This window comes from Salvelinus namaycush, chromosome 8 (genome assembly GCF_016432855.1).
Source record: "Salvelinus namaycush isolate Seneca chromosome 8, SaNama_1.0, whole genome shotgun sequence".
Taxonomy (NCBI): Eukaryota; Metazoa; Chordata; class Actinopteri; order Salmoniformes; family Salmonidae; genus Salvelinus; species Salvelinus namaycush.
The window spans coordinates 676,616-748,704 of NC_052314.1; the positions used below are offsets into that span (position 1 = coordinate 676,616).

At 47.1% G+C, this 72,089-nt stretch overlaps 2 protein-coding genes across 2 annotated transcripts; both read left to right on the top strand.

The window, feature by feature from the left end:
* The first annotated feature begins 34,272 nt into the window (after positions 1-34,272).
* Positions 34,273-47,354, top strand: LOC120051636 (NACHT, LRR and PYD domains-containing protein 3-like). Its single transcript, XM_038998531.1, has 12 exons — positions 34,273-34,298; positions 34,500-34,666; positions 34,769-36,569; positions 36,653-36,826; positions 39,600-39,773; positions 39,853-40,026; positions 40,478-40,651; positions 43,068-43,114; positions 43,243-43,807; positions 46,769-46,941; positions 47,172-47,242; positions 47,337-47,354. The coding sequence occupies exons 1-12, from the start codon at positions 34,273-34,275 to the stop codon at positions 47,352-47,354; spliced, it is 3,564 nt and encodes a 1,187-aa protein (XP_038854459.1).
* On the top strand, positions 47,258-51,004 carry LOC120051700. Its single transcript, XM_038998586.1, has 5 exons — positions 47,258-47,431; positions 47,589-47,717; positions 47,817-47,949; positions 48,033-48,062; positions 50,663-51,004. The coding sequence occupies exons 1-5, from the start codon at positions 47,354-47,356 to the stop codon at positions 50,995-50,997; spliced, it is 705 nt and encodes a 234-aa protein (XP_038854514.1). The 5' UTR covers positions 47,258-47,353; the 3' UTR covers positions 50,998-51,004.
* Positions 51,005-72,089: the final 21,085 nt, after the last annotated feature.

The window sequence follows — 72,089 nt, forward strand, 5'->3', positions numbered from 1 at the left end:
TAAATAAGCCTAAAATAATCATTCTTGACAGTTTAAATCAATATTGTATTAACTTGGCGGATGTCTTACCCCCTAAATCATATCTTTCTCTATTTCTACATTAAATTGTGAAAGAACGCTACTCACCTATGAAACATCTTTATTCCCCGACGTCTGTTCTTCTCCTCTTCTTCTTCTTCTTCTTCTGTGGTTTTATGGCAGACTACACACACAAAAATATGTATTGCTGCCACCAACTGGACAATTTGAAACACAAAAATAATAAATAAATATATCAATGCGTAATAGAGAAACTAACTTCATCCACACTAATAAAAATAGTATATTACCAAAACAAACAAAACTCCCACTTCTTCCTTCTTGTAGTTCTCCATATCTCCCTTCTCAGGCTCTAGGATCTGAGAGGGTGGTACGGCTCTAGGATCTGAGAGGGTGGTACGGCTCTAGGATCTGAGAGGGTGGTACGGCTCTAGGACCTGAGAGGGTGGTACGGCTCTAGGACCTGAGAGGGTGGTACGGCTCTAGGATCTGAGAGGGTGGTACGGCTCTAGGACCTGAGAGGGTGGTACGGCTCTAGGACCTGAGAGGGTGGTACGGCTCTAGGACCTGAGAGGGTGGTACGGCTCTAAGACCTGAGAGGGTGGTATGGCTCTAGGACCTGAGAGGGTGGTACGGCTCTAGGACCTGAGAGGGTGGTACGGCTCTAGGACCTGAGAGGGTGGTACGGCTCTAGGATCTGAGAGGGTGGTACGGCTCTAGTACCGGAGAGGGTGGGTCGGCTCTAGGACCTGAGAGGGTGGTACGGCTCTAGGACCTGAGAGGGTGGTACGGCTCTAGGACCTGAGAGGGTGGTACGGCTCTAGGACCTGAGAGGGTGGTACGGCTCTAGGATCTGAGAGGGTGGTACGGCTCTAGGACCTGAGAGGGTGGTACGGCTCTAGGATCTGAGAGGGTGGGTCGGCTCTAGGACCTGAGAGGGTGGTACGGCTCTAGGACCTGAGAGGGTGGTACGGCTCTAGGACCTGAGAGGGTGGTACGGCTCTAGGACCTGAGAGGGTGGTACGGCTCGAGGGTGGTACGGCTCTAGGACCTGAGAGGGTGGTATGGCTCTAGGATCTGAGAGGGTGGTAGGGCTCTAGGACCTGAGAGGGTGGTACGGCTCTAGGATCTGAGAGGGTGGTAGGGCTCTAGGATCTGAGAGGGTGGTACGGCTCTAGGATCTGAGAGGGTGGTACGGCTCTAGGATCTGAGAGGGTGGTACGGCTCTAGGACCTGAGAGGGTGGTACGGCTCTAGGACCTGAGAGGGTGGTACGGCTCTAGGATCTGAGAGGGTGGTACGGCTCTAGGACCTGAGAGGGTGGTACGGCTCTAGGACCTGAGAGGGTGGTACGGCTCTAGGACCTGAGAGGGTGGTACGGCTCTAAGACCTGAGAGGGTGGTACGGCTCTAGGACCTGAGAGGGTGGTACGGCTCTAGGACCTGAGAGGGTGGTACGGCTCTAGGACCTGAGAGGGTGGTACGGCTCTAGGATCTGAGAGGGTGGTACGGCTCTAGGACCGGAGAGGGTGGTACGGCTCTAGGACCTGAGAGGGTGGGTCGGCTCTAGGACCTGAGAGGGTGGTACGGCTCTAGGACCTGAGAGGGTGGTACGGCTCTAGGACCTGAGAGGGTGGTACGGCTCTAGGACCTGAGAGGGTGGTACGGCTCTAGGACCTGAGAGGGTGGTACGGCTCTAGGACCTGAGAGGGTGGTACGGCTCTAGGATCTGAGAGGGTGGGTCGGCTCTAGGACCTGAGAGGGTGGTACGGCTCTAGGACCTGAGAGGGTGGTACGGCTCTAGGACCTGAGAGGGTGGTACGGCTCTAGGACCTGAGAGGGTGGTACGGCTCGAGGGTGGTACGGCTCTAGGACCTGAGAGGGTGGTATGGCTCTAGGATCTGAGAGGGTGGTAGGGCTCTAGGACCTGAGAGGGTGGTACGGCTCTAGGATCTGAGAGGGTGGTACGGCTCTAGGACCTGAGAGGGTGGTACGGCTCTAGGACCTGAGAGGGTGGTACGGCTCTAGGACCTGAGAGGGTGGTACGGCTCTAGGACCTGAGAGGGTGGTACGGCTCTAGGACCTGAGAGGGTGGTATGGCTCTAGGATCTGAGAGGGTGGTACGGCTCGAGGGTGGTACGGCCTAGGGTCTGAGAGGGTGGTACGGCTCTAGGACCTGAGAGGGTGGTACGGCTCTAGGATCTGAGAGGGTGGTACGGCTCTAGGATCTGAGAGGGTGGTACGGCTCTAAGACCTGAGAGGGTGGTACGGCTCTAGGACCTGAGAGGGTGGTACGGCTCTAGGACCTGAGAGGGTGGTACGGCTCTAGGACCTGAGAGGGTGGTACGGCTCTAGGATCTGAGAGGGTGGTACGGCTCTAGGACCGGAGAGGGTGGTACGGCTCTAGGACCTGAGAGGGTGGGTCGGCTCTAGGACCTGAGAGGGTGGTACGGCTCTAGGACCTGAGAGGGTGGTACGGCTCTAGGACCTGAGAGGGTGGTAGGGCTCTAGGACCTGAGAGGGTGGTACGGCTCTAGGATCTGAGAGGGTGGTAGGGCTCTAGGATCTGAGAGGGTGGTACGGCTCTAGGATCTGAGAGGGTGGTACGGCTCTAGGATCTGAGAGGGTGGTACGGCTCTAGGACCTGAGAGGGTGGTACGGCTCTAGGACCTGAGAGGGTGGTACGGCTCTAGGATCTGAGAGGGTGGTACGGCTCTAGGACCTGAGAGGGTGGTACGGCTCTAGGACCTGAGAGGGTGGTATGGCTCTAGGACCTGAGAGGGTGGTACGGCTCTAGGACCTGAGAGGGTGGTACGGCTCTAGGACCTGAGAGGGTGGTACGGCTCTAGGATCTGAGAGGGTGGTACGGCTCTAGTACCGGAGAGGGTGGGTCGGCTCTAGGACCTGAGAGGGTGGTACGGCTCTAGGACCTGAGAGGGTGGTACGGCTCTAGGACCTGAGAGGGTGGTACGGCTCTAGGACCTGAGAGGGTGGTACGGCTCTAGGATCTGAGAGGGTGGTACGGCTCTAGGACCTGAGAGGGTGGTACGGCTCTAGGATCTGAGAGGGTGGGTCGGCTCTAGGACCTGAGAGGGTGGTACGGCTCTAGGACCTGAGAGGGTGGTACGGCTCTAGGACCTGAGAGGGTGGTACGGCTCTAGGACCTGAGAGGGTGGTACGGCTCGAGGGTGGTACGGCTCTAGGACCTGAGAGGGTGGTATGGCTCTAGGATCTGAGAGGGTGGTAGGGCTCTAGGACCTGAGAGGGTGGTACGGCTCTAGGATCTGAGAGGGTGGTACGGCTCTAGGATCTGAGAGGGTGGTACGGCTCTAGGATCTGAGAGGGTGGTACGGCTCTAGGATCTGAGAGGGTGGTACGGCTCTAGGACCTGAGAGGGTGGTACGGCTCTAGGACCTGAGAGGGTGGTACGGCTCTAGGATCTGAGAGGGTGGTACGGCTCTAGGACCTGAGAGGGTGGTACGGCTCTAGGACCTGAGAGGGTGGTACGGCTCTAGGACCTGAGAGGGTGGTACGGCTCTAAGACCTGAGAGGGTGGTACGGCTCTAGGACCTGAGAGGGTGGTACGGCTCTAGGACCTGAGAGGGTGGTACGGCTCTAGGACCTGAGAGGGTGGTACGGCTCTAGGATCTGAGAGGGTGGTACGGCTCTAGGACCGGAGAGGGTGGTACGGCTCTAGGACCTGAGAGGGTGGGTCGGCTCTAGGACCTGAGAGGGTGGTACGGCTCTAGGACCTGAGAGGGTGGTACGGCTCTAGGACCTGAGAGGGTGGTACGGCTCTAGGACCTGAGAGGGTGGTACGGCTCTAGGACCTGAGAGGGTGGTACGGCTCTAGGACCTGAGAGGGTGGTACGGCTCTAGGATCTGAGAGGGTGGGTCGGCTCTAGGACCTGAGAGGGTGGTACGGCTCTAGGACCTGAGAGGGTGGTACGGCTCTAGGATCTGAGAGGGTGGTACGGCTCTAGGACCTGAGAGGGTGGTACGGCTCGAGGGTGGTACGGCTCTAGGACCTGAGAGGGTGGTATGGCTCTAGGATCTGAGAGGGTGGTAGGGCTCTAGGACCTGAGAGGGTGGTACGGCTCTAGGATCTGAGAGGGTGGTACGGCTCTAGGACCTGAGAGGGTGGTACGGCTCTAGGACCTGAGAGGGTGGTACGGCTCTAGGACCTGAGAGGGTGGTACGGCTCTAGGACCTGAGAGGGTGGTACGGCTCTAGGACCTGAGAGGGTGGTATGGCTCTAGGATCTGAGAGGGTGGTACGGCTCGAGGGTGGTACGGCCTAGGGTCTGAGAGGGTGGTACGGCTCTAGGACCTGAGAGGGTGGTACGGCTCTAGGATCTGAGAGGATGGTACGGCTCTAGGATCTGAGAGGGTGGTACGGCTCTAAGACCTGAGAGGGTGGTACGGCTCTAGGACCTGAGAGGGTGGTACGGCTCTAGGACCTGAGAGGGTGGTACGGCTCTAGGACCTGAGAGGGTGGTACGGCTCTAGGATCTGAGAGGGTGGTACGGCTCTAGGACCGGAGAGGGTGGTACGGCTCTAGGACCTGAGAGGGTGGGTCGGCTCTAGGACCTGAGAGGGTGGTACGGCTCTAGGACCTGAGAGGGTGGTACGGCTCTAGGACCTGAGAGGGTGGTACGGCTCTAGGACCTGAGAGGGTGGTACGGCTCTAGGATCTGAGAGGGTGGTACGGCTCTAGGACCTGAGAGGGTGGTACGGCTCTAGGATCTGAGAGGGTGGGTCGGCTCTAGGACCTGAGAGGGTGGTACGGCTCTAGGACCTGAGAGGGTGGTACGGCTCTAGGACCTGAGAGGGTGGTACGGTTCTAGGACCTGAGAGGGTGGTACGGCTCGAGGGTGGTACGGCTCTAGGACCTGAGAGGGTGGTATGGCTCTAGGATCTGAGAGGGTGGTAGGGCTCTAAAACCTGAGAGGGTGGTACGGAACTAGGATCTGAGAGGGTGGAAGGGCTCTAGGACCTGAGACGGTGGTACGGCTCTAGGACCTGAGAGGGTGGTATGGCTCTAGGGTCTGAGAGGGTGGTACGGCTCTAGGATCTGAGAGGGTGGTAGGGCTCTAGGATATGAGAGGGTGGTACGGCTCTAGGACCTGAGAGGGTGGTACGGCTCTAGGACCTGAGAGGGTGGTACGGCTCTAGGACCTGAGAGGGTGGTACGGCTCTAGGACCTGAGAGGGTGGTACGGCTCTAGGACCTGAGAGGGTGGTATGGCTCTAGGATCTGAGAGGGTGGTACGGCTCTAGGACCTGAGAGGGTGGTACGGCTCTAGGACCTGAGAGGGTGGTACGGCTCGAGGGTGGTACGGCTCTAGGACCTGAGAGGGTGGTATGGCTCTAGGATCTGAGAGGGTGGTAGGGCTCTAGGACCTGAGAGGGTGGTACGGCTCTAGGATCTGAGAGGGTGGTAGGGCTCTAGGATCTGAGAGGGTGGTACGGCTCTAGGATCTGAGAGGGTGGTACGGCTCTAGGACCTGAGAGGGTGGTACGGCTCTAGGACCTGAGAGGGTGGTACGGCTCTAGGACCTGAGAGGGTGGTACGGCTCTAAGACCTGAGAGGGTGGTACGGCTCTAGGACCTGAGAGGGTGGTACGGCTCTAGGACCTGAGAGGGTGGTACGGCTCTAGGACCTGAGAGGGTGGTACGGCTCTAGGATCTGAGAGGGTGGTACGGCTCTAGGACCGGAGAGGGTGGTACGGCTCTAGGACCTGAGAGGGTGGGTCGGCTCTAGGACCTGAGAGGGTGGTACGGCTCTAGGACCTGAGAGGGTGGTACGGCTCTAGGACCTGAGAGGGTGGTACGGCTCTAGGACCTGAGAGGGTGGTACGGCTCTAGGACCTGAGAGGGTGGTACGGCTCTAGGACCTGAGAGGGTGGTACGGCTCTAGGATCTGAGAGGGTGGGTCGGCTCTAGGACCTGAGAGGGTGGTACGGCTCTAGGACCTGAGAGGGTGGTACGGCTCTAGGACCTGAGAGGGTGGTACGGCTCTAGGACCTGAGAGGGTGGTACGGCTCGAGGGTGGTACGGCTCTAGGACCTGAGAGGGTGGTATGGCTCTAGGATCTGAGAGGGTGGTAGGGCTCTAGGACCTGAGAGGGTGGTACGGCTCTAGGATCTGAGAGGGTGGTACGGCTCTAGGACCTGAGAGGGTGGTACGGCTCTAGGACCTGAGAGGGTGGTACGGCTCTAGGACCTGAGAGGGTGGTACGGCTCTAGGACCTGAGAGGGTGGTACGGCTCTAGGACCTGAGAGGGTGGTATGGCTCTAGGATCTGAGAGGGTGGTACGGCTCGAGGGTGGTACGGCCTAGGGTCTGAGAGGGTGGTACGGCTCTAGGACCTGAGAGGGTGGTACGGCTCTAGGATCTGAGAGGGTGGTACGGCTCTAGGATCTGAGAGGGTGGTACGGCTCTAAGACCTGAGAGGGTGGTACGGCTCTAGGACCTGAGAGGGTGGTACGGCTCTAGGACCTGAGAGGGTGGTACGGCTCTAGGACCTGAGAGGGTGGTACGGCTCTAGGATCTGAGAGGGTGGTACGGCTCTAGGACCGGAGAGGGTGGTACGGCTCTAGGACCTGAGAGGGTGGGTCGGCTCTAGGACCTGAGAGGGTGGTACGGCTCTAGGACCTGAGAGGGTGGTACGGCTCTAGGACCTGAGAGGGTGGTACGGCTCTAGGACCTGAGAGGGTGGTACGGCTCTAGGATCTGAGAGGGTGGTACGGCTCTAGGACCTGAGAGGGTGGTACGGCTCTAGGATCTGAGAGGGTGGGTCGGCTCTAGGACCTGAGAGGGTGGTACGGCTCTAGGACCTGAGAGGGTGGTACGGCTCTAGGACCTGAGAGGGTGGTACGGTTCTAGGACCTGAGAGGGTGGTACGGCTCGAGGGTGGTACGGCTCTAGGACCTGAGAGGGTGGTATGGCTCTAGGATCTGAGAGGGTGGTAGGGCTCTAAAACCTGAGAGGGTGGTACGGAACTAGGATCTGAGAGGGTGGTAGGGCTCTAGGACCTGAGACGGTGGTACGGCTCTAGGACCTGAGAGGGTGGTATGGCTCTAGGGTCTGAGAGGGTGGTACGGCTCTAGGATCTGAGAGGGTGGTAGGGCTCTAGGATATGAGAGGGTGGTACGGCTCTAGGACCTGAGAGGGTGGTACGGCTCTAGGACCTGAGAGGGTGGTACGGCTCTAGGACCTGAGAGGGTGGTACGGCTCTAGGACCTGAGAGGGTGGTACGGCTCTAGGACCTGAGAGGGTGGTATGGCTCTAGGATCTGAGAGGGTGGTACGGCTCGAGGGTGGTACGGCCTAGGGTCTGAGAGGGTGGTACGGCTCTAGGACCTGAGAGGGTGGTACGGCTCTAGGATCTGAGAGGGTGATACGGCTCTAGGACCTGAGAGGTTGGTACGGCTCTAGGATCTGAGAGGGTGGTACGGCTCTGGGATCTGAGAGGGTGGTACGGCTCTAGGATCTGAGAGGGTGGTACGGCTCTAGGATCTGAGAGGGTGGTACGGCTCTAGGATCTGAGAGGGTGGTACGGCTCTAGGATCTGAGAGGGTGGTACGGCTCTAGGATCTGAGAGGGTGGTACGGCTCGAGGGTGGTACGGCTCTAAAACCTGAGAGGGTGGTACGGCTCTAGGACCTGAAAGGGTGGTACGGCTCTAGGATCTGAGAGGGTGGTACGGCTCTAGGACCGGAGAGGGTGGTACGGCTCTAGGACCTGAGAGGGTGGTACGGCTCTAGGACCTGAGAGGGTGGTACGGCTCTAGGACCGGAGAGGGTGGTACGGCTCTAGGACCTGAGAGGGTTGGTCGGCTCTAGGGCCTGAGAGGGTGATACGGCTCTAGGACCTGAGAGGGTGGTACGGCTCTAGGACCTGAGAGGGTGGTACGGCACTAGGACCTGAGAGGGTGGTACGGCTCTAGGACCTGAGAGGGTGGTACGGCTCTAGGACCTGAGAGGGTGGTACGGCTCTAGGACCTGAGAGGGTGGTACGGCTCGAGGGTGGTACGGCTCTAGGACCTGAGAGGGTGGTACGGCTCTAGGATCTGAGAGGGTGGTAGGGCTCTAGGACCTGAGAGGGTGGTACAGCTCTAGGATCTGAGAGGGTGGTAGGGCTCTAGGACCTGAGAGGGTGTTACGGCTCTAGGACCTGAGAGGGTGGTACAGCTCTAGGGTCTGAGAGGGTGGTACGGCTCTAGGATCTGAGAGGGTGGTAGGGCTCTAGGATCTGAGAGGGTGGTACGGCTCTAGGACCTGAGAGGGTGGTACGGCTCTAGGATCTGAGAGGGTGGTACGGCTCTAGCACCTGAGAGGGTGGTGCGGCTCTAGGATCTGAGAGGGTGATGCGGCTCTAGGACCTGAGAGGGTGGTACGGCTCTAGGACCTGAGAGGGTGGTACAGCTCTAGGACCTGAGAGGGTGGTACGGCTCTAGGATCTGAGAGGTTGGTACGGCTCTAGGATCTGAGAGGGTGGTACGGCTCTAGGACCTGAGAGGGTGGTACGGCTCTAGGATCTGAGAGGGTGGTACAGCTCTAGAACCTGAGAGGGTGGTACGGCTCTAGGATCTGAGAGGGTGGTACGGCTCTAGGGTCTGAGAGGGTGGTACGGCTCTAGGGTCTGAGAGGGTGGTACGGCTCTAGGGTCTGAGAGGGTGGTACGGCTCTAGGGTCTGAGAGGGTGGTACGGCTCTAGGATCTGAGCGGGTGGTACGGTTCGAGGGTGGTACGGCTCTAGGACCTGAGAGGGTTGTACGGCTCTAGGATCTGAGAGGGTGGTACGGCTCTAGGACCTGAGATGGTGGTACGGCTCTAGGACCTGAGAGGGTGGTACGGCTCTATGACCGGAGAGGGTGGTACGGCTCTAGGACCTGAGAGGGTGAAACGGCTCTAGGACCTGAGAGGGTGGTACGGCTCTAGGACCTGAGAGGGTGGTACGGCTCTAGGACCTGAGAGGGTGGTACGGCTCTAGGACCTGAGAGGGTGGTACGGCTCTAGGACCTGAGAGGGTGGTATGGCTCTAGGATCTGAGAGGGTGGTACGGCTCGAGGGTGGTACGGCCTAGGGTCTGAGAGGGTGGTACGGCTCTAGGACCTGAGAGGGTGGTACGGCTCTAGGATCTGAGAGGGTGGTACGGCTCTAGGATCTGAGAGGGTGGTACGGCTCTAGGGCTTGAGAGGGTGGTACGGCTCTAGGATCTGAGAGGGTGGTATGGCTCTAGGATCTGAGAGGGTGGTACGGCTCTAGGACCTGAGAGGGTGGTACGGCTCCAAGATCTGAGAGGGTGGTACGGCTCTAGAACCTGAGAGGGTGGTACGGCTCTAGGATCTGAGAGGGTGGTACGGCTCTAGGACCTGAGAGGGTGGTACGGCTCTAGGGTCTGAGAGGGTGGTACGGCTCTAGGGTCTGAGAGGGTGGTACGGCTCTAGGATCTGAGAGGGTGGTACGGCTCGAGGGTGGTACGGCTCTAGGGTCTGAGAGGGTGGTACGGCTCTAGGGTCTGAGATGGTGGTACGGCTCTAGGGTCTGAGAGGGTGATACGGCTCTAGGACCTGAGAGGTTGGTACGGCTCTAGGATCTGAGAGGGTGGTACGGCTCTGGGATCTGAGAGGGTGGTACGGCTCTAGGATCTGAGAGGGTGGTATGGCTCTAGGATCTGAGAGGGTGGTACGGCTCTAGGATCTGAGAGGGTGGTACGGCTCTAGGATCTGAGAGGGTGGTACGGCTCTAGGATCTGAGAGGGTGGTACGGCTCGAGGGTGGTACGGCTCTAAAACCTGAGAGGGTGGTACGGCTCTACGACCTGAGAGGGTGGTACGGCTCTAGGATCTGAGAGGGTGGTACGGCTCTAGGACCGGAGAGGGTGGTACGGCTCTAGGACCTGAGAGGGTGGTACGGCTCTAGGACCTGAGAGGGTGGTACGGCTCTAGGACCGTAGAGGGTGGTACGGCTCTAGGACCTGAGAGGGTGGGTCGGCTCTAGGACCTGAGAGGGTGATACGGCTCTAGGACCTGAGAGGGTGGTACGGCTCTAGGACCTGAGAGGGTGGTACGGCACTAGGACCTGAGAGGGTGGTACGGCTCTAGGACCTGAGAGGGTTGTACGGCTCTAGGACCTGAGAGGGTGGTACGGCTCTAGGACCTGAGAGGGTGGTACGGCTCGAGGGTGGTACGGCTCTAGGACCTGAGAGGGTGGTACGGCTCTAGGATCTGAGAGGGTGGTAGGGCTCTAGGACCTGAGAGGGTGGTACAGCTCTAGGATCTGAGAGGGTGGTAGGGCTCTAGGACCTGAGAGGGTGTTACGGCTCTAGGACCTGAGAGGGTGGTACGGCTCTAGGGTCTGAGAGGGTGGTACGGCTCTAGGATCTGAGAGGGTGGTAGGGCTCTAGGATCTGAGAGGGTGGTACGGCTCTAGGACCTGAGAGGGTGGTACGGCTCTAGGATCTGAGAGGGTGGTACGGCTCTAGCACCTGAGAGGGTGGTGCGGCTCTAGGATCTGAGAGGGTGATGCGGCTCTAGGACCTGAGAGGGTGGTACGGCTCTAGGACCTGAGAGGGTGGTACGGCTCTAGGACCTGAGAGGGTGGTACGGCTCTAGGATCTGAGAGGGTGGTACGGCTCTAGGATCTGAGAGGGTGGTACGGCTCTAGGACCTGAGAGGGTGGTACGGCTCTAGGATCTGAGAGGGTGGTACAGCTCTAGAACCTGAGAGGGTGGTACGGCTCTAGGATCTGAGAGGGTGGTACGGCTCTAGGGTCTGAGAGGGTGGTACGGCTCTAGGGTCTGAGAGGGTGGTACGGCTCTAGGGTCTGAGAGGGTGGTACGGCTCTAGGGTCTGAGAGGGTGGTACGGCTCTAGGATCTGAGAGGGTGGTACGGCTCGAGGGTGGTACGGCTCTAGGACCTGAGAGGGTTGTACGGCTCTAGGATCTGAGAGGGTGGTACGGCTCTAGGACCTGAGATGGTGGTACGGCTCTAGGACCTGAGAGGGTGGTACGGCTCTATGACCGGAGAGGGTGGTACGGCTCTAGGACCTGAGAGGGTGGGTCGGTTCTAGGACCTGAGAGGGTGGTACGGCTCTAGGACCTGAGAGGGTGGTACGGCTCTAGGACCTGAGAGGGTGGTACGGCTCTAGGACCTGAGAGGGTGGTACGGCTCTAGGACCTGAGAGGGTGGTACGGCTCTAGGACCTGAGAGGTTGGTACGGCTCGAGGGTGGTACGGCTCTAGGACCTGAGAGGGTGGTACGGCTCTAGGATCTGAGAGGGTGGTAGGGCTCTAGGACCTGAGAGGGTGGTACGGCTCTAGGATCTGAGAGGGTGGTAGGGCTCTAGGACCTAAGAGGGTGGTACGGCTCTAGGACCTGAGAGGGTGGTACGGCTCTAGGACCTGAGAGGGTGGTACGGCTCTAGGGTCTGAGAGGGTGGTACGGCTCTAGGATCTGAGATGGTGGTACTGCTCGAGGGTGGTACGGCCTAGGGTCTGAGAGGGTGGTACGGCTCTAGGATCTGAGATGGTGGTACGGCTCGAGGGTGGTACGGCCTAGGGTCTGAGAGGGTGGTACGGCTCTAGGACCTAAGAGGGTGGTACGGCTCTAGGACCTGAGAGGGTGGTACGGCTCTAGGACCTGAGAGGGTGGTGCGGCTCTAGGATCTGAGAGGGTGATGCGGCTCTAGGACCTGAGAGGGTGGTACGGCTCTAGGACCTGAGAGGGTGGTACGGCTCTAGGACCTGAGAGGGTGGTACGGCTCTAGGACCTGAGAGGGTGGTACGGCTCTAGGGTCTGAGAGGGTGGTACGGCTCTAGGATCTAAGATGGTGGTACGGCTCGAGGGTGGTACGGCCTAGGGTCTGAGAGGGTGGTACGGCTCTAGGATCTGAGAGGGTGGTACGGCTCTAGGACCTGAGAGGGTGGTACGGCTCTAGGGTCTGAGAGGGTGGTACGGCTCTAGGGTCTGAGAGGGTGGTACGGCTCTAGGGTCTGAGAGGGTGGTACGGCTCTAGGACCTGAGAGGTTGGTAGGGCTCTAGGATCTGAGAGGGTGGTACGGCTCTGGGATCTGAGAGGTTGGTACGGCTCTAGGATCTGAGAGGGTGGTACGGCTCTAGGATCTGAGAGGGTGGTACGGCTCTAGGATCTGAGAGGGTGGTACGGCTCTAGGATCTGAGAGGGTGGTACGGCTCTAGGATCTGAGAGGGTGGTATGGCTCGAGGGTGGTACGGCTCTAGAACCTGAGAGGGTGGTACGGCTCTAGGACCTGAGAGGGTGGTACGGCTCTAGGACCTGAGAGGGTGGTACGGCTCTATGACCGGAGAGGGTGGTACGGCTCTAGGACCTGAGAGGGTGGGTCGGCTCTAGGACCTGAGAGGGTGGTACGGCTCTAGGACCTGAGAGGGTGGTACGGCTCTAGGACCTGAGAGGGTGGTACGGCTCTAGGACCTGAGAGGGTGGTATGGCTCTAGGACCTGAGAGGGTGGTACGGCTCTAGGACCTGAGAGGTTGGTACGGCTCGAGGGTGGTACGGCTCTAGGACCTGAGAGGGTGGTACGGCTCTAGGATCTGAGAGGGTGGTAGGGCTCTAGGACCTGAGAGGGTGGTACGGCTCTAGGATCTGAGAGGGTGGTACGGCTCTAGGACCTGAGAGGGTGGTACGGCTCTAGGACCTGAGAGGGTGGTATGGCTCTAGGGTCTGAGAGGGTGGTACGGCTCTAGGATCTGAGAGGGTGGTAGGGCTCTAGGGTCTGAGAGGGTGGTACGGCTCTAGGACCTAAGAGGGTGGTACGGCTCTAGGATCTGAGAGGGTGGTACGGCTCTAGGACCTGAGAGGGTGGTGCGGCTCTAGGATCTGAGAGGGTGATGCGGCTCTAGGACCTGAGAGGGTGGTACGGCTCTAGGACCTGAGAGGGTGGAACGGCTCTAGGACCTGAGAGGGTGGTACGGCTCTAGGACCTGAGAGGGTGGTACGGCTCTAGGGTCTGAGAGGGTGGTACGGCTCTCGGGTCTGAGAGGGTGGTACGGCTCTAGGATCTGAGAGGGTGGTACGGCTCGAGGGTGGTACGGCTCTAGGGTCTGAGAGGGTGGTACGGCTCTAGGGTCTGAGAGGGTGGTACGGCTCTAGGGTCTGAGAGGGTGGTACGGCTCTAGGACCTGAGAGGTTGGTACGGCTCTAGGATCTGAGAGGGTGGTACGGCTCTGGGATCTGAGAGGGTGGTACGGCTCTAGGATCTGAGAGGGTGGTACGGCTCTAGGATCTGAGAGGGTGGTACGGCTCTAGGATCTGAGAGGGTGGTACGGCTCTAGGATCTGAGAGGGTGGTACGGCTCTAGGATCTGAGAGGGTGGTACGGCTCGAGGGTGGTACGGCTCTAGAACCTGAGAGGGTGGTACGGCTCTAGGACCTGAGAGGGTGGTACGGCTCTAGGACCTGAGAGGGTGGTACGGCTCTATGACCGGAGAGGGTGGTACGGCTCTAGGACCTGAGAGGGTGGGTCGGCTCTAGGACCTGAGAGGGTGGTACGGCTCTAGGACCTGAGAGGGTGGTACGGCTCTAGGACCTGAGAGGGTGGTACGGCTCTAGGACCTGAGAGGGTGGTACGGCTCTAGGACCTGAGAGGGTGGTACGGCTCTAGGACCTGAGAGGTTGGTACGGCTCGAGGGTGGTACGGCTCTAGGACCTGAGAGGGTGGTACGGCTCTAGGGTCTGAGAGGGTGGTACGGCTCTAGGATCTGAGAGGGTGGTAGGGCTCTAGGACCTGAGAGGGTGGTACGGCTCTAGGACCTGAGAGGGTGGTATGGCTCTAGGGTCTGAGAGGGTGGTACGGCTCTAGGATCTGAGAGGGTGGTAGGGCTCTAGGGTCTGAGAGGGTGGTACGGCTCTAGGACCTAAGAGGGTGGTACGGCTCTAGGATCTGAGAGGGTGGTACGGCTCTAGGACCTGAGAGGGTGGTGAGGCTCTAGGATCTGAGAGGGTGATGCGGCTCTAGGACCTGAGAGGGTGGTACGGCTCTAGGACCTGAGAGGGTGGTACGGCTCTAGGACCTGAGAGGGTGGTACGGCTCTAGGACCTGAGAGGGTGGTACGGCTCTAGGACCTGAGAGGGTGGTACGGCTCTAGGGTCTGAGAGGGTGGTACGGCTCTAGGATCTGAGATGGTGGTACGGCTCGAGGGTGGTACGGCCTAGGGTCTGAGAGGGTGGTACGGCTCTAGGATCTGAGAGGGTGGTACGGCTCTAGGACCTGAGAGGGTGGTACGGCTCTAGGGTCTGAGAGGGTGGTACGGCTCTAGGGTCTGAGAGGGTGGTACGGCTCTAGGGTCTGAGAGGGTGGTGCGGCTCTCGGGTCTGAGAGGGTGGTACGGCTCTAGGATCTGAGAGGGTGGTACGGCTCGAGGGTGGTACGGCTCTAGGGTCTGAGAGGGTGGTACGGCTCTAGGGTCTGAGAGGGTGGTACGGCTCTAGGGTCTGAGAGGGTGGTACGGCTCTAGGACCTGAGAGGTTCGTACGGCTCTAGGATCTGAGAGGGTGGTACGGCTCTGGGATCTGAGAGGGTGGTACGGCTCTAGGATCTGAGAGGGTGGTACGGCTCTAGGATCTGAGAGGGTGGTACGGCTCTAGGATCTGAGAGGGTGGTACGGCTCTAGGATCTGAGAGGGTGGTACGGCTCTAGGATCTGAGAGGGTGGTACGGCTCGAGGGTGGTACGGCTCTAGAACCTGAGAGGGTGGTACGGCTCTAGGACCTGAGAGGGTGGTACGGCTCTTGGACCTGAGAGGGTGGTACGGCTCTATGACCGGAGAGGGTGGTACGGCTCTAGGACCTGAGAGGGTGGGTCGGCTCTAGGACCTGAGAGGGTGGTACGGCTCTAGGATCTGAGAGGGTGGTACGGCTCTAGGACCTGAGAGGGTGGTACGGCTCTAGGACCTGAGAGGGTGGTACGGCTCTAGGACCTGAGAGGGTGGTACGGCTCTAGGACCTGAGAGGTTGGTACGGCTCGAGGGTGGTACGGCTCTAGGACCTAAGAGGGTGGTACGGCTCTAGGATCTGAGAGGGTGGTAGGGCTCTAGGACCTGAGAGGGTGGTACGGCTCTAGGATCTGAGAGGGTGGTAGGGCTCTAGGACCTGAGAGGGTGGTACGGCTCTAGGACCTGAGAGGGTGGTACGGCTCTAGGGTCTGAGAGGGTGGTACGGCTCTAGGATCTGAGATGGTGGTACGGCTCGAGGGTGGTACGGCCTAGGGTCTGAGAGGGTGGTACGGCTCTAGGATCTGAGAGGGTGGTACGGCTCTAGGACCTGAGAGGGTGGTACGGCTCTAGGGTCTGAGAGGGTGTTACGGCTCTAGGGTCTGAGAGGGTGGTACGGCTCTAGGGTCTGAGAGGGTGGTGCGGCTCTCGGGTCTGAGAGGGTGGTACGGCTCTAGGATCTGAGAGGGTGGTACGGCTCGAGGGTGGTACGGCTCTAGGGTCTGAGAGGGTGGTACGGCTCTAGGGTCTGAGAGGGTGGTACGGCTCTAGGGTCTGAGAGGGTGGTACGGCTCTAGGACCTGAGAGGTTCGTACGGCTCTAGGATCTGAGAGGGTGGTACGGCTCTGGGATCTGAGAGGGTGGTACGGCTCTAGGATCTGAGAGGGTGGTACGGCTCTAGGATCTGAGAGGGTGGTACGGCTCTAGGATCTGAGAGGGTGGTACGGCTCTAGGATCTGAGAGGGTGGTACGGGTCTAGGATCTGAGAGGGTGGTACGGCTCGAGGGTGGTACGGCTCTAGAACCTGAGAGGGTGGTACGGCTCTAGGACCTGAGAGGGTGGTACGGCTCTAGGACCTGAGAGGGTGGTACGGCTCTATGACCGGAGAGGGTGGTACGGCTCTAGGACCTGAGAGGGTGGTACGGCTCTAGGATCTGAGAGGGTGGTACGGCTCTAGGACCTGAGAGGGTGGTACGGCTCTAGGACCTGAGAGGGTGGTACGGCTCTAGGACCTGAGAGGGTGGTACGGCTCTAGGACCTGAGAGGTTGGTACGGCTCGAGGGTGGTACGGCTCTAGGACCTGAGAGGGTGGTACGGCTCTAGGATCTGAGAGGGTGGTAGGGCTCTAGGACCTGAGAGGGTGGTACGGCTCTAGGATCTGAGAGGGTGGTAGGGCTCTAGGACCTGAGAGGGTGGTACGGCTCTAGGACCTGAGAGGGTGGTATGGCTCTAGGGTCTGAGAGGGTGGTACGGCTCTAGGATCTGAGAGGGTGGTAGGGCTCTAGGGTCTGAGAGGGTGGTACGGCTCTAGGACCTAAGAGGGTGGTACGGCTCTAGGATCTGAGAGGGTGGTACGGCTCTAGGACCTGAGAGGGTGGTGCGGCTCTAGGATCTGAGAGGGTGATGCGGCTCTAGGACCTGAGAGGGTGGTACGGCTCTAGGACCTGAGAGGGTGGTACGGCTCTAGGACCTGAGAGGGTGGTACGGCTCTAGGACCTGAGAGGGTGGTACGGCTCTAGGACCTGAGAGGGTGGTACGGCTCTAGGGTCTGAGAGGGTGGTACGGCTCTAGGATCTGAGAGGGTGGTACGGCTCTAGGACCTGAGAGGGTGGTACGGCTCTAGGGCCTGAGAGGGTGGGTCGGCTCTAGGACCTGAGAGGGTGGTACGGCTCTAGGATCTGAGTGGGTGGTACGGCTCTAGGACCTGAGAGGGTGGTACGGCTCTAGGACCTGAGAGGGTGGTACGGCTCTAGGACCTGAGAGGGTGGTACGGCTCTAGGACCTGAGAGGTTGGTACGGCTCGAGGGTGGTACGGCTCTAGGACCTGAGAGGGTGGTACGGCTCTAGGATCTGAGAGGGTGGTAGGGCTCTAGGACCTGAGAGGGTGGTACGGCTCTAGGATCTGAGAGGGTGGTAGGGCTCTAGGACCTGAGAGGGTGGTACGGCTCTAGGACCTGAGAGGGTGGTATGGCTCTAGGGTCTGAGAGGGTGGTACGGCTCTAGGATCTGAGAGGGTGGTAGGGCTCTAGGGTCTGAGAGGGTGGTACGGCTCTAGGACCTAAGAGGGTGGTACGGCTCTAGGATCTGAGAGGGTGGTACGGCTCTAGGACCTGAGAGGGTGGTGCGGCTCTAGGATCTGAGAGGGTGATGCGGCTCTAGGACCTGAGAGGGTGGTACGGCTCTAGGACCTGAGAGGGTGGTACGGCTCTAGGACCTGAGAGGGTGGTACGGCTCTAGGACCTGAGAGGGTGGTACGGCTCTAGGACCTGAGAGGGTGGTACGGCTCTAGGGTCTGAGAGGGTGGTACGGCTCTAGGATCTGAGATGGTGGTACGGCTCGAGGGTGGTACGGCCTAGGGTCTGAGAGGGTGGTACGGCTCTAGGATCTGAGAGGGTGGTACGGCTCTAGGACCTGAGAGGGTGGTACGGCTCTAGGGTCTGAGAGGGTGGTACGGCTCTAGGGTCTGAGAGGGTGGTACGGCTCTAGGGTCTGAGAGGGTTGTGCGGCTCTCGGGTCTGAGAGGGTGGTACGGCTCTAGGATCTGAGAGGGTGGTACGGCTCGAGGGTGGTACGGCTCTAGGGTCTGAGAGGGTGGTACGGCTCTAGGGTCTGAGAGGGTGGTACGGCTCTAGGGTCTGAGAGGGTGGTACGGCTCTAGGACCTGAGAGGTTCGTACGGCTCTTGGATCTGAGAGGGTGGTACGGCTCTGGGATCTGAGAGGGTGGTACGGCTCTAGGATCTGAGAGGGTGGTACGGCTCTAGGATCTGAGAGGGTGGTACGGCTCTAGGATCTGAGAGGGTGGTACGGCTCTAGGATCTGAGAGGGTGGTACGGCTCTAGGATCTGAGAGGGTGGTACGGCTCGAGGGTGGTACGGCTCTAGAACCTGAGAGGGTGGTACGGCTCTAGGACCTGAGGTTTCTATCTTCCTGGACCTTCTCTCCACCTTGGCAGTGCCATTAATTACCACAGCTATAAAGGCCACAAAGTCCACCTTCTTAACCTTTAAAATGTCAGGATCCTGCTGGTCAAAGGAAACCCCTGCATCCTGCAGTGTAGGCCTATCCACCACCATGGACTCTCCTGATGCACCATTCAAACCCTCAACCCTTTTCACAGCTGCTAAACTAAATGCTTGTGTTCCTAGCTCCAACAGTGCAGTAGTATCTAACAATACACAACAATACCGACAAATCTAAAATAATTAAGAAATATAGATATATGTGAAGACAGACAGACAGACAGACAGACAGACAGACAGACAGACAGACAGACAGACAGACAGACAGACAGACAGACAGACAGACAGACAGACAGACAGACAGACAGACAGACAGACAGACAGACAGACAGACACAAGCACAGACAGACACAAGCACAGACAGACACAACAGAACAAACACACAGACAAACACACACTCACCTTCCTGCCAACTTTAGACCATTTTCACTACACCCACAATAACATCTGTTAAATATGTGTATGGACCAATAACATCTGTTAAATATGTGTATGGACCAATAACATCTGTTAAATATGTGTATGGGCCAATAACATCTGATAAATATGTGTATGGACCAATTACATCTGTTAAATATGTGTATGAACCAATAACATCTGATAAATATGTGTATGGACCAATAGCATCTGTTAAATATGTGTATGGACCAATAACATTTGATTTAAATGGGCCCTGGGTAAGAGAATTCATCAGTGAAAAATATATTGAGGAAGGTTGGTAAACCAATACATAGTCAGGGTTGGGGTCAATTCCATTTAAATTCCACTCAATTCAGGAAGTAGACTGAAATTCTAATTCCAATTCTCCTCAATGCTTTTCAATTAAGACAATTTGGATTATAATTATGTTTAATTTCTGAATTGACTGGAATTAAAAATGGAAGTGACCCCAACCATGTACATAGTCACGATGAAAATGTAGACCTTAATGATATCTCCCTCTCCCACCACTGGACCACTGGAAAGGAGGAACTATACAGGGACCTGTCGGTCTTCATGGAGATACAGCACCTTGACTTTTAACACATTGAAAAATGTTTTTTTTCCTCTCATCAATCTACAACAATCTACAATCTATAACAAAGCAAAAACAGGTTTTCAGAAATTTTTGCAAATTTATTTTCAAAACAACTACCCGGAAATATCACATTTACATAAGTATTCATACCCTTTAATGAGTACTTTGTTGAAGCAAGAATACTCGTGACTACAGCCTTGAGTATTCTTGGGTATGACACGACAAGCATGGCACACCTGTATTTGGGGAGTTTCTCGGTTTCTCCCATTCAAGTTCTCTCCCTCTCCACCTGTCTCCTCCCTCTCTCCCTCTCCACCTGTCTCCTCCCTCTCTCCCTCTCCACCTGTCTCCTCCCTCTCTCCCACTCCACCTCCCTCCACCTCTACCCCTCTCTCCACCTCTACCCACCTCATATCTCAACATAGGAAGGATACGTATAAAGACCTAGAGGAAGAAATGGACCTTACGGGTAGAAGACAAAAACAGCAGAGGTTTGTAGAGTCTTTTATGATTTAACGTAGAAAAATGTCGTGGAGAAGTTAGGCTTTCATAGAGAGACAGATGATTTAAGGGAAATACGTCTGAATAATTGTTAGATTAGTACAATACTGATTTCAACTTTACAAAATGATAAGTCACATCTTATTTACATTGGTGTTGATTCGTATTGATTAGCCTAATCAATATGATCCAATCAATATGATCCAATGTGATGTTATAGGCTACAGGGATATGAGGTATGGTATTATTGTTATAGACTACAGGGATATGAGGTATGGTATTATTGTTATAGGCTACAGGGCTATGAGGTATGGTATTATTGTTATAGACTACAGGGCTATGAGGTATGGCATTATTGTTATAGGCTACAGGGCTATGAGGTAGGGTATTATTGTTATAGGCTACAGGGCTATGAGGTATGGTATTATTGTTATAGGCTACAGGGCTATGAGGTATGGTATTATTGTTATAGGCTACAGGGCTATGAGGTATGGTATTATTGTTATAGGCTACAGGGCTATGAGGTATGGTATTATTGTTATAGGCTACAGGGCTATGAGGTAGGGTATTATTGTTATAGGCTACAGGGATATGAGGTATGGTATTATTGTTATAGGCTACAGGGATATGAGGTATGGTATTATTGTTATAGACTACAGGGATATGAGGTATGGTATTATTGTTATAGGCTACAGGGCTATGAGGTATGGTATTATTGTTATAGGCTACAGGGCTATGAGGTATGGTATTATTGTTATAGGCTACAGGGATATGAGGTATGGTATTATTGTTATAGACTACAGGGATATGAGGTATGGTATTATTGTTATAGGCTACAGGGCTATGAGGTATGGTATTATTGTTATAGACTACAGGGATATGAGGTATGGTATTATTGTTATAGACTACAGGGATATGAGGTATGGTATTATTGTTATAGGCTACAGGGCTATGAGGTAGGGTATTATTGTTATAGGCTACAGGGCTATGAGGTATGGTATTATTGTTATAGACTACAGGGATATGAGGTATGGTATTATTGTTATAGGCTACAGGGCTATGAGGTATGGTATTATTGTTATAGGCTACAGGGCTATGAGGTATGGTATTATTGTTATAGGCTACAGGGCTATGAGGTATGGTATTATTGTTATAGACTACAGGGCTATGAGGTATGGTATTATTGGTAAAGGTGACGGACAGCGCATTATCGTGATTATTAACCGCGTGACGAAACTACGTTAGAAGACGTGAATCGGAATTATGTAAAGCTGTCACTAAAGAAAACACTCTGCTTAGTCAAGTCAGCCAAGTAAAAGTGACGAGCAACAATGGGCATAGAAACTATTTGAATGTAGGGCTAAATCAACGTCGAAAATGCTTTCTGGCGACACGGATCAGGAAAGTGGTGGTCCGTTTTGCTCACTGCTGTGCGCTGGATATAACTTGGCCGGTGCACCGTTGCGTAATGTGACTCACTGGTTCAATCGTTGTCGGCACACCTTTCTTCTGAATACAAGCCCCGATAAACTGATCGCACCTCATGTGAACTCAAGCAGTGCATGTGTGTATTCACTAAGGGCACTATTCCAATTTTACGAAAATACGCCCTTCTTATGCACGCCTTTCCTACGTACTTGTCATCAGTTTATATTCAGACCTACCTTGTTTAAGTTGCATAACGGGCTTTGCAGGCGTGGTTCCCTCGCGTGCGCTGAATAAATGTCATTTAATCACTGAAAACACCCACTTGCTGGCCAACAGATTTACTGGTGGAGTTTTCATTCAACAGCGTTTTCACACTAAATATATTGATAAATAATAAATACAGCGGTTTGATTCATCCTGAAAATGTTCATATTCAAGTTGAATCCATGAAACATTGGAAGGTGTAAAAAAGTGTACAATAGAGGTTGAATAGGTGGGGTCCTATACGATAGAATGGAATGATGCAACAATGTAAGCTACAATTTGAGGAAAACGAACACTCAAGTGACAGTTATAAATGTATGTGGGTATTACTGACCGTGGTTCTCGATAGTGGCTGAGATTTAATGACATGATACAGATTGTAAAATAGAACGGAGAACGCCCGGACATAGCCTATAATTAAAACATTCCGTAGCTCTTACATCAACAGGTTCAGTCCCACAGAAGCCTAAAGCGGGGGTGTCCACATTACATCCACGCCAATTATGAGGTCCCACCAGTATCGGTGCGTGGGTAAAATCACTGTTATTAATATATAATTACTGAGTCCGAGACAATAAGAAGACACAGTGGCAGAATAAATTCAACCACACCTTTGTCTTTATCACAAAACCGGAGAGCAACATCTGTCCGGTCAAGTCCACAAAGCGTATTGTATTTAACAGACAGTTACATGACCTACAGCATGGTCAAGCAAGTCAATGTTTACGACATTTCTGGACGACTAAAAAACTATGAATTTAGAACCACAGAGAGTTACTGCACGTTGCAAAGAACGGTTCATGGTACTGATGTCTGTGTGTGCGTGTTCGTACAAGTAGAAAAAACATGTTGACTCACCCTAATTGTAGAGAAACACCAATGACATCCTCCTCTCTGTCATGTTGACAAAACGGTCTATCACTCTGTCATACAGTACACGGTCTATCACTCTGTCATACAGTACACACTTTTCTTGTTTGTTGTCCTAGGCTACATGGCTAAAATGCTTGCTCGCTAGCCTAACTTCAATTCATGGGTAACATTAGCTAGTTAACATTAGCCTTCTACATCTAGCTACATATTTAACTTCTATCCTCTCAGGCCAGAGGCAAAACAATGAATGAATTAACTTCTTCTTAATAGGGGGCGCTATTTTCACTTTGGGAAAAAATCATGCCCAAATTAAACGGCCTCGTACTCTGTTCTAGATCATACAATATGCATATTATTATTACTATTGGATAGAAAACACTCTGAAGTTTCTAAAACTGTTTGAATTATATCTGTGAGTAAAACAAAACTCATTTGGCAGCAAACTTCCAAACAGGAAGTGAAAATTCTGAAAATGGGGCTCTGTGTCAGGGCCTGCCTATTCAACTGGCTTATATTTATGGATCTGTATGCACTTCATACGCCTTCCACTAGATGTCAACAGGCAGTAGAATGTTGAATGGGGTGTCTAGCTTGATGTGAGACCGAATGAGAGCTTTTTTTTAGTGACAGGTCCGCTCTATTGGCAGTATTCAACTGCGCACCAGGGAACCTCACATTGTCTTCTGAAATATGTTAGGTATACACAACGAAATGCTCCGGCTCTGATTTTATTGGATACATATGAGAAAAACATCATAAAGTTGGATTTTCAACCGAGTTTGACCAGTTTATTCGACGTTTATTGGGACTTTTGGAATTTTTCGTTCCATGCGCTAAGAGTTCTTGGACATGTGCCCTCCACATGGCTAGCCAAAGTTGCTAATTCGACAGAAGAAATGGACATTCTAAAACAAAACAACGATTTATTCCGGAACTAGGACTCCTTGCACAACATTCTGATGGAAGATCATCAAAAGTAAGAGAATATTTATGATGTTATTTCGTATTTTTGTGGTTTGTGTTGGCTCCAACAAGGCGGAGAATTGTTGGGCGCTGTCTCACAATATTGCATGCTGTACTTTGTATTAAAGTTATTTTTTTAAATCTAACACAGCGGTTGCATTAAGAACCAGTGTATCTTTCATTTGCTGTACAACATGTATTTTTTAGTAAAGTTTATGATGAGTTTTTTGGTTAGATTACGTGACTGTCCAAAATATCTCCGGACAATTTGGTGCATTATGGCTATGTATTCACAATGTAAAACCACGATTTGTACCTCTAAATATGCACATGTTCGAACAAAACATAAATGTATTGTATAACATGATGTTATAAGACTGTCATCTGATGAAGTTGTTCAAAGGTTAGTGATTAATTTTATCTCTATTTGTGGGTTTTGTGAAAGCTATGTTGGCGGTGAATAAATGGCGTTGTGTGTTTGGCTATTGTGGTGAGCTAATATAAATATATATTGTGTTTTCGCTGTAAAACATTTTAAAAATCGGAAATGATGGCTGGATTCACAAGATGTTTATCTTTCATTTGCTGTACAACATGTATTTTCATAAATGTTTTATGATGAGTATTTATGTATTTCACGTTGCTCTCTGTAATTATTCTGGCTGTTTTGGTGTTATTTGTGACTGTGGCTGCAATGTAAAACTACCATTTATACCTCTAAATATACACATTTTCAAACAAAACATAAATGTATTGTATAACATGATGTTATAAGACTGTCATCTGATGAAGTTGTTCAAAGGTTAGTGATTCATTTTATCTCTATTTGTGGGTTTTGTGAAAGCTATGTTTGCGGTGAAAACATGGCGTTGTGTGTTTGGCTATTGTGGTGAGCTAACATAAATATATATTGTGTTTTCGCTTTAAAACATTTTAAAAATCGGACATGTTGGCTGGATTCACAAGATGTTTTTCTTTCATTTGCTGTATTGGACTTGTTAATGTGTGGAAGTTAAATATTTCAAAAAAATATTTTTGAATTTCGCGGAATGCGGAATGTTGTGGGTGTTCCGCTAGCGGAACCCCGGGGCGAGAAAGGTTAAGCCGTCGCAGAAGGCAGGAATCATGGTCACAAGCAGACAATGGTCAAACACAGGTAGAAAGTCCAAAAATCAAACAATACCTCACAGCCATACAAACAGATAGAACTGAACTAAATACGGAGCTGAGGAGACCAGGTGAGAAACGAACAGAGGTGAAATCAATGAACAAAAATGAAAGACAGGGCTACGTTCCAGAACACAAAGAAACAGGGCTACATTCCAGAACACAAAGAAACAGCGCTACGTTCCATAACACAAAGAAACAGGGCTACGTTCCAGAACACAAAGAAACAGGGCTACGTTCCAGAACACAAATAAACAGGGCTACGTTCCAGAACACAAAGAAACAGGGCTACGTTCCAGAACACAAAGAAACAGGGCTACGTTCCAGAACACAAATAAACAGGGCTACGTTCCAGAACACAAAGAAACAGGGCTACGTTCCAGAACACAAAGAAATAGGGCTACGTTCCAGAACACAAAGAAACAGGGCTACGTTCCAGAACACAAAGAAACAGGGCTACGTTCCAGAACACAAAGAAACAGGGCTACATTCCAGAACACAAAGAAACAGGGCTACGTTCCAGAACACAAAGAAACAGGGCTACGTTCCAGAACACAAAGAAACAGGGCTACGTTCCAGAACACAAAGAAACAGGGCTACGTTCCAGAACACAAAGAAAAAGCAGAACCTTGGCACAGACTAAATACCTGCCAGCTATTTTAACTGTCTGTAATGTCTACTTGGTAAATGTTCATAATGTCTACTACCGTCTTTCAATCTAAACTGTAACGTCTTCTTAGTTGTGTGTACCCCGGGTAGACTAGCTGTTGTTATGGAGTCAGGGGATCCAACCAGGTAGACTAGCTGTTGTAAGGGAAGTCCCCCCCCCAATTGTACAAAATAACATGGCAAGTTATTGGCACCGGGCGCAGCATATACACGATGGACAAATACACTATTTCTGGCGGTGTTTCATCCAAAGTTGATGGCAAATGCCATCTTGCAAATGAGCTGTGTAACACTCCAAAAATCCTATAGTGGGCGACTGCGTTCTATCCTAATTTTTCATAGGCTTATTGTAACGCAAGTCAAGACCCAAGAGTAAAATTTTGAAATTTTGAAAAGTTTTGGCAAAAACTTATCACCCCCTTAAAAAAGTGCTTTCTGGACCGTTTTTCGAAATTCTTTCGAGTTTTATGTCAATTACACATGTGTAAGAACTGTATGAAAATACTTTTGTCAAATTTTATTAACATAATTTTTTTTGAAATTTTATTTGAACTTAAGGAATATGTTTTGTGCATTTGGAATGTGATTTCATAGGAAGTCAAAAGTCAAAAGTCAAAAATGTCAAAAATTTGGAAAAAACTCATCACCCCCTTTAAAAAAGTGCTTTCTGGACCGTTTTTCGAAATTATTTCGATTTTTAGGTCAATTACACATGTATAAGAACTGTATGAAAATACTTTAGTCACATTTTATTATCATAATTTTTTATAAATGTTTATTTGTACTTAAGGAATATGTTTTGTGCATTTGGAATGTGATTTCATAGGAAGTCAAAAGTCAAAAGTAAAAAATGTCAAAAATTTGGAAAAAACGTATAACCCCCTTTAAAAAAGTGCTTTCTGGACCGTTTTTTGAAATTCTTTCGATTTTTAGGTCAATTACACATGTATAAGAACTGTATGAAAATACTTTAGTCACATTTTATTATCATAATTTTTTTGAAATGTTTACTTGTACTTAAGGAATATGTTTTGTGCATTTGTATAGTGCTCCCATAGCGGGCATGGACGTCTGGATGACACCTAAAAGCATTTAAAACCGTTTTGAAAAATGACGCCTGGTAAACCAAAACATGAAACATAGAATATTTTTTGACTTTTTTTGGAAACCTCCATAAATCACTCAGGCCGGACCCCCATTGACTCGAGAAGAAAAAACAAAACAAAAATTCCAGAAGAAAAAACATAGAATATTTTCTGACTTTTTTTGAAAACCTCCATGAATCACTCAGGCCAGCACCCATTGATTTTTGGCCGTAGAATAGTGCTCCCAGAGCGGGTATGGAAGTCTGGATGCCCCCTAAAAGCCCATGGTAACCCAAAAAAAATACCAGGTGCACGAAAAGTTTGGACTTAGAATATTTTTGGAGTTTTTTGGAAAAACTCCATAAATCACTCAGGCCATTGACTCGAGAAGAAAAAACATAACATATTTTCCAGAAAAAAAACCAGAATATTTTCAGACTTTTTTTGAAAACCTCCATAAATCACTCAGGCCAGCACACATTGATTTTTGGCCGTAGAATAGTGCTCCCAGAGCGGGTATGGAAGTCTGGATGCCCCCTAAAAGCATTTAAGGTTCTGTGTGTCTTTAAGCACCATACTTTTTCATTCCATCCTTGCTGTGTGTGTCTGTGTGTGTGTGTGTGAGCTTTTCTTTGACATCTGTTTAGAGAAATGACTGATTTACACTTCATGAGGGTTGCCTAATCACACACTTAAAGTTTTGGAAAGATCTGACTTTTTTAACCCTTTGAAACAGCACCTATGACCCCATTTTAAGGCACTTCCGGTTGGCACAGGAAGCTATAAGTAAACACCTATCCTGATCGGGGTATGCTTTTACAGAATCCTGAGTTTTAAGTCTATATGGTAAGAACTGACTGATTTACACAGGGTTGAATGCACTATATATCACAAACTGCTGGTTGGGTATGGCAAAACACTTTTAGGGTGATTTTATCACTTCCGGTTGCTCCAGGAAGCTTAGAATCAACACAGGTAGACCTCATAGTGGCTTGATGGATTGTTATTGAAGACAGGTTCATAAGACATTCATAACCCACATAGGGTTTATTTAAAGAATGCACGTTACATTTGCATATGATTCAACAGTGAAAAACATCACATCATATTGCAAACATAACACACTGTTGAATCATATTGCAAACATAACACACACTGTTACGTTTGCAATATGATTCAACACATCATATTGCAAACGTAACAGTGTGTGTTATGTTTGCAATATGATGTGTTGAATCATATTGCAAACATAACACACACTGTTACGTTTGCAATATGATGTGTTGAATCATATTGCAAACATAACACACAGTGTTACGTTTGCAATATGATGTGTTGAATCATATTGCAAATGTAACACACACTGTTGTGTGTAACGTGCATTCTTTAAATACTTTAGAAATACAAAAAACTCACCAACAGTGAGTTTGGTGTCAGATAGTATCAGTTTGGTGTCTGAATATATCTAATTGACTGATGGACACCGACTTGCTAGTTGACTTTTGTGCATTTGCAATATGTTTCAACAGGGGGGTACCATCACAAAAAGCGACATGATGAAATTTAACACAACGAGCGATGGAGAGGAACCACTATCACTGCCCGGCCATCCTGAGGTCATCAGGCCGTTCACTTTTGCATTTCTTAAGTATTTAAGAGAATGCACGTTACATTTGCAATATGATGTGATGTTTTTCACTGTTGAAGCACATTGCAAATGCACGTTACATTTGCAATATGATGTGATGTTTTTCATATTGCAAATGTAACGTGCATTCTTTAAATACTTTAGAAATACAAAAGTGAATGTCCTGATGACCTCAGGATGGCCGGGCAGTGATAGTGGTTCCTCTCCATCGCTCGTTGTGTGAAATTTCATCATGTCGATTTTGGTGATGGTACCCCCCCCCCCGTTGAAACATATTGCAAATGCACAAAAGTCAACTAGCAAGTCAGTGTCCATCAGTCAATTGGATATTGTCAGACACCAAACTGATACCATCTGACTCCAAAATCACTTTTTCCAACTCCTTTAGAAGCCAACTATAACATATTTCAGAGCAGGCCCAAAATTCACAGCACCTTCCATTTAAACCAAAAATAAAACAAATAATGCGTAGTTGTGTTCTAGCTGCGGGTCCAATTCTCACATTATGTTTAGCCCTATGTGAGGCGACCTGGAATCCCAAGTTTCGGCTCGATAGGTCATTCGGTGCCCGAGCAATACCTTAATTGGTGCTGAAAATCCACTTTTTCATTGCCTTGCTACGGGGTGCTTGAATGAGCAATCAAACAGACATGTTGGGGTCTGTCTCTATGAGCCGAGCCGGTTTCAATGCACATAGCCTTGAGACTCTGGGACTTTTCTAAATGTCGCCAGTTTCGTTGAGCTGAAAATGAATTGAAAACATTGCAAATACACAAGGCTGTTTATCGGTCTGAGAACCTTCTAGAGCCACATAACTCACCGTGCACAATAAACCTGAGGTCTAGAACAGGTTTCCAAAGTTTCAGAACTCTTGGTCTGACGGTTCTTTAAAAGTTGGAACAAAAGTAACTACCACAGGCACTGTCTGCCTCTTAGCCCCTCAGTGTGTCCCTCCATCATTTCTGTTAGGGTGTGTACATTTTTCTTTGAAATCTGATGGGACTAATGACTGATTTACAGTTCAGGAGGGTTGCCTAATCACAAATATGAAGTTTTGGAAAGATTTGACATTTTTAACCCTTCAAAACAGCCCATTTGACACCAATTATGTCACTTCCGGTTGGCACAGGAAGCTGAAAGTAAACACATATACTCACTGGAGTATGCTGTTAGAGAATCCTGAGTTTTAAGTCTATATGTTAAAAATTGACTGATTTACATAGGGCTGAATGCACTATTTCTCTCAAACTGCAGGTTGGGTATTGCAAACACTTTTAGGGTGATTTTAACCACTTCCGGTTGCTCCAGGAAGCTTAGAATCGACACAGGTAGACCTCATGGTGGCCTGATGGACTGTCATCAAAGACAGGTTCATAAGACATTCATAACCCACATAGGCTTCAGGTTGAATTTAGGGGAGCAGTCAATGTATTCCTATGGGGCGAAATGTCATTGTAAACTGTTTGATGTAAACACCTTCTTTTAACTGTCAAGGGTTAATGCCACAAGGTCAAGGTTAGGCTTGCACAGATCGGGAGGACCGTAAGAACATTCCTGAGCTCAAATTGTGTTTCTAACCTTAACGGTTCTCTCTCTGTCTCCCAAAAGCAAATAAAATTGACATTGAGGTCAAAGGGTCATTTGGGTCCGTTCTCTTGTAACGGTCGCTGCGCTCAGACCGAGCAAGCTACGGTCAAGCGGGGCATCTCGTTGAACTCGGCACGGCCTGGAGATAATAGTAATGCCATTGCAGGCTTTGTGTGTCGTTAAGCACCGTACTTTTTCACTCCATCATTGCTTTGTGTGTGTGTTTGTGTGTGAGAGAGAGCGTTTATTTGACATCTGTTTAGAGAAATGACTGATTTACAGTTCATGAGGGTTGTCTAATCACACAAATGAAGTTTTGAAAAGTTCTGACCTTTTTAACCCTTCGAAACAGCACCCATGACACCATTTTAAGGCACTTCCGGTTGGCACAGGAAGCTATAGGTAAACACATATCTTGATTGGGGTATGCTGTTACAGAATCCTGAGTTTTAAGTCTATACGTTAAGAATTGACTGATCTACATAGGGTTGAATGCAGTGATTTTCAAAATTGCAAGTCATGTATATCTGGACAGTTTTTAGGGTGATTTTAACCACTTCCGGTTGGTCTAGGTAGCTTAAAATCAACACAGGTAGACCTCATAGTGGCCTGATGGATTGTTATCAAAGACAGGTTCATAAGACATTCATAACCCACATAGGCTTCAGGTTGAATTTAGGGGAGCAGTCAATGTATTCCTATGGGGCGAAATGTCATTGTAAACTGTTTGATGTAAACACCTTCTTTTAACTGTCAATGGTTAATGCCACAAGGTCAAGGTTAGGCTTGCACAGATCGGGAGGACCTTAAGAACATTCCTGAGGTGAAATTGTGCTTCTAACCTTAACGGTTCTCTCTCTGTCTCCCAAAAGCAAATAAAATTGACATTGAGGTCAAAGGGTCATTCGGGTCCATCTTCTTGTAATGGTCGCTGCGCTCAGACCGAGCGAGCTACGGTCAAGCGGGGCATCCCGTTGAACTCGGCACGGCCTGGAGAATATGGTGATGACATTTTAGTGGTGATTTCAGAATGCTATTTTGGTGCATTCATGGAAGGCGCTGTGAATTTCGGGCCTGCTCTGAAATATGTGATAGTTGGATTCTAAAGGAGTTGGAAAAAGTGAGTTTGGAGTCAGATGGTATCAGTTTGGTGTCTGAAAATATCCAATTGACTGATGGACACTTGCTAGTTGACTTTTGTTGACACTTGCTAGTTGACTTGCTAATCGACTTTTGTGCATTTGCAATATGTTTCAACGGGAGGGTACCATCACCAAAATCGACATGATGAAATTTCACGCAACGAGCGATGGAGAGGAGCCACTATCACTGCCCGGCCATCCTGAGGTCATCAGGACGTTGACTTTTGCATTTCTAAAGTATTTAAAGAATGCACGTTACATTTGCAATATGAAAAACATCACATCATATTGCAAATGTAACGTGCATTTGCAATGTGCTTCAACAGTGAAAAACATCACATCATATTGCAAATGTAACGTCCATTCTCTTAAATAGTTTAGAAATGCAAAAGTCAACGTCCTGATGACCTCAGGATGGCCGGGCAGTGATAGTGGTTCCTCTCCATTGCTCGTAGCGTGAAATTTCATCATGTCGATTTTGGTGATGGTACCCCCCCGTTGAAACATATTGCAAATGCACAAAAGTCAACTAGCAAGTCGGTGTCCTTCAGTCAATTGGATATTTTCAGACACCAAACTGATACCATCTGACTCCAAACTCACTTTTTCCAACTCCTTTAGAAGCCAACTATAACATATTTCAAAGCAGGCCCAAAATTCACAGCGCCTTCTCTTTAAACCATAATAAAACAAATAATACGTAGTTATGTTCTAGCTGCGGGTCTAATTCTCACATTATGTTTAGCCCTATGTGAGGCGACCTCGAATCCCAAGTTTCGGCTCGATAGGTCATTCGGTGCCCGAGCAAAACCCTAATTGGTGCTGAAATTCCACTTTTTTTCCATGCCTTGCTACGGGGTGCTTGAATGAGCAATCGGACAGAATCGTTGGGGTCCGTCTCTATGGGCCGAGCCGGTTTCAATGCACTTAGTCTTGAGACTCTGGGACTTTTCTAAATGGCGCCAGTTTCGTTGAGCTCAAAATGAATTGAAAACATTGCAAATACACGAGGCTTTTTATCGGTCCGAGAACCTTCTAGAGCCACATAACTCACCGTGCACAATCGACCTGAGGTCTAGAACAGGTTTGTAAAGTTTTAGAACTCTAGGTCTGACGGTTCTTTAAAAGTTTGAACAAAAGTAACTACTACATGCACTGTCTGCCTCTTAGCCCCTCAGTGTGTCCCTCCATCATTTCTGTTTGGGTGTGTAATTTTTCTTTTTAAATCTGATGGGATGAATGACTGATTTACAGTTCAGGGGGGTTGTCTATTCACATATATGAATTTTTGGAAAGATTTGACATTTTTAACCCTTCAAAACAGCCCATTTGACACCAATTATGGCACTTCCGGTTGGCACAGGAAGCTAAAAGTAAACACTTATCATCACTGGAGTAGGCTTTTACAGAATCCTGAGTTTTAAGTCTGTATGTTAAAAATTGACTGATTTACAGAGGGTTGAATGCACTATTTCTCTCAAACTGCAGGTTGGGTATTGCAAACACTTTTAGGATGATTTTAACCACTTCCGGTTGCTCCAGGAAGCTTAGAATCGACACAGGTAGACCTCATGGTGGCTTGATGGACTGACATCAAAGACAGGTTCATAAGACATTCATAACCCACATAGGCTTCAGGTTGAATTTAGAGGTGCAGTCAATGTATTCCAATGGGGAGACATGTCATTGTAAACTGTTTGATGTAAACACCTTCTTTTAACTGTGAAGGGTTAATGCCACAAGGTCAAGGTTAGGCTTGCACAGATCGGGAGGACCTTAGGATTGTTCCTGAGGTGAAATTGTGCTTCTAACCTTAACGGTTCTCTCTCTGTCTCCCAAAAGCAAATAAAATTGATATTGAGGTCAAAGGGTCATTCGTGTCCGTCTTCTTGTAACGGTCGCTGCGCTCAGACCGAGCGAGCTACGGTCAAGCGGGGCATCTCGTTGAACTCGGCACGGCCTGGAGATAATAGTAATGCCATTGCAGGCTTTGTGTGTCTTTAAGCACCGTACTTTTTCACTCCATCCTTCCTTTTTGTGTGTGTGTTTGTGTGAGAGAGCTTTTCTTTGACATCTGTTGGGAAAAATGACTGATTACAGTTCATGAGGGTTGTCTAATCACACAAGTGAAGTTTTGAAAAGATCTGACCTTTATTACCCTTCAAACCTGATCCTATGGCACCATTTAAGGTACTTCCAGTTGACATAGGAAGCTGAAAGTGAACACATACCCTCCTTTTGGGGTAGGCTCTTATATAATATTGAGTTTTAAGTCTTTATGTTAAGAACTGACTTATTTAAAGAGGGTTAAATGAGTGTGTGTTATTTCATAAAATCACATAAAATCACAGAATTCTCGCAGAGCTTCGAGACCCACTTTAAAAATGTTCGTCTGAACAAACTGCAACTGGATCTGTGAATATTTTGAAAAAAAAATTCCTTTTTGTGAACATCACCAAATGGTCAATGTACGATTTCTCTTAAATTACGATAGATAAATGGCTGGTTCTTTTTTTCCTGACACCGTATGCTTATGTACTTTGACATGAAGCGGTCAAATTAGCACCCTACTTGCGTTTTAACCCTTTAATCCCAGAAAAATGGCCATAACTCAAAAAGCGCCGAGGTCTCGACGCCATCTCGTTCGGGGCCAACTGCCCATTACTCCAAACCTACGCTCGCCGAGTTTCGTCTTCTAAATATTTTCAGTTTAGGAGAAAAGGCCGCGCTCGTTTGCCACGTGCTCGTGCGCTTGCAATATGATTTATTTTCCCCCTTGTGGGAATTTTCGAGAATGTGGAAAAAAGTCAAAAATTTGTCATTTTTATAAAACGTAAATCAAAAGTCCGAGACGTTTTTTTTCGGTGACTTCCTGAAAGAGCTCTCCGCCGCCCGCGGCCCGACGCCGTCCGCGATTTTATGAAACGTCGCCGGACGTCAGGTAAGGGACCGTACATTTGCAATGGGACTTTCTTCACCGACCATACGGCTCCCGTCTCAGATGTCCCTTAAGGTATGTTATGGAGTCAGGGGATCCAACCAGGTAGACTAGCTGTTGTTATGGAGTCAGGGGATCCAACCAGGTAGACTAGTTGTTGTTATGGAGTGAGGGGATCCAACCAGGTAGACTAGCTGTTGTTAAGGAGTGAGGGGATCCAACCAGGTAGACTAGCTGTTGTTATGGAGTCAGGGGATTCAATCAGGTAGACTAGCTGTTGTTATGGAGTGAGGGGATCCAACCAGGTAGACTAGCTGTTGTTATGGAGTCAGGGGATCCAACCAGGTAGACTAGCTGTTGTTATGGAGTGAGGGGATCCAACCAGGTAGACTAGCTGTTGTTATGGAGTGAGGGGATCCAACCAGGTAGACTAGCTGTTGTTATGGAGTCAGCTAATGGGGATCCAAGTCAAATCAAATTAATAACATATTGGACTGTGTATGTTTGAATACAATATGAAGTCTGATTGTACTCTTTGACCACAGATAGTAAAAGTGTTGTCATTGTTAATGGTTCTTCAATGTTCAGAAATATTGACTGTTCTGTTATTTCTTATTGTAGTTGAGTGAGCTGTGACTTACATCTAAAATGAGTCTCTCTGGGGAGAGAGAGGAGGAGACCACTGCCTCTAAAATGAGTCTCTCTGGGGAGAGAGAGGAGGAGACCACTGCCTCTAAAATGAGTCTCTCTGGGGAAAGAGAGGAGTGGACCACTGCCTCTAAAATTCATCTATATGGGGAGAGAGAGGAGGGGACCACTGCCTCTAATATTAGTCTCTCTGGGGAGAGAGAGGAGGGGACCACTGCCTCTAAAATGAGTCTCTCTGGGGAGAGAGAGGAGGGGACCACTGCCTCTAAAATGAGTCTCTCTGGGGAGAGAGAGGAGAGGACCACTGCATCTAAAATGACTCAAGACACCAGTTCTAAGAGGTAAGAGATTAAATGTAAAATATACAGTTATCTTAATGATATAAAACTAAGAGAAAAGTGTCCCAAATTACATAAAATGTAGGTCTACATCATTCATTTAAAATTGTAGCTTTGAAAGAAACATCAGGACTTCTAGAAGTTCCACTATACGAGGTATTGATGTGATATTGATGAGGTGATCTGTCTCCCTGTTTTGTTCAGTGTCCAGAAGCCCAGAGCAGAGTCACCTACAACCAGCCTGCTATCAATGAAGAGTGATCAGCCACCTGCTTTCAGCCAGGAACCATTACCAGATGACAATAAGGAAGTGGAGAGTTTGGACAGTGAGGATGCATTAAAGATCACACACAACCTTCTGGACAGAAGAAGTAAGACTGTGTTTCATACAATATTACAAAGAACGGTACAAAGGCCCTTATAAAACACACCACACAAACTTATGAGTCCCAACTCTCATTGTTTTCCTACAGCTCAAACTCTGCTGACAGTCCAACAAGACATTAAGGCTAAACTGAAACACAAGTATCAACACATATCTGAAGGAATTGGACACCATGGAAACCAAAGTCTGTTCAAGGACATCTACACAGAGCTCTACATCACAGAGGGTGGAAGTGGAGGGCTCAATAATGAACATGAGGTTAGACAGATAGAGATGGCATCCAAGAAACAAACCACACAAGAGACACCAATCAAATGCAACGACATCTTCAAGCCTTTACCTGGACAAGACAAACCTATCAGAACTGTGCTGACAAAAGGAATCGCTGGTGTTGGAAAGACAGTCTCTGTGCAGAAGGTCATCCTTGACTGGGCAGAGGGAAAAGCAAATCAGGACATTCATTTCATGTTTCCTCTTCCTTTCCGTGATCTTAACCTGAAAAAGGACCAATACAGTCTGATGCAACATATTTCCCACTACTTGTCAGAGCTGAAAGAGATTGACAGCATTGAAGATGGTGAAACCAAAACTGTTTTCATTTTTGATGGTCTGGATGAGTGTCGACTTCCTCTAGACTTCAAAAACAATGAGAAGTGCTGTGATGTCACGAAGCCAACTTCAGTGGACGTGCTGCTGACAAACCTCATCAAGGGGAATCTGCTTCCCTCTGCTCTCCTCTGGATAACCTCACGGCCTGCAGCAGCCAATCAGATCCCTCCTGAGTGTATTGACCAGGTGACAGAGGTACGAGGGTTCAATGATCCACAGAAGGAGCAGTACTTCAGGAAGAAAATCACAGATCAGAATCTGGCCAATGATATCATCAAACACATGAAGAAATCAAGGAGCCTCCACATCATGTGCCACATACCAGTCTTCTGTTGGATATCAGCCACTGTCCTTGAGATGATACTGAAAGTGGCAGAGAAGGATGAAGTCCCCAAAACTCTGACCCAGATGTACTCACATTTCATTCTCATCCAAATCATTGTGAAGAACAAGAAGTACAACAAAGCCACAGAGACAAACCCAAAGGAACTGTCTCAGTCAGACAAAGAGATGATCCTGAAACTGGCAGAACTGGCTTTCCAACAGCTGCAGAAGGGCAACCTGATCTTCTATGAGGAGGACCTGAGAAAGTGTGGCCTTGATGTCACAGAGGCATCAGAGTACTCAGCATTGTGTACAGAGATCTTTAAAGAAGAATTTGGGCTGTACCAAGACAAGGTCTACAGCTTTGTGCATCTGAGCATTCAGGAGTTTCTAGCAGCAGTGCATGCTTTAGAATCATGTCTGGACAAGAAGGAAAATGTTTTCTCCCCCACTAGTGATGATGAAGAGAAGGAGTCAATCCAGTTGTCTGACTTACACAGGAGTGCAGTGGACCAGGCCTTGAAGAGTGAGAATGGACACCTGGACCTGTTCCTCCGCTTCCTTCTGGGTCTCTCACTGGAGTCCAATCAGAATCTGTTACGAGGCCTTCTGACACAGACAGGAAGTACAACACAGACCAATGAGGAAACAGTTGAGAGAACAGTCAGGTACCTTTCAGACAACATCGAAAGGGAATCCTCACCAGAAAGGATCATCAACTTGTTCCACTGTCTGAATGAACTTGGTGCCAACTCTCTAGTTGAAGACATGCAGACCTCCTTGCATTCAGGAACTCTTTCAGAAATAAAACTAAAACCTGACCAATGTTCAGCCCTGGCCTACCTGTTACTGATGTCAGAGGATGTGTTGGAGAAGTTTAAACTGAAGAGATACAACACATCAGAGAAAGGTTATCAGAGGTTAATGCCGGTAGTGAAAACCTGCAAGAGAGCACTGTAAGTTCTGTTATTGAGTTAATGTTTACAGTATCGTTACTCTGGAGGATTTGTATATCTAACAGATTATCTCCTCTCTCCAGACTGGATGGCTGTAAACTCACATATAAATCCTGTGAGACTCTGGCCTCAATTCACCAGACACCAAACTGCCCTCTGAGAGAACTGGACCTCAGCTACAATGACCTGGGAGACAGAGGAGTGGAGCTGCTCTGTGTTGGACTAACCAATCCACTCTGCAACATACAGACACTAGTGTGAGTTAACTATCTTCAGTATCCACTGTTTATTGTTTTTTTTATTTATAGTTATTATGAATGTTAACATTATTTGAACAGATACATAAAATGTGATAAATATATAAAACAAATGTAACGACTCGCTTGGTGTGGCTAGCAGGATGGAACAATATCAGTCTAACACATAGGAGATTAAACCTGCTAGGCTGGCTAGCAGGATGGAACAATATCAGTCTAACACATAGGAGATTAAACCTGCTAGGCTGGCTAGCAGGATGGAACAATATCAGTCTAACACATAGGAGATTAAACCTGCTAGGCTGGCTAGCAGGATGGACCAATATCAGTCTAACACATAGGAGATTAAACCTGCTAGGCTGGCTAGCAGAATGGAACAATATCAGTCTAACACATGGGAGATTAAACCTGCTAGGCTGGCTAGCAGGATGGAACAATATCAGTCTAACACATAGGAGATTAAACCTGCTAGGCTGGCTAGCAGGATGGAACAATATCAGTCTAACACATAGGAGATTAAACCTGCTAGGCTGGCTAGCAGGATGGAACAATATCAGTCTAACACATAGGAGATTAAACCTGCTAGGCTGGCTAACAGGATGGAACAATATCAGTCTAACACATAGAAGATTAAACCTGCGTGGCTGGCTAGCAGGATGGAACAATATCAGTCTAACACATAGGAGATTAAACCTGCTAGGCTGGCTAACAGGATGGAACAATATCAGTCTAACACATAGAAGATTAAACCTGCGTGGCTGGCTAGCAGGATGGACCAATATCAGTCTAACACATAGGAGATTAAACCTGCTAGGCTGGCTAACAGGATGGAACAATATCAGTCTAACACATAGAAGATTAAACCTGCGTGGCTGGCTAGCAGGATGGACCAATATCAGTCTAACACATAGGGAGATTAAACCTGCTAGGCTGGCTAACAGGATGGAACAATATCAGTCTAACACATAGGGAGATTAAACCTGCTAGGCTCGCATATTTATTCACAATAATAGAATCACAAAGGTTCTCAAACTGGACCTGAAAACAAAAGGCTCTAATGATCTGAACCTAGAGTTAGACTTAACTTTAATGAAAACTAGCTCGGCTGCTACCCAGCTTCACTTGCAGTCCGACTAGTTTTCCTGTGGAGACCAGAATGTCCAGCCAGGAGCTCTACCCTTGCTGAACTAATGCAACACCTTCAATGTCCCAGGTGCGTTGCAGCATAACGAGGCTAAGTGGTCTCAGGTGTGGACTTAGCCCTGCAGCCTAGCTTGCTGCAGCCTACAATGCTGGTTGTGGGGTGTGGCTGACGCTCAAAAACAGTGGCTTTCCCCCGGCCACATTACTGGAGGCACCACACAAAGGTTAAATATCTTGAGTGAGTTGGTATGTTTTTAACATGAGTTATTCCTCAGCATTGTTGAAGGCTCAATTCTGATTGGCTAGAAGGGCATTCTAGAATGCACATTCAAACCAGATAACGGGGCAGTAGGAAAAGATATGATGACGCAATAAGCGCCTAAACATGCAGAGAGTACATGCAACAAAGTTACAGAAAGCAAAACCCAAATCTGATACATTGTGAACACAGGTCCATTGAAGTAAATTGGATACATTGTGAACACAGGACCAGAGAAGTAAAATTGGATACATTGTGAACACAGGACCAGAGAAGTAAAATTGGATACATTGTGAACACAGGACCAGAGAAGTAAAATTGGATACATTGTGAACACAGGACCAGAGAAGTAAATCGGGTACATTGTAAACACAAGTCCAGTGAAGATAGACGTAGCTAGCTAGCTAGCTAGCAATTGATTTGTTTTTTGCAGAGACATTTTTTTTCAGAGCATGTGATGACTTGAACATGAATTTCTCATGTCCCTACTGTTGCAGACAGGACGCTTTTGAGGGAGCATGCAATTGGCATGGTGACTGCAAGAATGTCCACCAGAGCTGTTTCCAGAGAACTCAATCTTTATTTCTCTACCATAAGCCGCATCCAACGTCGTTTTAGGTTTGCTGATGTCAACTTTGTGAACCGAGTGCCCCATGGTGGCGGGAGGGTAATGATATGGACAGGAATAAGCTACGGACAATGAACACAATTGCATTTTATCAATGGCAATTTGAAAAGCACAGAGATACAGTGACGAGATCCTGAGGCCCATTGTCGTGCCATTCATCTGCCGCCATCACCTCTTTGTTTCAGCATGATAATGCACAGCCCCATATTGGATCTATACACAATTCCTGGAAGCTAAAACATTTCCCAGTTCTCTCATGTCCTGCATACTCACCAGACATGTCACCCATTGAGCATGTTTGGGATGCTCTGGATCGAAAGTGTACGAAAGCGTGTTCCAGTTCCCGCCGATATCCAGCAACTTGGCACAGCCATTGAAGAGGAGTGGCAGAACATTTCACAGGCCACAATAAACAGCCTGATCAACTCTATACGGAAGGAGATGTGTCGCGTGAGGCAAATGGTGGTCACACCACATACTGACTGGTTTTCTGATCCACGCCCCAACTAAAAAAAAAAAAGAGTTGTATATCTGTATTCCCAGTCATGTGAAATCATTAGATTAGGGCCTCATGAATTCATTTCAATGAGTTGATTTCCTTATGAACTGTATCTCAGTTCAATCTTTGAAGTGGTTGCATGTTGAGTTTATATTGTTTTGTTTCAGTGTACTTTGCTGTCATTCTGTCTGCAGAGGTCGAGACTGTGTTATCAACAGTGTATCACCATATCTCCTCTCTCCAGACTGTCTGGCTGTAACCTCACATATGAATCCTGTGAGATTCTGGCCTCAGCTCTGCAGACACCAAACTCCCCCCTGAGAGAACTGGACCTCAGCTACAATGACCTGGGAGACAGAGGAGTGGAGCTGCTCTGTGTTGGACTAACCAGTCCACTCTGCAACATACAGACACTAGAGTGAGTTACATATCTTCAGTATGAGTTATTATGTGGATGTTTTAAACATGTGTTAATCATGTGTTCTTCTGCCCTCTAGTCTGGGTCAGTGTGGTCTGACAGAGGGTTGCTGTTCAGATCTGGCCTCAGTCCTGAGTTCACCCAACTCACAACTGAAACAACTGGAGCTGAGAGACAATGACCTGCAGGACTCAGGAGTTACACTGCTGTCTGCTGGACTGGAGGATCCAGACTATAAACTAAACACACTGGGGTAAGTACAGCTGTTTCAGTCAGGTCAGTACTGAGCTGAGTTACACTGCTGTCTGCTGGACTGGAAGATCCAGACTGTAAACTACACTCACTGGGGTAAGTACAGCTGTTTAAGTCAGGTCGGTACTGAGCTGAGTTACACTGCTGTCTGCTGGACTGGAGGATCCAGACTGTAAACTACACACACTGGGGTAAGTACAGCTGTTTCAGTCAGGTCTGTACTGAGCTGAGTTACACTGCTGTCTCATGGACTGAAGGATCCAGACTGTAAACTACACACACTGGGGAAAGTACAGCTGTTTCAGTCAGGTCGGTACTGAGCTTAGTAAAACCAAGACTCTGAAAATCTAATATATCATCACAATGTTTGTGTCATGGACAAATGTATTGGTGTCCTACAAGATGATTGACACCAGTACACCAACCTAGACAGCTGTTGTGTCTCTCTGTAGGCTGTCGGGCTGTCTGGTCACAGGGGAGGGCTGTGCTGCTCTGTCTTCAGCTCTGAGGTCAAACCCCTCCCACCTGAAAGAGCTGGACCTGAGCTACAATCACCCAGGAGACTCTGCAGGGGTACTGCTTTCAGCTGCTCTGGTGGATCCTGCATATAAACTGATGAAGCTGAAGTAAGTCAGAATAGATGTCCCCAATAGTGTGAGCAGCGGTCGTGTCATACAGGTACAATACCAATGATGTGAACCCTTTGGAATTACCTGGATTTCTGCATCAGTTGGTCATAACTTTTGATCTGATATTCATCTAAGTCACAACAATAAACAAACAGTGTGCTTAAACTAATAACACACAAACTATTATACTTTTCTTGTCTCTATTGAATACATAATTTAACCATTCACAGTGTAGATTGGAAAAAGTATGTGAACCCCTAGGCTAATGACTTCTCCAAAAGCTAATTGGAGTCAGGAGTCAGCTAACCAATCAATGAGACGAGATTGGAGATATTGGTTAGAGCTGCCCTGCCCTATAAAAAAACCCTCACAAAATTTGAGTTTGCTATTCACAAGAAGCATTGCCTGATGTGAAACATGCCTCGAACAAAATAGATCTCAGACGACCTAAGATTAAGAATATTTTGACTTGCATAAAGCTGGAAAGGGTTACAAAAGTATCTCTGAAAGCCTTGATGTTCATCAGTCCACGGTAAGACAAATTGTCTATAAGTGGAGAAAGTTCAGCACTGTTACTACTCTCCCTAGGAGTGGCTGTCCTGCAAAGATGACTGCAAGAGCACAGCACAGAATGCTCAATGAGGTTAAGAATAATCCTGGAGTGTCAGCTAAAGACTGATAGAAATCTCTGGAACAGGCTAACATCTCTGCTGACGAGTCTACGATACTTAAAACACTAAACAAGAATGTATGGTGGAGGGAAAGTATGGTGGAGGGAGCATCATGGTTTGGGGCTGCTTTGCTGCCTCATGGCCTGGACAGCTTGCTATCATAAACATGGGAATTAATTTTTCCATTGATCAAGACATTTTGCAGGAAGGCTATCTGTCTGCCAATTTAAGCTCAACAGAAGTTTGGTGATGCAACCGGGCAATGACCCAAAACACAGAAGTAAATCTGAGTCCTGACCTCAACCCGATTGAGATGCTGTGGCATGACCTCAAGAGACCGGTTCACACCAGACATCCCAAGAAAATTGCTGAACTTAAACGGTTTGTAAAGAGGAATGCTCCAAAATTCATCTTGACCGTTGTGCAGGTCTGATCCGCAACGACAGAAAACATTTTGGTTAGAGGTTATTGCTGCCAAAGGAGCTTCAACCAGTTATTAAATCCAATCGATAGTCTCAGAGTTGAACCATTTTCCAACCGTTCAGCCAAAACTACAGCTGTATGGTCTCCGGGGCCTATAGAGTTGTAGTTCTTAACCATTTTGTAGTTCAACCAGCGTCACCCGCCACGTTTTGGTCTTAGAAAATTTGACCATTTGCAACCTTAGCTTACACCGTGGTTTGCGTGGTCTTGTGTGAATTGCGTCACGGGGGGCTTTTATACTTGAGTAGAAAAAGGGGCGGGTCGCATCGTGTTTGTGCCCACCTGGGCGTGGCTACTTGACTGTGCATAAATTACCGTAAAACAACAAATCATCATTTAGAAGACTAAATCACATTATCTTTTTCAAAAGTATTCTTCTACTTATTCATCCATCTTAAACAACATTCAGAAGTAAACCTGACAGCTGGGAAAATGTACACTTTTTAAGAGATATAGTAATGTGTGTTTCCTTCATGAGATCACCAAATGAAACACACGCGACATGACCGTCTCTTAAGTGTCCACGGACCATTCCCACATTCTCAAAAATGGAAATATTGTTTAATTCTCCCATTTTGGGGATTAGGAGTTTCTAAAGAGAAGTTCTTTGTTCTCCATGGGCTCTCTTACTCCATACTCCATGGCAGCGAAGAGAGAGAGAGTTTCTAGCAGGAATTTAAGACCGTTTTAAAACCTGATGTGGGAGAGAGAGTGAGAGGGGAGCCACGATATACACCCCAAAAGGGACACATCGTGACAATGGTGTGTTCAATAAATACATGAAAACGTATAATTGTTTGTGTGTCATTAGTTTAAGCAGACTGTGTTTTGTCTATTGTTGTTTAAATGTGATGACCAATTTATGCAGAAATCCATGTAATTCCAAAGGGTTCACATACTTTTTCTTGCCACTGTATGTAGGTTCAGTAACATGAGGACGTGATGGTAGAATTAAGGGGAAGTTTAATCAGCAGGCTGAGCACTCCAAAACAGCATACATCATCACCACATGAATACTCTTCTTCTGCATCTCTGATATCCTGTTGGAAATGTACTCCGTTCTGTATGCAGTAGGTAGGATAGAATACCTGTATGTCTCTAGTAATGAATTGTACTCTGTTCTGTATGCAGTAGGTCGGATAGAATACCTGTATGTCTCTAGTAATGAACTTGGATAGTGCACCAGAACACAACAATATGGTTTAAATGTTGACTGCTTTATTAGGTCTTTGTCAGTCAATAACCTGTTTCTCCTACAGTGTGGATCATGGTGGAGAGTGCAGGCTGAAATCAGGGCTGAGGAAATGTAAGTCTCTTTGATCTTAATTAACTGTATATTCAGCTCTATAGTAACTAATCAATACATGCACTGTAACTACAAAACAACATTTTATATGAAGATGTGGTTTGATTAAACTCTCCTTTTGTCTACAGATGCCTGTCATCTCACCCTGGACCCAAATACAGCAAACCCAAACCTGCTACTGTCTGAGGGGAACAGGAAGGTGACATGGGTGTTGAATGAGCAGCATTATGAAGACCATCCAGACAGATTTGATTGTCTTTTCCAAGTTCTCTGCAGAGAAGGCTTATCTGGATCTGGAGGTCGTTATTACTGGGAGGTGGAGAATGATGGTGACCAGATTTACATCGGTGTGGTGTACAAAGGAATGAAGAGGAAGGGAGATGAGGATGACAGTTGGATTGGACTCAATAGGAAGTCCTGGTGTTTATTCTGCTCTGATAGTGGTTATGACTTTTACCATCCTGGAGTAAGTGTCAGAAGATCCATCTCTGATCCTGTTCCTAACAGAGTTGGAGTGTATCTGGACTGGTCAGCTGGTACTTTGTCCTTCTATAGTGTGTCCTCCTCTGGTACACTTACACACCTTTACACAGAACACACCAGATTCACTGAACCCCTCTATCCTGGGTTTGGGTTTGAGGTTTCCTCCTCCTCAGTCACTCTGTGTCAGATAGATGATCAACACAATCAAAGGTGAGTCATCAATCTAGGTAACAATCATTCTAGGTAACAGTCATTCTAGGTAACATAATAACAAAATCCTCATGAATCATCCTACCAGGAATCAAGGTGAGACCCAGATTCCGACACATTGACTTGACAATGGTTTAATATTCCAACAGGGGCAGGCAATAGACAGGTCAAGGCAGGCAGGGGTCAGTAAACCAGAGGTGGGTTAAAGGTACAGGTCGGCAGGCGGGGTCAGGGACAGGGGCAGGCAATAGACAGGTCAAGGCAGGCAGGGGTCAGTAAACCAGAGGTGGGTTAAAGGTACAGGTCGGCAGGTGGGGTCAGGGACAGAGGCAGCCAGAGTGGTCAGGCAGGCGGGCTCAGAGTAAGGACAGGCAAGGGTCAAAACCAGAAGGGTGAGACAAGAGAGAAAAGCAGGAGCTGAAAGCAAAAAACGCTGGTTGACTTGACAAACAAGACGAACTGGCATCAGACAAACAGAGAACACAGGTATAAATACACTGGGGATAATGGGGAAGATGGTCTACACCTGGAAGGGGGTGGAGACAATCACAAGGACAGGAGAAACAGATCAGGGTGTGACACATCCGTCAGTTTAAGATAGTTATATCTGTGTTTCAATCCACTGCATCCACGGTGAAAGGTGGCAGAGCAGGGCGTTTTGTCAGGGGACTCATCTGAAGTCAGAACTGTCGACTTCTGTTTGTAACCCGGTAACCCAGAACCGGTTTGGCTACAAACTCACCTGACCCCACAATGGAAAGGGGAGATGCTCACGAACACGACGGCTTCCATTTGAAGGTCGTGTTGTGCCTAACCCCCAAAAAGGGGTTAATCACTATGTGTAAAACATATTTCCAAAGCTTTCTTATATCTCCTACATGTAGGATAGACACTTTTTTGTGTTCTTCAATGTGTTTCTATGGGCTTAGATTAGTAGTAGTTCTATTAGTAGTAGTTCTATTAGTAGTAGTTCTATTAGTAGTAGTTCTATTAGTAGTAGTTCTATTAGTAGTAGTTAGATTAGTAGTAGTTAGATTAGTAGTAGTGGTGTGTTTTATTGTGTTCTGTTGGACCTACAGACAGTTAGATTAGTAGTAGTGGTGTGTTTTAATGTGTTCTGTTGGACCTACAGACAGTTAGATTAGTAGTAGTGGTGTGTTTTAATGTGTTCTGTTGGACATACAGACTGTTAGACTGTGCCTAGTTAAATGTGATGTATGTATGCTATATCAAGCCTTTATAAGTTATATTTAGTTTAATCACTGTCCTCCTGCTTCTCCAACACCAGAGACCACGGTGGAGAGTGTTGGATCAAGCCTGGACCTGAGAAATGTGAGTGTTAACTAATAATTGTTTTAAAATCAAAATACGATAAAAGCTTTCATTATAGTTTAGTCCCAGGCAAGGAACACAATCATGATCTATTTGGTCAAAACAAACTTAGAGGTTGAGTCAGCGATATGACGTAGAAGCAAAAGTAAACAGCATAGTGGGTCAATTTCTACAACAACGAAGAGCGTTGGAGGCCAAGGCTAAACTTCTCTGCTGTTTTGGTGCTGTGACTAACACTCTGTAAGAGAGTGAAGAGAACCCTTGCACATGGGCAGATACTGTGTGTGACTGTGTGAGAGAGAAGTCAGGCATCTTGCTCATTACAATATCTGTGGTGCTGGTCGTACATCATAATTTAGCTGACTCTACCTTTAAGCTCTCATCCTAGAATCTACCAGAAATCAGGCCCCCAACATCTACAAAACATGGACCAGAACGATGTTGTTTCCTGCTTCCACAAACATTAATTATTATAACACTAATGTCAGATTATGGTATGCTAATGAGTGTACATTCTGAGACTGTTGATCACTTATATACACGTCAGTTTAATAATTAATAATTCATTATTCCATGAGATTGTCCATTTTAAATAACAGCTACTTTTGACTTCAGGGATTCCTCAGAGCTGTAAGACTTGTGACCATTTTGAGGTAAGTCATAATGTCAATTCTTACTTTTACATACCTGCAGGAGTCAGGCACAGTCTCAAAGCCAGGTGTGTACTGACCAACCATTCATACTGGGATATAGACAGTCCTGTGTTCTACTTTAGTAATATAAACACAGTCTCAAAGCCAGGTGTGTACTGACCAACCATTCATACTGGGATATAGACAGTCCTGTGTTCTGCTTTAGTAATATAAACACAGTCTCAAAGCCAGGTGTGTACTGACCAACCATTCATACTGGGATATGGACAGTCCTGGGTTCTGCTTTAGTAATATAAACACAGTCTCAAAGCCAGGTGTGTACTGACCAACCATTCATACTGGGATATAGACAGTCCTGTGTTCTACTTTAGTAATATAAACACAGTCTCAAAGCCAGGTGTGTACTGACCAACCATTCATACTGGGATATAGACAGTCCTGTGTTCTGCTTTAGTAATATAAACACAGTCTCAAAGCCAGGTGTGTACTGACCAACTATTCATACTGGGATATAGACAGTCCTGTGTTCTGCTTGTAGGCATGCAGGATTTTAGCTGTTGTCATATTTTGTCATTCGACAGTTTAATTGGATAAATATGTTAGATTAGTTACTTTGGTTAATGGGCCAGTTTCCCAGACACAGATTAAGTCTAGTCCTGGACCTTAAAGAACTTTCTATTGAAACTTCCATTGAGCATGCTTTTAGTCCAGCACTAGACTCAATCTGTGTCCAGGAAACAGGCCCCATATGTATTACTGACATGCTTGTCCTTGTTCAGGACTCCACCCACTGGCTTCAGATTGAACCCTTGACTTCCGCTGTCCAGGGAGTGACAATGTTCAGGTAAAATAACTACTTTTAACATTTCATTCCACCTGCTAGTGTATTTCCCTATTACCTTTGGGAATTGTCTTCTAATCCAACCTCTCCATTTGACCATTGACCCTCTCTACCATATCTTGTTGTTGCCCTCAGGCACAGGACACCCAAAGGGAGTTATGAGTGCACAGTGTCTGGTCTCCGCTGGCTGTGTGAGAGAGATGTCACTCTGAAGTATCACTTCAGGAACTGGGAACCCTACAGTCAACTTCTGAAAGACATGCAGTACACACAAGGTGGTCCATTGCTGGACATCAGTATGGAGTTAGGTGAACTGGAGGAAGTTCATCTGCCACACTTTGTCTGTTTAGGTAAAACCACATAGAAATAGTATTCAGAAAGACATTTCCATGTAACTGAGTGTCACTTCCTGAGTTAATGAATGAACTATTCTGGGAGTTTGAGTTTACTGTGATCTGGTACTGCATATTCTTTGTGTTTTAGTTGGATGAATAATGCAATATTTGTCTTTCTGTCTCCTTTGTATTGTGTTGTTCAGGGACCAACCCTTCCCTGAAGAATGAGATGAAGATTCTTCATGTAGAGGAACATGGAGTGTCTTTAGAGAAAGTGAATGAGGTCACCAGATTCCATGCTAAGATTCTCCATCCCAAGTTCTCAGCTATCTCTGTTATACTGAGCTATATCCTTTCTTGGAACGTAGATGTCCACTGTGAGCTGATGCTCTATCTGACAGTGAAAAAGCAAACATTAGTTCCACGCCTATACCTGTTCCCCAGTAACCCCGGCCAAATACAGGTGAGGGGCCATTATTATAGAGATGACCTTAGCTAACCAGTGGTGCAGTTTATGTTGACACTCATTAAATTAAGATAAGTGTGTTGCTAGTTTTCTGAATAATGTTTGAATAAGACTATACATTGACTGGCTGGGTATTCCGTGCTTCGTTTCGCAGGCTGTGGAACAACAGGAAATAAAGTTTCAAGGGTCTAAAAGATTTCCCAACACAAGACCAGAGCAGTCCTTCAAACTGAAGAGTTACTTCAGACTGAACATTCCCTGTTCTACCTCCATCAATCCACCGGTACAGTTTTAGTAGACTAAGAACAAGAATCTGACATTTCAGTCACAGTTCTATGCATTGATCTCTCTCTCCATCTCTTCTCTTTCTCCCTCCCTCCAGAGGATTCATCTCATACATAGAGACACCACACCAAGCTTTTTCAAGGCGGTTGTGAAAATGACAGGGAATGACATTGAGATGGAGTTATTCAGTGATGACGAGAGGACAGTATGGAAAGAAATAGTACCAACAGGTAGGAGCCTATGTCAATCATAACTTTGTACTTTTGTAACAGATGCTATTTAGAGTGATATAACCTAATTTTGTATCTTTCAGATGATTACATCTCTGACACCTGTTCAACAAGTAAGTAAACATGAGAGTTACAAACCAATGACTTACAGTGCATTCGGAAAGTATTCAGACCCCTTGATTTTTCCCACCTTTTCTTTCGTTACAGCCTTGTTCTAAAATGGATTCAATTGTTTTCTTTCCTCATCAATTGACACACAATACCCCATAATGACAAAGCAAAAACAGATATCACATTTACATAAGTATCTAACTATTCAGACCCTTTACTCAGTACTTGGTTGAAGCACCGTTGGCAGCGATTACAGCCTTGAGTCTTCTTGGGGATGATGCTACAAGCTTGGCACACCTGTATTTGGGGAGTTTCTTCCATTTTTCTCTCTATGTCCTTTCAAGCTCTGTCAGGTTGGATGGGGAGGGTCGCTGCACAGCTATTTTCAGGTCTCTCCAGAGATGTTGGATCAGGTTCAAGTCCGGGCTCTGGCTGGGCCACTCAAGGACATTCAGAGACTTGTCCCGAAGCCACTCCTGTGTTTTCTTGACTGTGTGCTTAGAGTTGTTGTCCTGTTGGAAGGTGAACCTTTGCCTCAGTCTGAGCGCTCTGGAGTAGGTTTTCATCTAGGATGTCTCTGTACTTTACTCCGTTCATCTTTCCCTTGATCCGAACTAGTCCCCCAGTCGCTGTCACTGAAAACATCCCCACAGTATGATGCTGCCACATCCATGCTTCACTGTAGGGATGGTGACAGGTTTCTTCCAGATGTGAAGCTTGGCATTCAGGCCAAAGAGTTCAATCTTGGTTTCATCACACCCAGAGAATCTTGTTTCTCATGGTCTGAGAGTCTTTACATGCCTTTTGTCAATCTCCAAGCAGGCTGTCATGTGTCTTTTACTGAGGAGTGGCTTCCGTCTGGCCACTCTGCCATAAAGGCCTGATTGGTGGAGTGCTGCAGAGATGGTTGCCCTTATGGAAGGTTCTCCCATCTCCACAGAGGAACTCTGGAGCTCTGTCAGAGTGACCATTGGGTTCTTGGTCACCTTCCTGACCAAGGCCCTTCTCACTAGATTGCTCAGTTTGGCCGGGCGGCCAGCTCTAGGAAGAGTCTTGGTGGTTCCATACTTCTTCCATTTAAGAATGATGGCTGCCACTGTGTTCTTGGTGATCTTCAATGCTGCAGAATTTTTGTTGGTACCCTTCCCCTGATCTGGGCCTCGAGATTTTCCTTTCTCAGAGCTCTACGGACAATTCCTTCGACCTCATGGCTTGGTTTTTACTCTGACATGCACTGTCAACTATGGGACTTTATATATAAAGCTGTGTGCCTTCCAATCAATTGACTTTACCACAGGTTCATTCCAATCAAGTTGTAGAAACATCTCAAGGATGATCAATGGAAACAGGATGCACCTGAGCTCCATTTAGAGTATCAATGCATACTTATGTAAATAAGGTATTTCTGTTTTTTTATCTTTAATAAATTTGTAAAAATTAGCAAAAAAGCCTGTTTTTTGCTTTGTCATTATGGGATGTTGTGTGTAGATTGATGAGGAATTGTAGAAAAAGGCTGTAACGTAACAAAATGTGGAAAAAGTCATACTTTCCGAATACAAAGAACAAACCAATGACTTGAGGGCCAGTCAACATGGTTTACTGTCGGACCTGGACTAGGACAGTCAACATGGTTTACTGTCGGACCTGGACTAGGACAGTCAACATGGTTTACTGTCGGACCTGGACTAGGACAGTCAACATGGTTTACTGTAGGACCTGGACTAGGACAGTCAACATGGTTTACTGTCGGACCTGGACTGGGACAGTCAACATGGTTTACTGTCGGACCCGGACTAGTCCAGATTATAAAAGACTGTGTCACGTTCTGACCTTAGTTCCTTTGTTTTGTCTTTTGTTTTAGTATGGTCAGGGCGTTAGTTGGGTGGGTTGTCTATGTTAGTTTTTCTAGGATTTTCTATTTCTGTGTTTGGCCTGATATGGTTCTCAATCAGAAGCAGCTGTCAATCGTTGTCCCTGATTGGGAACCATATTTAGGTAGCCTGTTTTCTGTTGGGTTTTGTGGGTGGTTGTTTTCAGTCTTTGTGTGTCTGCACCAGATAACTGTTTCGTTTTTCACTTTGTTGTTTTTTGTATTTTGAGTTGTTCACTTTCATTAAATAAGATGAACAATTAACACGCTGTGCATTGGTCCTCCGATCCTTCAAACTTCTCCTCCTTAGACGAGGAGGAAGATGACAGCCGTTACAGACTGTCTTCAAGAACAATGACATCTCCTCCAGGACTTGATGTAGATTAGCCTGGTTCTGAATGCCCCAATGACATCTCCTCCAGGACTTGATGTAGATTAGCCTGGTTCTGAATGACCCAATGACATCTCCTCCAGGACTTGATGTAGATTAGCCTGGTTCTGAATGACCCAATGACATCTCCTCCAGGACTTGATGTAGATTAGACTGGTTCTGAATACCCCAGCCTGTTTTTCTATGTCTGTGAAACTGTCCCTAAATGTGAATATGTGATATGTTCAGGTCTTTATTGTAAAATGTAATGTTTTCTCAATACTTTTATTTTATCATTCTGCTTCTAAATGACTCAAATGTAAATGTACAAATGTAGTTATTTTGTAACCTGACTCTCTCAGGTGCTGTGTTGGGGGCAGGAGGTCCGGTTGAGAGCAGTCGGACTGGTTCTACAAAACTGCAGCTGCGTTCTGTACGGACAGAGTTTGTGAAACGAGTGTCAAGACCTGTCCTGAATGAACTGCTGGACGGACTCCTGCAACACACAGTCATCAACCAGGAGGAAATGGAGTCAGTGAAGGTGATAGCTGAGAGGGCAGAGAAGGCACGAGTCATCATCGACATGGTGTTGAGAAAAGGAACTGAGTCATGTTCCAGGATGATCAACCTTCTTGGGGAGCTGGACCACTGTCTTTGTTCACAGCTTCAGATCAATAGTGTTGGGGTACCAACCTAATGGTAGAATGGAGAGTAACAGTGTTGGGGTACCAACCTAATGGTAGAATGTAGAGTAACAGTGTTGGGGTACCAACCTAATGGTAGAATGGATAGTAACAGTGTAGGGGAACCAACCTAATGGTAGAATGGATAGTAACAGTGTTCAGGTACCAACCTAATGGTAGATTGGATAGTAACAGTGTTGGGGTACCAACCTAATGCTAGAATGGATAGTAACAGTGTTGGGGTACCAACCTAATGGTAGAATAAATAGTAACAGTGTTGGGGTACCAACCTAATGGTAGAATGGATAGTAACAGTGTTGGGGTACCATCCTAATGGTATAATGGATAGTAACAGTGTTCGGGTACCATCCTAATGGTAGATTGGATAGTAACAGTGTTGGGGTACCAACCTAATTCTAGAATGGATAGTAACAGTGTTGGGGTACCAACCTAATGGTAGAATGGACAGTAACAGTGTTGGGGTACCATCCTAATGGTAGAATGGATAGTAACAGTGTTGGGGTACCAACCTAATGGTAGAATGGACAGTAACAGTGTTGGGGTACCATCCTAATGGTAGAATGGATAGTAACAGTGTTGGGGTAGCAACCTAATGGATAGTAACAGTGTTGGGGTACCAACTAGTGATGTGTGGGTCTCATCTGCAGTCCCCACGGTTAAATCCGTGGGTTTAGGGTCATGAAATACTGTGTGGATGAAGGGCGGGTTGAATAAAGTGAAAACAATACCTTAAAAAATCCACAAATGTATCATTCTAGTGCAATTTACATTGAGGTTTTTCTTTCATTATTTTAAGCTATCTGGCATTAGTAAGTAAGTCTGAGCTATAGTACCTAACTGTATGTGCGCCAAATGCTTTTGGGAATGGTAAAAATAATAATATGTTCAGATGGGGTTAAATAAAAACAACAATCCTGCACCTTTCAAAGAATCGCTCCTCCGTCTCTGCCTACAGTTCGTGTTCTATATTAGCTGGTGGAGGCCTTTTCACTTCATCACATATAGTTGGGCGGTTGGGTTATTAGCAATAGAGGACCACAATGGCCAACCAATAGAGGACCACCAAGGCCAACCGATAGAGGACCACCGTGGCCAACCGATAGAGGACCACCGTGGCCAACCAATTTAGGACCACCGTGGCCAACCAATTTAGGACCACCGTGGCCAACCAATAGAGGACCACCATGGCCAACCAATAGAGGACCACGTGGCCAACCAATAGAGGACCACCATGGCCAACCAATAGAGGACCACCGTGGCCAACCAATAGAGGACCACCTTGGCCAACCAATAGAGGACCACCGTGGCCAACCAATAGAGGACCACCGTGGCCAACCAATAGAGGACCACCGTGGCCAACCAATAGAGGACCACCGTGGCCAACCAATAGAGGACCACCGTGGCCAACCAATAGAGGACCACCGTGGCCAACCAATAGAGGACCACCGTGGCCAACCAATAGAGGACCACCATGGCCAACCAATAGAGGACCATCATGGAAACAAGTCATTGACTTTGACTATTTGTCCTCTGCCATTTTGGGATATATCTGTTGCCTGGTGAAACATTTGGATGTATTTGAAATAGTTAAATAAAATCTATCTATAGTGATCAGACTGCATTGTAGTACCCAGTTACCACACACACACACACACACACACACACACACACACACACACACACACACACACACACACACGTTTTGTTCTTCTAGCCTCGTGGGGACCGAACATTGATTTCCATTCAAAATCCTATTTTTTCTAACCCTTACCCTAACCTTAACCCATTTTAATTAACATTTTTAAACTAACCTTTATTTAACTAGGCAAGTCAGTTTAGAACAAATTCTTATTTTCAATGACGGCCTAGGAACAGTGGGTTAACTGCCTTTTTCAGGGGCAGAACGACAGAGTTTTACCTTGTACCCATAACCCCAATTAACCTAGTTGTAAACTTAACTCTAAACCTAACCTCTTACCCTAATTGTAAACTTAACTCTAAACCTAACCCGTTTGTTTAAAACAGCATTTGTCCTCATGGGAGATGTGGGAAATGTCCCCATGAGGGACTTTTAGATCCCCACAAGAATAGAAGAACCATTAAACACACAAATAACAGTGTATTTATGATGTATTATATTTATTTAACCTTTATTTAACTAGGCAAGTCAGTTAAATAACAAATTCTTATTTACAACGACGGCCTAAGAACAGTGGGTTAAGTGCCTTGTTTAGAACGACAGATTTTTACCTTGTCTGTCCCTGGGATTCTATCTTGCAACTTTCCGGTTACTAGTCCAACGTTCTAACCACTAGGCTACCTGCCGCACCAATCAGATATGATCATAGATGAATAATAGCAGTTTATTCATGATGTATTATATATGACTGATGGTGTATTATGTATTAATATAATAATGTATTGTAATGAAGCAGCAGGGAGCAGGTCTCGAAACCTCGACCTTCTAGCCCGAGGTCCGGCGCGCTATCGACTGTGCCGCAAAAGCATTCTCGAACGGCAGAGTCGATTTCCGCGCTTAGAGACCCAGGGTCGTTACACCATTATCACTATCGTCATCGTCGTCACTAGTATTATTATTATTGAAGGCGATAGTATTTTAAGTATACGGATGACGTGGGATGAGGGGCTGATCGCAGAGCCAGTGGGAGGGGTTGTCAATATACCACAGCCACAAAGTCAAGATTGGCTTAACGTCAGGGTTAGGCAATAGGTTAGCAGTGTGGTTAAGGTTAGGGTTGAGGTTAGGGTTAGGTATTAAAATCAGATTAAAAATAAATAAATAGTAGATATAAGTGGGTTTAGCCATAATTATGACTTTGTGGCTGTGGTAACTAGTGACGACCACACGCGCACACTTCAGTGGCACAGCGAGGGGACGCGCTATAGACAGACAGACAGAAATGGAAATGCAGACAAAATGCAGCGTTTCCGCTCTGTGAGCTGCATACACCAGAACACAACCCGGATTCACTGCCCAAAAACCTCCCGATAACGCTGTTGTTGATGCATAAAAAAAAAGAGTTTTAGGTTTAACCGTAGTCCTTCGCGGCACACAGCGTTTGGTGACTGGATTAGTGGTGCGTCTTCCGTTCTGTCGCTGCGGCAGAGCGTTCTTCTTCTCCTCAATCGAGCCAGGGCTGTTGTACAGAAGCCATCGCTGTATGATTCGCCTTGTTCTGCGCTGTTACAGCTTTCTATCTATTCGTTCCGTGCGGGAAAGCGCGGGTGGTGAAGTCAACGACAACAACGCTAGTGTGGATCCGGTGGGCGCATTACATCCATCTCTACCGCGTCTACGGTCTGCTACCCTGCTGTCTCTTTCAGGATGGCGCTAACGATTTGCACGAGATTCACCGACGAATTCCAGCTATTCGAGGAGCTGGGGAAGTAAGCGTGCATGTTGTGATTGTTATTGATGTTATTTGTTATCCGGTAGCAGTATCCTACTTGTTATCATGTAATAGCCAGGCTATGCTGCTGCTACCTTGGTTTAGGACACGGATAGTGCAGTGTGTGTGTGTGTGTGTCCGCGACCTTCGGTTCATATGTTAATAGGCTACATAGACCGAAAAATTATATTTTCATAGCTCTATGGATGCCATAAGGGATTGGATCAGAATGTCAAGCCTTCCTACAGCCTATCATAGTTGACCTGGCCTTGTCAAGCCTTCCTACAGGCTATCATAGTTGACCTGGCCTTGTCAAGCCATCCTACAGCCTGTCATAGTTGACCTGGCCTTGTCAAGCCTTCCTACAGGCTATCATAGTTGACCTGGCCTTGTCAAGCAATCCTACAGCCTATCATAGTTGACCTGGCCTTGTCAAGCATTCCTACAGCCTATCATAGTTGACCTGGCCTTGTCAAGCATTCCTACAGCCTATCATAGTTGACCTGGCCTTGTCAAGCCTTCCTACAGGCTATCATAGTTGACCTGGCCTTGTCAAGCCTTCCTACAGCCTATCATAGTTGACCTGGCCTTGTCAAGCCTTCCTACAGGCTATCATAGTTGACCTGGCCTTGTCAAGCCTTCCTACAGGCTATCATAGTTGACCTGGCCTTTTATATATTATTCCCTTGTCCTCTCTATAGTTGATATTTACATTTCCTAATGGTAGTCCATCTCTTATGGTGGTCCATCTCTTATATAGTCCATCTCTTATATAGTCCATCTCTTATGGTAGTCCATCTCTTATGGTGGTCCATCTCTTAAATAGTCCATCTCTTATGGTAGTCCATCTCTTATATAGTCCATCTCTTATATAGTCCATCTCTTATGGTGGTCCATCTCTTATATAGTCCATCTCTTATATAGTCCATCTCTTATGGTAGTCCATCTCTTATGGTGGTCCATCTCTTATGGTAGTCCATCTCTTATGGTAGTCCATCTCTTATGGTGGTCCATCTCTTATATAGTCCATCTCTTATGGTGGTCCATCTCTTATGGTGGTCCATCTCTTATATTGTCCATCTCTTATGGTAGTCCATCTCTTATGGTGGTCCATCTCTTATATAGTCCATCTCTTATGGTGGTCCATCTCTTATGGTAGTCCATCTCTTAAATAGTCCATCTCTTAAATAGTCCATCTCTTATGGTGGTCCATCTCTTATGGTGGTCCATCTCTTATGGTAGTCCATCTCTTATATAGTCCATCTCTTATATAGTCCATCTCTTAAATAGTCCATCTCTTAAATAGTCCATCTCTTATGGTGGTCCATCTCTTATGGTGGTCCATCTCTTATGGTGGTCCATCTCTTATGGTGGTCCATCTCTTAAATAGTCCATCTCTTATGGTAGTCCATCTCTTATATTGTCCATCTCTTATGGTGGTCCATCTCTTATATAGTCCATCTCTTATATAGTCCATCTCTTATGGTGGTCCATCTCTTATGGTAGTCCATCTCTTATGGTAGTCCATCTCTTATATAGTCCATCTCTTATATAGTCCATCTCTTATGGTGGTCCATCTCTTATGGTGGTCCATCTCTTATATAGTCCATCTCTTATATAGTCCATCTCTTATATAGTCCATCTCTTATGGTGGTCCATCTCTTATGGTGGTCCATCTCTTATATAGTCCATCTCTTATGGTGGTCCATCTCTTATGGTGGTCCATCTCTTATATAGTCCATCTCTTATTTAGTCCTTCTCTTATTTAGTCCATCTCTTATATAGTCCATCTCATATATTGGTCCATCTCTTATGGTGGTCCATCTCTTATTTAGTCCATCTCTTATTTAGTCCATCTCTTATATAGTCCATCTCTTATATAGTCCATCTCATATATTGGTCCATCTCTTATTGTGGTCCATCTCTTATGGTGGTCCATCTCTTATGGTGGTCCATCTCTTATATAGTCCATCTCTTATGGTGGTCCATCTCTTATGGTAGTCCATCTCTTATGGTGGTCCATCTCTTATGGTGGTCCATCTCTTATGGTGGTCCATCTCTTATATAGTCCATCTCTTATATAGTCCATCTCTTATGGTGGTCCATCTCTTATGGTGGTCCATCTCTTATAATGTCCATCTCTTATGGTGGTCCATCTCTTATGGTGGTCCATCTCTTATAATGTCCATCTCTTATGGTGGTCCATCTCTTATGGTGGTCCATCTCTTATAATGTCCATCTCTTATGGTGGTCCATCTCTTATGGTGGTCCATCTCTTATATTGTCCATCTCTTATTGTGGTCCATCTCTTATGGTGGTCCATTTCTTATATAGTCCATCTCTTATTGTTATCCATCTCTTATGGTAGTCCATCTCTTATGGTGGTCCATCTCTTATATAGTCCATCTCTTATTGTGGTCCATCTCTTATTGTGGTCCATCTCTTATGGTGGTCCATCTCTTATGGTGGTCCATCTCTTATAGTGGTCCATCTCTTATAGTGGTCCATCTCTTATGGTAGTCCATCTCTTATGGTAGTCCATCTCTTATGGTGGTCCATCTCTTATATAGTCCATCTCTTATGGTGGTCCATCTCTTATATAGTCCATCTCTTATGGTGGTCCATCTCTTATGGTAGTCCATCTCTTATGGTGGTCCATCTCTTATATAGTCCATCTCTTATATAGTCCATCTCTTATGGTGGTCCATCTCTTAAATGGTCCATCTCTTATGGTAGTCAATCTCTTATATGGTCCATCTCTTATATAGTCCATCTCTTATGGTGGTCCATCTCTTATAAAGTCCATCTCTTATGGTGGTCCATCTCTTATAGTGGTCCATCTCTTATGGTGGTCCATCTCTTATATAGTCCATCTCTTATATAGTCCATCTCTTATATAGTCCATCTCTTATAGTGGTCCATCTCTTATGGTGGTCCATCTCTTATGGTGGTCCATCACTTAATGTGGTCCATCTCTTATATAGTCCATCTCTTATGGTGGTCCATCTCTTATATAGTCTATCTCTTATGGTGGTCCATCTCTTATATAGTCCATCTCTTATATAGTCCATCTCTTATATAGTCCATCTCTTATAGTGGTCCATCTCTTATGGTGGTCCAACTCTTATATTGCCCATCTCTTATGGTTGTCCATCTCTTATGGTAGTCCATCTCTTATGGTGCTCCATCTCTTATATAGTCCATCTCTTATGGTGGTCCATCTCTTATATAGTCCATCTCTTATATAGTCCATCTCTTATATAGTCCATATCTTATGGTGGTCCATCTCTTATATAGTCCATCTCTTATATAGTCCATCTCTTATGGTGGTCCATCTCTTATATGGTCCATCTCTTATATAGTCCATCTCTTATGGTGGTCCATCTCTTATATAGTCCATCTCTTATATAGTCCATCTCTTATGGTGGTCCATCTCTTATGGTGGTCCATCTCTTATATAGTCCATCTCTTATATAGTCCATCTCTTATATAGTCCATCTCTTAAATAGTCCATCTCTTATGGTGGTCCATCTCTTATATAGTCCATCTCTTATGGTGGTCCATCTCTTATATAGTCCATCTCTTATATAGTCCATCTCTTATATAGTCCATCTCTTATGGTAGTCCATCTCTTATATAGTCCATCTCTTATATAGTCCATCTCTTATATAGTCCATCTCTTATGGTGGTCCATCTCTTATATAGTTCATCTCTTATATAGTTCATCTCTTATATAGTCCATCTCTTATGGTGGTCCATCTCTTATATAGTCCATGTCTTATATAGTCCATCTCTTATGGTGGTCCATCTCTTATATAGTCCATCTCTTATATAGTCCATCTCTTATGGTGGTCCATCTCTTATATAGTCCATCTCTTATATAGTCCATCTCTTATGGTGGTCCATCTCTTATGGTGGTCCATCTCTTATATAGTCCATCTCTTATATAGTCCATCTCTTATATAGTCCATCTCTTATATAGTCCATCTCTTAAATAGTCCATCTCTTATGGTGGTCCATCTCTTATATAGTCCATCTCTTATGGTGGTCCATCTCTTATATAGTCCATCTCTTATATAGTCCATCTCTTATATAGTCCATCTCTTATGGTAGTCCATCTCTTATATAGTCCATCTCTTATGGTGGTCCATCTCTTATGGTGGTCCATCTCTTATATAGTCCATCTCTTATGGTGGTCCATCTCTTATGGTAGTCCATCTCTTATGGTGGATCACTTCTGTGTTAACGGTGAGTTCCTTGGTGGTTGTAGAGTCCAATCCGAGGTACACACACACACACACCTCTGTCTGTTCATCGTCTGCATGGGCATGCGTGGTTGTAAACTATAGCTAATCATACTATCCACATTGACACACGAAACAGACGTCAAGGTGTGTGTGTGTGTGTGACAAAAACACGCACGGTAATGCGACAGCGGACTTCGTTTCGAGACGGTAACATTCCACTGGCCAGCCACCGAGGCGCACTCTAAATGATCAAAAATGGGGAGAGATGGAGAGAGAGAGGTGTTGAGAAGGGCAAATTGGAGAGGTTTCTGTGTGTGTGTGTGTGTGTGTAATGTTTGTCTGCAGTTTGCCTTTCACCTCGTTGTCAGAATATACAGCAGCCTGCAGACTCTTCCCTCTCTCTCTGTCTCTCACCCTCTCTCTCCCTCTCTCTCTCTATCTTTCTCTCTCTGTATCTCTCCCCTTTCTCTGTCTCTCTGTATCTCTCCTCTCTCCTCTCTCTCTGTATCTCTTCTCTCTCTCTGTATCTCTCCTCTCTCTGTCTCTCTCTCTGTATCTCTTCTCTCTCTGTATCTCTTCTCTCTCTCTGTATATCTCCCCTCTCTCTCTCTCTGTATCTCTCCTCTCTCTCTCTGTATCTCTCCTCTCTCTCTCTGTATCTCTCCCCTCTCTCTCTGTATCTCTCCCCTCTCTCTCTGCCTCTCTCTGTATCTCTCCCCTCTCTCTCTGTCTCTCTCTGTATCTCTCCTCTCTCTCTCTCTGTATCTCTCCCCTCTCTCTCTGTATATCTCCCCTCTCTCTCTGCCTCTCTCTGTATCTCTCCCCTCTCTCTCTGTCTCTCTGTATCTCTCCTCTCTCTCTCTCTCTCTCTCTGTATCTCTCCTCTCTCTGTCTCTCTCTCTGTATCTCTTCTCTCTCTCTGTATATCTCCCCTCTCTCTGTATATCTCCTCTCTCTCTCTCTGTATCTCTCCTCTCTCTCTCTCTGTGTATCTCCCCCCTCTCGCTCTGTATCTCTCCCCTCTCTCTCTGCCTCTCTCTGTATCTCTCCCCTCTCTCTCTGCCTCTCTCTGTATCTCTCCCCTCTCTCTCTGCCTCTCTCTGTACCTCTCCCCTCATTCTCAGTCTATCTCTCCCCTCCCCTCCCCTCTCTCTCTTTGTCTTTGTATCCCCCCCTTTATGTTTATGGTGTGTGTGTTTCAGGGGAGCGTTCTCTGTGGTGAAGAGATGTCTCAGGATCTCGTCTGGTCAGGAGTTTGCTGCCAAAATCATAAACACCAAGAAATTATCTGCCAGAGGTAGGTAACACATACACATATACACACACATATACACACACACACACACACATAAACACATACAGACACACATACACACGCACGCACACACACACACACACACACACACACAGACAGACCTCAAATGGCCTTTTGTCAATGGGGAGCTGAGAGAGCGGGAGACAGAGAGAGAGAGAGAGAGAGAGAGAGAGAGACCACAACGTGCCATCACAGCAGCAATATTTGTGACCTGTTGCCACAAGAAAAGGGCAACCAGTGAAGAACAAACACCATCGTAAATACAACCTATATTTATGTTTATTTATTTTCCCTTTTGTACTTTAACTATTTGCACATCGTTACAACACTGTATATAGACATAATATGGCATTTGAAATGTCTCTGTTCCTTTGGAACTTTTGTGAGTGTAATATTTACTGTTCATTTTATATTGTTTATTTCACTTTTGTTTATCTATTTCACTTGTTTTGGCAATGTTAACATATGTTTCCCATGCCAATAAATCCCATTTAAATTGAAATTGAGTGTGTGTGTGTTTCTCCAGGTTTGTTTCATTGTCTTCAGGTTGTCTATTTGTATGTTGTTAATATCAACATAAATGAACCGTAGATCTGTCAGGATACAACAGGAGATAACCAACAGCATTAGTTCTGCTGCTTTGGACACATTTTGCATGTGTTAGAATCTTTAGAATTTGGGAAAGGGGAGAGGACATTCATCCCCTAACCTGTAAAGAGAGAGGGTGGAGCTCCTCGTTCTATCCTCTCTTCATCCCCTAACCTGTAAAGAGAGAGAGTGGAGCTCCTCGTTCTAACCTCTCTTCATCCCCTAACCTGTAAAGAGAGAGAGTGGAGCTCCTCGTTCTAACCTCTCTTCATCCCCTAACCTGTAAAGAGAGAGAGTGGAGCTCCTCGTTCTGATCCTCGTTCTAACCTCTCTTCATCCCCTAACCTGTAAAGAGAGAGAGTGGAGCTCCTCGTTCTAACCTCTCTTCATCCCCTAACCTGTAAAGAGAGAGAGTGGAGCTCCTCGTTCTAACCTCTCTTCATCCCCTAACCTGTAAAGAGAGAGAGTGGAGCTCCTCGTTCTAACCTCTCTTCATCCCCTGACCTGTAAAGAGAGAGAGTGGAGCTCCTCGTTCTGATCCTCGTTCTAACCTCTCTTCATCCCCTGACCTGTAAAGAGAGAGAGTGGAGCTCCTCGTTCTGATCCTCGTTCTAACCTCTCTTCATCCCCTAACCTGTAAAGAGAGAGAGTGGAGCTCCTCGTTCTAACCTCTCTTCATCCCCTAACCTGTAAAGAGAGAGAGTGGAGCTCCTCGTTCTGATCCTCGTTCTAACCTCTCTTCATCCCCTAACCTGTAAAGAGAGAGAGTGGAGCTCCTCGTTCTGATCCTCGTTCTATCCTCTCTTCATCCCCTAACCTGTAAAGAGAGAGAGTGGAGCTCCTCGTTCTAACCTCTCTTCATCCCCTAACCTGTAAAGAGAGAGAGTGGAGCTCCTCGTTCTGATCCTCGTTCTAACCTCTCTTCATCCCCTAACCTGTAAAGAGAGAGAGAGTGGAGCTCCTCGTTCTATCCTCTCTTCATCCCCTAACCTGTAAAGAGAGAGGGTGGAGCTCCTCGTTCTGATCCTCGTTCTAACCTCTCTTCATCCCCTAACCTGTAAAGAGAGAGAGAGTGGAGCTCCTCGTTCTATCCTCTCTTCATCCCCTAACCTGTAAAGAGAGAGAGTGGAGCTCCTCGTTCTAACCTCTCTTCATCCCCTAACCTGTAAAGAGAGAGGGTGGAGCTCCTCGTTCTAACCTCTCTTCATCCCCTAACCTGTAAAGAGAGAGAGTGGAGCTCCTCGTTCTATCCTCTCTTCATCCCCTAACCTGTAAAGAGAGAGAGTGGAGCTCCTCGTTCTATCCTCTCTTCATCCCCTAACCTGTAAAGAGAGAGAGTGGAGCTCCTCGTTCTATCCTCTCTTCATCCCCTAACCTGTAAAGAGAGAGAGAGTGGAGCTCCTCGTTCTATCCTCTCTTCATCCCCTAACCTGTAAAGAGAAAGGGTGGAGCTCCTCGTTCTGATCCTCGTTCTAAACTCTCTTCATCTCTTAACATGTATGTTCTGACCAGAGGCTTTAGTTCTGGGTTAACCAAGATGACTGTTTTCTTGGTGTGATGTGTGATGTGTTGTTGTTGTGAATGTGCGTGTCATGTGTGTATTAGTGTGTTCTTGTATACTGTTCCTGTGTGTGTGTGTGTGTTTGTGTGTGCGTTAGTTCAGCATCCGTGCATCCATATGTGTGTGTGTGTGTGTATGTGTGTGTGTGTTCAGTCAGAGTGTGTATGTGTGCTTGCGGGTTCAGTGTATCCGTGCGTCTTGAACATGTGTGTGCGTGCGTCCATTCGTTCATGCGTGTGTGCGCTTCCGTGTGTTCAGCGTGTGTACGTGTGTTTGTAGACCCAGGGATTTGGCTGGTCTTGTAGTCTCAGGGATTTGGCTGGTCTTGTAGACCCAGGGATTTGGCTGGTCTTGTAGTCTCAGGGATTTGGCTGGTCTTGTAGTCTCAGGGATTTGGCTGGTCTTGTAGTCTCAGGGATTTGGCTGGTCTTGTAGTCTCAGGAATTTGGCTGGTCTTGTAGACCCAGGGATTTGGCTGGTCTTGTAGTCTCAGGGATTTGGCTGGTCTTGTAGTCTCAGGGATTTGGCTGGTCTTGTAGACCCAGGGATTTGGCTGGTCTTGTAGTCTCAGGGATTTGGCTGGTCTTGTAGTCTCAGGGATTTGGCTGGTCTTGTAGTCTCAGGGATTTGGCTGGTCTTGTAGTCTCAGGGATTTGGCTGGTCTTGTAGTCTCAGGGATTTGGCTGGTCTTGTAGACCCAGGGATTTGGCTGGTCTTGTAGACCCAGGGATTTGGCTGGTCTTGTAGTCTCAGGGATTTGGCTGGTCTTGTAGACCCAGGGATTTGTCTGGTCTTGTAGTCTCAGGGATTTGGCTGGTCTTGTAGTCTCAGGGATTTGGCTGGTCTTGTAGTCTCAGGGATTTGGCTGGTCTTGTAGTCTCAGGGATTTGACTGGTCTTGTAGTCTCAGGGACAGATCTCTAGAGGAGTCGACCCAGTTCTTTCACATCTATCACTGTAATTGTAGCTGCTGGCAAACCTTCCTGGGGGCTGGACTCACACACAGACAAACAGAAAAACACACACACACATACACACACAGGGAAATTTAACTGATTCCAGAGGCTGATCCAAAACACCGCTGGCAGAGAAGAGGTATTCGGAGTGGACTTCTAGTCCGACTCAGGAGGCGCGCACACCATCCACCGCTTCTGAGTATAGTACCCGCTAATGTTCAGTCTCTGGATAATAAAGTAGATGAGCTCAGGCTGAGGATCTCCTTCCAGAGAGACATCAGGGATTGTAACATACTCTATTTCACGGAAACATGGCTCTCTCGGGATATGCCCTCTGAGTCCGTACAGCCAGCTGGGTTCTCAGTTCACCGCGCAGACAGGAATAAAGAACTCTCTGGGAAGAAGAAAGGCGGAGGTGTTTCATGATTAACTACTCAGGGTGTGATTGTGATAACGTCCAGAAACTCAGGTTCTGTTGTTCGCCCGACCTAGAATCCCTCACAATCAAATGCCGACTGTATTACCTCCCAAGAAAATTCTCTCCGGTTATAGTCACAGCCGTGTATATTCCCCCTCAAGCCGATACCACGACGGCCCCCGGATAACTACACTGGACTCTATGGAAACTGGAAACCACATATCCTGAGGCTGGATTTATTGTAGCTGGGGACTTTAACAAAGAAAATATGAGGAAAACGCTACTGGAAACCATATATCCTGAGGGAAACGCTACTGGAAACCACATATCCTGAGGAAAACGCTAGGAAACCACATATCCTGAGGAAAACACTACTGGAAACCACATATCCTGAGGAAAACACTACTGGAAACCACATATCCTGAGGAAAACACTACTGGAAACCACATATCCTGAGGGAAACACTAGGAAACCACATATCCTGAGGAAAACACTACTGGAAACCACATATCCTGAGGGAAACACTACTGGAAACCACATATCCTGAGGGAAACACTACTGGAAACACTACTGGAAACCACATATCCTGAGGGAAACACTACTGGAAACCACATATCCTGAGGGAAACACTACTGGAAACCACATATCCTGAGGGAAACACTACTGGAAACACTACTGGAAACCACATATCCTGAGGAAAACACTACTGGAAACCACATATCCTGAGGGAAACACTACTGGAAACCACATATCCTGAGGGAAACACTACTGGAAACACTACTGGAAACCACATATCCTGAGGAAAACACTACTGGAAACCACATATCCTGAGGAAAACGCTACTGGAAACCACATATCCTGAGGAAAACACTACTGGAAACCACATATCCTGAGGAAAACGCTACTGGAAACCACATATCCTGAGGAAAACGCTACTGGAAACCACATATCCTGAGGAAAACACTACTGGAAACCACATATCCTGAGGGAAACACTACTGGAAACCACATATCCTGAGGAAAACACTACTGGAAACCACATATCCTGAGGGAAACACTACTGGAAACCACATATCCTGAGGAAAACACTACTGGAAACCACATATCCTGAGGAAAACACTACTGGAAACCATATATCCTGAGGAAAACACTACTGGAAACCACATATCCTGAGGGAAACACTAGTGGAAACCACATATCCTGAGGAAAACACTACTGGAAACCACATATCCTGAGGGAAACACTACTGGAAACCACATATCCTGAGGAAAACGCTACTGGAAACCACATATCCTGAGGAAAACACTACTGGAAACCACATATCCTGAGGAAAACGCTACTGGAAACCACATATCCTGAGGAAAACGCTACTGGAAACCACATATCCTGAGGAAAACACTACTGGAAACCACATATCCTGAGGGAAACACTACTGGAAACCACATATCCTGAGGGAAACACTACTGGAAACCACATATCCTGAGGAAAACACGACTGGAAACCACATATCCTGAGGAAAACGCTACTGGAAACCACATATCCTGAGGAAAACACTACTGGAAACCACATATCCTGAGGAAAACACGACTGGAAACCACATATCCTGAGGAAAACGCTACTGGAAACCACATATCCTGAGGAAAACGCTACTGGAAACCACATATCCTGAGGAAAACACTACTGGAAACCACATATCCTGAGGAAAACACTAAGAAACCACATATCCTGAGGAAAACACTACTGGAAACCACATATCCTGAGGAAAACACTAGGAAACCAGATATACTGAGGGAAACACTACTGGAAACCACATATCCTGAGGAAAACGCTCCTGGAAACCACATATCCTGAGGAAAACGCTCCTGGAAACCACATATCCTGAGGGAAACACTACTGGAAACCACATATCCTGAGGAAAACACTACTGGAAACCACATATCCTGAGGAAAACACTACTGGAAACCACATATCCTGAGGGAAACACTACTGGAAACCACATATCCTGAGGAAAACACTAGGAAACCACATATCCTGAGGAAAACACTACTGGAAACCACATATCCTGAGGGAAACACTAGTAAACCACATATCCTGAGGAAAACACTACTGGAAACCACATATCCTGAGGGAAACACTACTGGAAACCACATATCCTGAGGAAAACACTACTGGAAACCACATATCCTGAGGGAAACACTACTGGAAACCACATATCCTGAGGGAAACACTACTGGAAACCACATATCCTGAGGAAAACACTACTGGAAACCACATATCCTGAGGAAAACACTACTGGAAACCACATATCCTGAGGAAAACACTACTGGAAACCACATATCCTGAGGAAAACACTAGGAAACCACATATCCTGAGGAAAACACTACTGGAAACCACATATCCTGAGGAAAACACTACTGGAAACCACATATCCTGAGGAAAACGCTACTGGAAACCACATATCCTGATGAAAACACTACTGGAAACCACATATCCTGAGGAAAACACTACTGGAAACCACATATCCTGAGGAAAACACTACTGGAAACCACATATCCTGAGGAAAACGCTACTGGAAACCACATATCCTGAGGAAAACACTAGGAAACCACATATCCTGAGGAAAACACTACTGGAAACCACATATCCTGAGGACAACACTAGTGGAAACCACATATCCTGAGGAAAACACTAGGAAACCACATATCCTGAGGGAAACACTACTGGAAACCACATATCCTGAGGAAAACACTACTGGAAACCACATATCCTGAGGAAAACACTACTGGAAACCACATATCCTGAGGAAAACACTACTGGAAACCACATATCCTGAGGGAAACACTAGTGGAAACCACATATCCTGAGGAAAACACTACTGGAAACCACATATCCTGAGGGAAACACTACTGGAAACCACATATCCTGAGGAAAACGCTACTGGAAACCACATATCCTGAGGAAAACACTACTGGAAACCACATATCCTGAGGAAAACGCTACTGGAAACCACATATCCTGAGGAAAACGCTACTGGAAACCACATATCCTGAGGAAAACACTACTGGAAACCACATATCCTGAGGGAAACACTACTGGAAACCACATATCCTGAGGGAAACACTACTGGAAACCACATATCCTGAGGAAAACACGACTGGAAACCACATATCCTGAGGAAAACGCTACTGGAAACCACATATCCTGAGGAAAACACTACTGGAAACCACATATCCTGAGGAAAACACGACTGGAAACCACATATCCTGAGGAAAACGCTACTGGAAACCACATATCCTGAGGAAAACGCTACTGGAAACCACATATCCTGAGGAAAACACTACTGGAAACCACATATCCTGAGGAAAACACTAGGAAACCACATATCCTGAGGAAAACGCTACTGGAAACCACATATCCTGAGGAAAACACTACTGGAAACCACATATCCTGAGGAAAACACTACTGGAAACCACATATCCTGAGGAAAACACTACTGGAAACCACATATCCTGAGGAAAACGCTACTGGAAACCACATATCCTGAGGGAAACGCTACTGGAAACCACATATCCTGAGGGAAACACTACTGGAAACCACATATCCTGAGGGAAACACTACTGGAATGCCTACAAGGCCATCCCCCGCCCTCCCTTCGGAAAATCTGACCACGACTCCATTTTGCTCCTCCCTTCCTATAGGCAGAAACTCAAACAGGAAGTACCTGTGCTACGGACTATTCAACTCTGGTCTGACCAATCGGAATCCATGCTTCAAGATTGTTTTGATCATGTGGACTGGGATATGTTTTGGGTAGCCTCTGAGAATAATATCAACGAATACACGGACGCAGTGGCTGAGTTTATCAGGAAGTGTATAGGGGATGTTGTGACTATTAAAACCCAAACCAGAAACCGTGGATAGATGGAAGCATTCGCTTAAAACTGAAAGCGCAAACTACTGCATGTAACCACGGCAAGGTGACTGGGAATATGGCCGAATACAAACGGTGTACTGTAGTTATTCTCTCCGTAAGGCAATCCAACAGGCAAAACGTCAGTATAGAGACAATGTGGAGTCGCAATTCAATGGCTCAGACATGAGACGTATGTGGCAGGGTCTACTGACAATCGAGGACACCGACGTCTTGCTTCCGGATTAGCTAAACACCTTCTTCACCCGCTTTGAGGATAACACAGTGCCACCGACACAGCCAGCTACCAAGTACTGGGGGGCTCTCCTTCTCCGTGTCCGACTTGAGTAAGACATTTAAGCACGTTAACTCTCGCAAGGCTGCCGGACCAGACGGCATCCCTAGCCGTGTTCTCAGAGCTTGCGCAGACCAGCTGGCTAGAGTGTGTACGAACATATTCAATCTCTCCCTATCCCAGTCTGCTGTCCCCACATGCTTCAAGATTTCCAACATTGTTCCTGTACCCAAGAAGGAAAAGGTAACCAAACTAAATGACTATCGCCACGTAGCACTCACTTCTGTCATCATGAAGTGCTTTGAGAGACTAGTCAAGGATCATATCACCTCCACCCTACCTGACACCCTAGACCCACTCCAATTTGCTTACCACTCCAGACGACGCAATCACCATCACACTGCTTACTGCCCTATCCCATCTGGACAAGAGGAATACCTATGTAAGAATGCTGTTCGTTGACTACAGCTCAGCATTCAACACCATAGTACCCTCCAAGCTCGTCATTAAGCTCGAGACCCTGGGTCTGAACCCCGCCCTGTGCAACTGAGTCCTGGACATCCTAACGGGCCGCCCCCAGGTGGTGAGGGTAGGTAACAACATCTCCACCCCGTTGATCCTCAACACAGGGGCTCCACAAGGGTGTGTGCTCAGCCCCCTCCTGTACTCCCTGTTCACCCATGACTGCGTGGCCATGCACGCCTCCAACTCAGTCATCAAGTTTGCAGATGCCACAACAGTAGTAGGCTTGATTACCAACAACGACGAGACCGCCTACAGGGAGGAGGTAAGGGCCCTGCGAGTGTAGTGCCAGGAAAATAACCTGTCGCTCAACGTCAACAAAACAAAGGAGATGATCGTAGACTTCAGGAAACAGCAGAGGGAGCAGCCCCCCTGTCCACATCGAAGGGAGAAGGTGGAAAGTTCCTCGGCGTACACATCACTGACAAACTGAATTGGTCCTCCCACACAGAGAGTGTGGTGAAGGAGGTGCAACACTGTCCTCTTCAACTTCAGGAGGCTGAAGACATTTGACACCCAATTTGAAGTTTGCTCGGAAAAATAGTTTTCACTGAGGAAATGTACAAGTCTCCTGTTAATGATAATGCAGAGGATTTCCCCAAGGTTGCTGTTGATGCATATCCCACGGTAGTTATTGGGGTTAAATTTGTCTCCTCTTTTGTGGATTGGGGTGATCAGTCTTTGGTTCCAAATACTCTCTCTCTCTCTCTCACACACACACACACACACACACACACACACACACACACACACACACACACACACACACACACACACACACACACACACACACACACACACACACACACACACACACACACACACACACACACACACACACACACACACACACACACACACAGCTCATTGTCTGTTCACCTGTCTGGCGAGAACTGCCTGTTGAACTGCATTATGGGACAAAGCTGTGGAGAACGTGACTGTTAGTCTATGTGTATGTGTGACTAACTAGGGCAGCAGACTCTGAGGAGAAAGAGAGCCAGGGCACCCTTAATTAGAGAAAGTCTGTCTCGCTCTCTCTCTCGCTCTCTCTCTCGCTCTCCCGCTCTTTCCCGCTCTCTCTCGCTCTCTCGCTCTCTTTCACTCTCTCTCACTCTCTCTTTCGCTCTCTCTCTCTCTCGTTCGTGCTCTCTCTCTCTCGTTCCTTCGTTCTCTCGTTCCCTCTCTCTCTCTCTCTCTCCTTCTCACTGTGTGACCTATAGCAGTCTGTGTGTGTCATCCTACTTTTCCCCAGTTTCGGTTTTTGAGGCAGCTGCTACAGATTCTTTAGGGTCAGAGAAAGCGAGGGAATGCTCAGAGATACAGAGAGAGAGAGTGGGAAGGCTCAGAGATACAGAGAGAGAAAGGAGAGGGCAAAGAGATACAGAGAGAGAGGGAGGGTACAGAGAGATACAGAGAGAGAGGGAGGGCACAGAGAGATACAGAGAGAGAGGGAGGGCACAGAGAGATACAGAGAGAGAGGGAGGGCACAGAGAGATACAGAGAGAGAGGGAGGGCACAGAGAGATACAGAGAGAGAGGGAGGGCACAGAGAGATACAGAGAGAGAGGGAGGGCACAGAGAAATAGAGAGAGAGGGAGGGCACAGAGAGATACAGAGAGATAGAGAGGGAGGGCACAGAGAGATACAGAGAGAGAGAGGAGAGAGGGCACAGAGAGATACAGAGAGAGAGGCAGGGCACAGAGAGAGAGGGAGGGCACAGAGAGATAGAGAGAGAGGGGAGAGGGCACAGAGAGATACACAGAGAGAGAGGGAGGGCACAGAGAGATACAGAGAGAGAGAGGGAGGGCACAGAGCGATACAGAGAGAGAGAGGGAGGGCACAGAGCGATACAGAGAGAGAGGAGAGAGGGCACAGAGAGATACAGAGAGAGAGGGAGGGAACAGAGAGATAGAGAGAGAGGGGAGAGGGCACAGAGAGATACACAGAGAGAGAGGGAGGGCACAGAGAGATAGAGAGAGAGGGGAGAGGGCACAGAGAGATACACAGAGAGAGAGAGGGAGGGCACAGAGAGATACAGAGAGAGAGGAGAGAGGGCACAGAGAGAGAGGGAGGGAAGAGTTTTACAGAGGGCACAGAGAGTTGGCTACAACACCATTGTTTATCTGTCTGTAGTGTGATTTGCTGACTACCAGACTAGAGGAACCGACTGCACAGCCAGACACACTCCATTCAAACAGTCACATTGTATTAACCAACTGTCAAACACACACACACACACACACACACACACACACACACACACACACACACACACACACACACACACACACACACACACACACACACACACACACACACACACACACACACACACACACAGACAGAAAATTGCATATCACATGTTCAAGTCTCCTTGTCGACCTTTCTTGTGGTATTGTGGGTCAGTAGAACTGTTTCTTGTGGTTTCTTCCGGGTCAGTAGAACTGTTTCTTGTGGTTTCTTCCGGGTCAGTAGAACTGTTTCTTGTGGTTTCTTCCGGGTCAGTAGAACTGTTTCTTGTGGTTTTGTGGGTCAGTATAACTGTTTCTTGTGGTTTTGTGGGTCAGTAGAACTGTTTCTTGTGGTTTTGTGGGTCAGTAGAACTGTTTCTTGTGGTTTTGTGGGTCAGTAGAACTGTTTCTTGTGGTTTCTTCCGGGTCAGTAGAACTGTTTCTTGTGGTTTTGCGGGTCAGTAGAACTGTTTCTTGTGGTTTTCCGGGTCAGTAGAACTGTTTCTTGTGGTATTCCGGGTCAGTAGAACTGTTTCTTGTGGTATTGCGGGTCAGTAGAACTGTTTCTTGTGGTTTCTTCCGGGTCAGTAGAACTGTTCTTGTGGTTTCTTCCAGGTCAGTAGAACTGTTTCTTGTGGTTTCTTCCGGGTCAGTAGAACTGTTTCTTGTGGTTTCTTCCGGGTCAGTAGAACTGTTTCTTGTGGTTTCTTCCGGGTCAGTAGAACTGTTTCTTGTGGTTTCTTCCGGGTCAGTAGAACTGTTTCTTGTGGTTTCTTCCGGGTCAGTAGAACTGTTTCTTGTGGTTTCTTCCGGGTCAGTAGAACTGTTTCTTGTGGTTTCTTCCGGGTCAGTAGAACTGTTTCTTGTGGTTTCTTCCGGGTCAGTAGAACTGTTTCTTGTGGTTTCTTCCGGGTCAGTAGAACTGTTTCTTGTGGTTTCTTCCGGGTCAGTAGAACTGTTTCTTGTGGTTTCTTCCGGGTCAGTAGAACTGTTTCTTGTGGTTTCTTCCGGGTCAGTAGAACTGTTTCTTGTGGTTTTGTGGGTCAGTAGAACTGTTTCTTGTGGTTTTGCGGGTCAGTAGAACTGTTTCTTGTGGTTTTGTGGGTCAGTAGAACTGTTTCTTGTGGTTTTGTGGGTCAGTAGAACTGTTTCTTGTGGTTTCTTCCGGGTCAGTAGAACTGTTTCTTGTGGTTTCTTCCGGGTCAGTAGAACTGTTTCTTGTGGTTTCTTCCGGGTCAGTAGAACTGTTTCTTGTGGTTTCTTCCGGGTCAGTAGAACTGTTTCTTGTGGTTTTGCGGGTCAGTAGAACTGTTTCTTGTGGTTTCTTCCGGGTCAGTAGAACTGTTTCTTGTGGTTTTGTGGGTCAGTAGAACTGTTTCTTGTGGTTTTGCGGGTCAGTAGAACTGTTTCTTGTGGTTTTGTGGGTCAGTAGAACTGTTTCTTCCGGGTCAGTAGAACTGTTTCTTGTGGTTTTCCGGGTCAGTAGAACTGTTTCTTGTGGTATTGTGGGTCAGTAGAACTGTTTCTTGTGGTTTTGTGGGTCAGTAGAACTGTTTCTTGTGGTATTGTGGGTCAGTAGAACTGTTTCTTGTGGTTTTGTGGGTCAGTAGAACTGTTTCTTGTGGTTTCTTCCGG

Excerpts from the sequence above, each read along its gene's own strand:
- LOC120051636 (XM_038998531.1), top strand. The coding sequence starts at position 34,273 with ATGACTCAAGACACCAGTTCTAAGAG. Across the intron at positions 40,652-43,067 it reads TATAAACTGATGAAGCTGAA|TGTGGATCATGGTGGAGAGT; the intron begins GTAAGTCAGAAT and ends TTTCTCCTACAG. Across the intron at positions 43,808-46,768 it reads GATGATCAACACAATCAAAG|GCACAGGACACCCAAAGGGA; the intron begins GTGAGTCATCAA and ends TGTTGCCCTCAG.
- LOC120051700 (XM_038998586.1), top strand. The coding sequence starts at position 47,354 with ATGCTCTATCTGACAGTGAAAAAGCAAACATTAGTTCCACGCCTATAC. Across the intron at positions 47,718-47,816 it reads CTACCTCCATCAATCCACCG|AGGATTCATCTCATACATAG; the intron begins GTACAGTTTTAG and ends CCCTCCCTCCAG. Across the intron at positions 48,063-50,662 it reads CTCTGACACCTGTTCAACAA|GTGCTGTGTTGGGGGCAGGA; the intron begins GTAAGTAAACAT and ends TGACTCTCTCAG.